The sequence below is a fragment of the Lissotriton helveticus genome, chromosome 1_1, assembly GCF_964261635.1.
Source record: "Lissotriton helveticus chromosome 1_1, aLisHel1.1, whole genome shotgun sequence".
NCBI lineage: Eukaryota > Metazoa > Chordata > Amphibia > Caudata > Salamandridae > Lissotriton > Lissotriton helveticus.
The window spans coordinates 1337514080-1337586168 of record NC_136057.1 but is presented as its reverse complement, the minus strand read 5'-3'; the positions used below and the strand labels follow the sequence as shown (position 1 = coordinate 1337586168).

General features: G+C 47.2%; 1 long non-coding RNA gene across 1 annotated transcript; it reads left to right on the top strand.

The window, feature by feature from the left end:
- Positions 1-17114: 17114 nt before the first annotated feature.
- On the top strand, positions 17115-69327 carry LOC144772854 (uncharacterized). The gene is made up of 3 exons (XR_013599859.1): positions 17115-17187; positions 67062-67330; positions 68854-69327. It is a non-coding gene; the product is annotated as an uncharacterized LOC144772854 (long non-coding RNA).
- Positions 69328-72089: the final 2762 nt, after the last annotated feature.

The window sequence follows — 72089 nt, the reverse complement described above, 5'->3', positions numbered from 1 at the left end:
CAGTCCTCGTCAGGGATCCTGTGCCGCTGCTGGTAAACACCCACTCCACACCCCCTCGCCTGCCACGATAACATCTGAGCGTGGAGAAGGAGTGGTATATATCCGGTCTCCTCCGAATCTGTATGATTCCCTGTCAAGGCTCCAAATCAGGCTGGTACTGTGGCGGTGCTAGGCATGTGCAGGGTCACTGCTACGCTCCATTTTCCGCCTAGATGCCCGTGCACTCTTGAAGGCGGGTGCGCTAAACAGTGGCGGACCGTTGAAATATTGAGGCTCCTGTGTTCACAAAACACACCACACTCACGGGGGTAAGGAAAACCAGGCGTTTATTCTGCAGCAGCCTGCTATATAGCTTCAGGGTCCATGAGAAAGCCTCAGAGGATTCAGAGGCCGAGGGTTCGTCTAAAATGTTCCGACGCGTTTCGAAGGTTCTGTTCCTTCTTCCTCAGGGAAATGACGAACAACACATATGGTGTCAGGTACGAGTCCAGCTAAAATGCATGACACGCCCTTTATGGCGGGTTGAGCTGATGCTGCTGTGTCTTCTGGAACAGGTAGGCTGTATTTAATATTGCACGTATTGCAGTCCTCGTCAGGGATCCTGTGCCGCTGCTGGTAAACACCCACTCCACACCCCCTCGCCTGCCACGATAACATTTGAGCGTGGAGAAGGAGTGGTATATATCCGGTCTCCTCCGAATCTGTATGATTCCCTGTCAAGGCTCCAAATCAGGCTGGTACTGTGGCGGTGCTAGGCATGTGCAGGGTCACTGCTACGCTCCATTTTCCGCCTAGATGCCCGTGCACTCTTGAAGGCGGGTGCGCTAAACGGTGGCGGACCGTTGAAATATTGAGGCTCCTGTGTTCACAAAACACGCCACACTCACGGGGGTAAGGAAAACCAGGCGTTTATTCTGCAGCAGCCTGCTATATAGCTTCAGGGTCCATGAGAAAGCCTCAGAGGATTCAGAGGCCGAGGGTTCGTCTAAAATGTTCCGACGCGTTTCGAAGGTTCTGTTCCTTCTTCCTCAGGGAAATGACGAACAACACATATGGTGTCAGGTACGAGTCCAGCTAAAATGCATGACACGCCCTTTATGGCGGGCTGAGCTGATGCTGCGGTGTCTTCTGGAACAGGTAGGCTGTATTTAATATTGCACGTATTGCAGTCCTCGTCAGGGATCCTGTGCCGCTGCTGGTAAACACCCACTCCACACCCCCTCGCCTGCCAAGATAACATCTGAGCGTGGAGAAGGAGTGGTATATATCCGGTCCCCTCCGAATCTGTATGATTCCCTGTCAAGGCTCCAAATCAGGCTGGTACTGTGGCGGTGCTAGGCATGTGCAGGGTCACTGCTACGCTCCATTTTCCGCCTAGATGCCCGTGCACTCTTGAAGGCGGGTGCGCTAAACGGTGGCGGACCGTTGAAATATTGAGGCTCCTGTGTTCACAAAACACGCCACACTCACGGGGGTAAGGAAAACCAGGCGTTTATTCTGCAGCAGCCTGCTATATAGCTTCAGGGTCCATGAGAAAGCCTCAGAGGATTCAGAGGCCGAGGGTTCGTCTAAAATGTTCCGACGCGTTTCGAAGGTTCTGTTCCTTCTTCCTCAGGGAAATGACGAACAACACATATGGTGTCAGGTACGAGTCCAGCTAAAATGCATGACACGCCCTTTATGGCGGGCTGAGCTGATGCTGCGGTGTCTTCTGGAACAGGTAGGCTGTCTTTAATATTGCATGTATTGCAGTCCTCGTCAGGGATCCTGTGCCGCTGCTGGTAAACACCCACTCCACACCCCCTCGCCTGCCACGATAACATCTGAGCGTGGAGAAGGAGTGGTATATATCCGGTCTCCTCCGAATCTGTATGATTCCCTGTCAAGGCTCCAAATCAGGCTGGTACTGTGGCGGTGCTAGGCATGTGCAGGGTCACTGCTACGCTCCATTTTCCGCCTAGATGCCCGTGCACTCTTGAAGGCGGGTGCGCTAAACGGTGGCGGACCGTTGAAATATTGAGGCTCCTGTGTTCACAAAACACGCCACACTCACGGGGGTAAGGAAAACCAGGCGTTTATTCTGCAGCAGCCTGCTACATAGCTTCAGGGTCCATGAGAAAGCCTCAGAGGATTCAGAGGCCGAGGGTTCGTCTAAAATGTTCCGACTCGTTTCGAAGGTTCTGTTCCTTCTTCCTCAGGGAAATGACGAACAACACATATGGTGTCAGGTACGAGTCCAGCTAAAATGCATGACACGCCCTTTATGGCGGGCTGAGCTGATGCTGCGGTGTCTTCTGGAACAGGTAGGCTGTCTTTAATATTGCACGTATTGCAGTCCTCGTCAGGGATCCTGTGCCGCTGCTGGTAAACACCCACTCCACACCCCCTCGCCTGCCACGATAACATCTGAGCGTGGAGAAGGAGTGGTATATATCCGGTCTCCTCCGAATCTGTATGATTCCCTGTCAAGGCTCCAAATCAGGCTGGTACTGTGGCAGTGCTAGGCATGTGCAGGGTCACTGCCACGCTCCATTTTCCGCCTAGATGCCCGTGCACTCTTGAAGGCGGGTGCGCTAAACGGTGGCGGACCGTTGAAATATTGAGGCTCCTGTGTTCACAAAACACGCCACACTCACAAGGGTAAGGAAAACCAGGTGTTTATTCTGCAGCAGCCTGCTATATAGCTTCAGGGTCCATGAGAAAGCCTCAGAGGATTCAGAGGCCGAGGGTTCGTCTAAAATGTTCCGACGCGTTTCTAAGGTTCTGTTCCTTCTTCCTCAGGGAAATGACGAACAACACATATGGTGTCAGGTACGAGTCCAGCTAAAATGCATGACACGCCCTTTATGGCGGGCTGAGCTGATGCTGCGGTGTCTTCTGGAACAGGTAGGCTGTCTTTAATATTGCACGTATTGCAGTCCTCGTCAGGGATCCTGTGCCGCTCTGGTAAACACCCACTCCACACCCCCTCGCCTGCCACGATAACATCTGAGCGTGGAGAAGGAGTGGTATATATCCGGTCTCCTCCGAATCTGTATGATTCCCTGTCAAGGCTCCAAATCAGGCTGGTACTGTGGCGGTGCTAGGCATGTGCAGGGTCACTGCTACGCTCCATTTTCCGCCTAGATGCCCGTGCAGTCTTGAAGGCGGGTGCGCTAAACGGAGGCGGACCGTTGAAATATTGAGGCTCCTGTGTTCACAAAACACGCCACACTCACGGGGGTAAGGAAAACCAGGCGTTTATTCTGCAGCAGCCTGCTATATAGCTTCAGGGTCCATGAGAAAGCCTCAGAGGATTCAGAGGCCGAGGGTTCGTCTAAAATGTTCCGACGCGTTTCGAAGGTTCTGTTCCTTCTTCCTCAGGGAAATGACGAACAACACATATGGTGTCAGGTACGAGTCCAGCTAAAATGCATGACACGCCCTTTATGGCGGCTGAGCTGATGCTGCGGTGTCTTCTGGAACAGGTAGGCTGTCTTTAATATTGCACGTATTGCAGTCCTCGTCAGGGATCCTGTGCCGCTGCTGGTAAACACCCACTCCACACCCCCTCGCCTGCCACGATAACATCTGAGCGTGGAGAAGGAGTGGTATATATCCGGTCTCCTCCGAATCTGTATGATTCCCTGTCAAGGCTCCAAATCAGGCTGGTACTGTGGCGGTGCTAGGCATGTGCAGGGTCACTGCTACGCTCCATTTTCCGCCTAGATGCCCGGGCACTCTTGAAGGCGGGTGCGCTAAACGGTGGTGGACCGTTGAAATATTGAGGCTCCTGTGTTCACAAAACACGCCACACTCACGGGGGTAAGGAAAACCAGGCGTTTATTCTGCAGCAGCCTGCTATATAGCTTCAGGGTCCATGAGAAAGCCTCAGAGGATTCAGAGGCCGAGGGTTCGTCTAAAATGTTCCGACGCGTTTCGAAGGTTCTGTTCCTTCTTCCTCAGGGAAATGACGAACAACACATATGGTGTCAGGTACCAGTCCAGCTAAAATGCATGACACGCCCTTTATGGCGGGCTGAGCTGATGCTGCGGTGTCTTCTGGAACAGGTAGGCTGTCTTTAATATTGCACGTATTGCAGTCCTCGTCAGGGATCCTGTGCCGCTGCTGGTAAACACCCACTCCACACCCCCTCGCCTGCCACGATAACATCTGAGCGTGGAGAAGGAGTGGTATATATCCGGTCTCCTCCGAATCTGTATGATTCCCTGTCAAGGCTCCAAATCAGGCTGGTACTGTGGCGGTGCTAGGCATGTGCAGGGTCACTGCTACGCTCCATTCTCCGCCTAGATGCCCGTGCACTCTTGAAGGCGGGTGCGCTAAACGGTGGCGGACCGTTGAAATATTGAGGCTCCTGTGTTCACAAAACACGCCACACTCACGGGGGTAAGGAAAACCAGGCGTTTATTCTGCAGCAGCCTGCTATATAGCTTCAGGGTCCATGAGAAAGCCTCAGAGGATTCAGAGGCCGAGGGTTCGTCTAAAATGTTCCGACACGTTTCGAAGGTTCTGTTCCTTCTTCCTCAGGGAAATGACGAACAACACATATGGTGTCAGGTACGAGTCCAGCTAAAATGCATGACACGCCCTTTATGGCGGGCTGAGCTGATGCTGCGGTGTCTTCTGGAACAGGTAGGCTGTCTTTAATATTGCACGTATTGCAGTCCTCGTCAGGGATCCTGTGCCGCTGCTGGTAAACACCCACTCCACACCCCCTCGCCTGCCACGATAACATCTGAGCGTGGAGAAGGAGTGGTATATATCCGGTCTCCTCCGAATCTGTATGATTCCCTGTCAAGGCTCCAAATCAGGCTGGTACTGTGGCGGTGCTAGGCATGTGCAGGGTCACTGCTACGCTCCATTTTCCGCCTAGATGCCCGTGCACTCTTGAAGGCGGGTGCGCTAAACGGTGGCGGACCGTTGAAATATTGAGGCTCCTGTGTTCACAAAACACGCCACACTCACGGGGGTAAGGAAAACCAGGCGTTTATTCTGCAGCAGCCTGCTATATAGCTTCAGGGTCCATGAGAAAGCCTCAGAGGATTCAGAGGCCGAGGGTTCGTCTAAAATGTTCCGACGCGTTTCGAAGGTTCTGTTCCTTCTTCCTCAGGGAAATGACGAACAACACATATGGTGTCAGGTACGAGTCCAGCTAAAATGCATGACACGCCCTTTATGGCGGGCTGAGCTGATGCTGCGGTGTCTTCTGGAACAGGTAGGCTGTCTTTAATATTGCACGTATTGCAGTCCTCGTCAGGGATCCTGTGCCGCTGCTGGTAAACACCCACTCCACACCCCCTCGCCTGCCACGATAACATTTGAGCGTGGAGAAGGAGTGGTATATATCCGGTCTCCTCCGAATCTGTATGATTCCCTGTCAAGGCTCCAAATCAGGCTGGTACTGTGGCGGTGCTAGGCATGTGCAGGGTCACTGCTACTCTCCATTTTCCGCCTAGATGCCCGTGCACTCTTGAAGGCGGGTGCGCTAAATGGTGGCGGACCGTTGAAATATTGAGGCTCCTGTGTTCACAAAACACGCCACACTCACGGGGGTAAGGAAAACCAGGCGTTTATTCTGCAGCAGCCTGCTATATAGCTTCAGGGTCCATGAGAAAGCCTCAGAGGATTCAGAGGCCGAGGGTTCGTCTAAAATGTTCCAACGCGTTTCGAAGGTTCTGTTCCTTCTTCCTCAGGGAAATGACGAACAACACATATTGTGTCAGGTACGAGTCCAGCTAAAATGCATGACACGCCCTTTATGGCGGGCTGAGCTGATGCTGCGGTGTCTTCTGGAACAGGTAGGCTGTCTTTAATATTGCACGTATTGCAGTCCTCGTCAGGGATCCTGTGCCGCTGCTGGTAAACACCCACTCCACACCCCCTCGCCTGCCACGATAACATCTGAGCGTGGAGAAGGAGTGGTATATATCCGGTCTCCTCCGAATCTGTATGATTCCCTGTCAAGGCTCCAAATCAGGCTGGTACTGTGGCGGTGCTAGGCATGTGCAGGGTCACTGCTACGCTCCATTTTCCGCCTAGATGCCCGTGCACTCTTGAAGGCGGGTGCGCTAAACAGTGGCGGACCGTTGAAATATTGAGGCTCCTGTGTTCACAAAACACGCCACACTCACGGGGGTAAGGAAAACCAGGCGTTTATTCTGCAGCAGCCTGCTATATAGCTTCAGGGTCCATGAGAAAGCCTCAGAGGATTCAGAGGCCGAGGGTTCGTCTAAAATGTTCCGACGCGTTTCGAAGGTTCTGTTCCTTCTTCCTCAGGGAAATGACGAACAACACATATGGTGTCAGGTACGAGTCCAGCTAAAATGCATGACACGCCCTTTATGGCGGGCTGAGCTGATGCTGCGGTGTCTTCTGGAACAGGTAGGCTGTATTTAATATTGCACGTATTGCAGTCCTCGTCAGGGATCCTGTGCCGCTGCTCGTAAACACCCACTCCACACCCCCTCGCCTGCCACGATAACATCTGAGCGTGGAGAAGGAGTGGTATATATCCGGTCTCCTCCGAATCTGTATGATTCCCTGTCAAGGCTCCAAATCAGGCTGGTACTGTGGCGGTGCTAGGCATGTGCAGGGTCACTGCTACGCTCCATTTTCCGCCTAGATGCCCGTGCACTCTTGAAGGCGGGTGCGCTAAACGGTGGCGGACCGTTGAAATATTGAGGCTCCTGTGTTCACAAAACACGCCACACTCACGGGGGTAAGGAAAACCAGGCGTTTATTCTGCAGCAGCCTGCTATATAGCTTCAGGGTCCATGAGAAAGCCTCAGAGGATTCAGAGGCCGAGGGTTCGTCTAAAATGTTCCGACGCGTTTCGAAGGTTCTGTTCCTTCTTCCTCAGGGAAATGACGAACAACACATATGGTGTCAGGTACGCGTCCAGCTAAAATGCATGACACGCCCTTTATGGCGGGCTGAGCTGATGCTGCGGTGTCTTCTGGAACAGGTAGGCTGTATTTAATATTGCACGTATTGCAGTCCTCGTCAGGGATCCTGTGCCGCTGCTGGTAAACACCCACTCCACACCCCCTCGCCTGCCAAGATAACATCTGATCGTGGAGAAGGAGTGGTATATATCCGGTCCCCTCCGAATCTGTATGATTCCCTGTCAAGGCTCCAAATCAGGCTGGTACTGTGGCGGTGCTAGGCATGTGCAGGGTCACTGCTACGCTCCATTTTCCGCCTAGATGCCCGTGCACTCTTGAAGGCGGGTGCGCTAAACGGTGGCGGACCGTTGAAATATTGAGGCTCCTGTGTTCACAAAACACGCCACACTCACGGGGGTAAGGAAAACCAGGCGTTTATTCTGCAGCAGCCTGCTATATAGCTTCAGGGTCCATGAGAAAGCCTCAGAGGATTCAGAGGCCGAGGGTTCGTCTAAAATGTTCCGACGCGTTTCGAAGGTTCTGTTCCTTCTTCCTCAGGGAAATGACGAACAACACATATGGTGTCAGGTACGAGTCCAGCTAAAATGCATGACACGCCCTTTATGGCGGGCTGAACTGATGCTGCGGTGTCTTCTGGAACAGGTAGGCTGTCTTTAATATTGCATGTATTGCAGTCCTCGTCAGGGATCCTGTGCCGCTGCTGGTAAACACCCACTCCACACCCCCTCGCCTGCCACGATAACATCTGAGCGTGGAGAAGGAGTGGTATATATCCGGTCTCCTCCGAATCTGTATGATTCCCTGTCAAGGCTCCAAATCAGGCTGGTACTGTGGCGGTGCTAGGCATGTGCAGGGTCACTGCTACGCTCCATTTTCCGCCTAGATGCCCGTGCACTCTTGAAGGCGGGTGCGCTAAACGGTGGCGGACCGTTGAAATATTGAGGCTCCTGTGTTCACAAAACACGCCACACTCACGGGGGTAAGGAAAACCAGGCGTTTATTCTGCAGCAGCCTGCTATATAGCTTCAGGGTCCATGAGAAAGCCTCAGAGGATTCAGAGGCCGAGGGTTCGTCTAAAATGTTCCGACGTGTTTCGAAGGTTCTGTTCCTTCTTCCTCAGCGAAATGACGAACAACACATATGGTGTCAGGTACGAGTCCAGCTAAAATGCATGACACGCCCTTTATGGCGGGCTGAGCTGATGCTGCGGTGTCTTCTGGAACAGGTAGGCTGTCTTTAATATTGCACGTATTGCAGTCCTCGTCAGGGATCCTGTGCCGCTGCTGGTAAACACCCACACCACACCCCCTCGCCTGCCACGATAACATCTGAGCGTGGAGAAGGAGTGGTATATATCCGGTCTCCTCCGAATCTGTATGATTCCCTGTCAAGGCTCCAAATCAGGCTGGTACTGTGGCGGTGCTAGGCATGTGCAGGGTCACTGCTACGCTCCATTTTCCGCCTAGATGCCCGTGCACTCTTGAAGGCGGGTGCGCTAAACGGTGGCGGACCGTTGAAATATTGAGGCTCCTGTGTTCACAAAACACGCCACACTCACGGGGGTAAGGAAAACCAGGCGTTTATTCTGCAGCAGCCTGCTATATAGCTTCAGGGTCCATGAGAAAGCCTCAGAGGATTCAGAGGCCGAGGGTTCGTCTAAAATGTTCCGACGCGTTTCGAAGGTTCTGTTCCTTCTTCCTCAGGGAAATGACGAACAACACATATGGTGTCAGGTACGCGTCCAGCTAAAATGCATGACACGCCCTTTATGGCGGGCTGAGCTGATGCTGCGGTGTCTTCTGGAACAGGTAGGCTGTATTTAATATTGCACGTATTGCAGTCCTCGTCAGGGATCCTGTGCCGCTGCTGGTAAACACCCACTCCACACCCCCTCGCCTGCCAAGATAACATCTGAGCGTGGAGAAGGAGTGGTATATATCCGGTCCCCTCCGAATCTGTATGATTCCCTGTCAAGGCTCCAAATCAGGCTGGTACTGTGGCGGTGCTAGGCATGTGCAGGGTCACTGCTACGCTCCATTTTCCGCCTAGATGCCCGTGCACTCTTGAAGGCGGGTGCGCTAAACGGTGGCGGACCGTTGAAATATTGAGGCTCCTGTGTTCACAAAACACGCCACACTCACGGGGGTAAGGAAAACCAGGCGTTTATTCTGCAGCAGCCTGCTATATAGCTTCAGGGTCCATGAGAAAGCCTCAGAGGATTCAGAGGCCGAGGGTTCGTCTAAAATGTTCCGACGCGTTTCGAAGGTTCTGTTCCTTCTTCCTCAGGGAAATGACGAACAACACATATGGTGTCAGGTACGAGTCCAGCTAAAATGCATGACACGCCCTTTATGGCGGGCTGAGCTGATGCTGCGGTGTCTTCTGGAACAGGTAGGCTGTCTTTAATATTGCATGTATTGCAGTCCTCGTCAGGGATCCTGTGCCGCTGCTGGTAAACACCCACTCCACACCCCCTCGCCTGCCACGATAACATCTGAGCGTGGAGAAGGAGTGGTATATATCCGGTCTCCTCCGAATCTGTATGATTCCCTGTCAAGGCTCCAAATCAGGCTGGTACTGTGGCGGTGCTAGGCATGTGCAGGGTCACTGCTACGCTCCATTTTCCGCCTAGATGCCCGTGCACTCTTGAAGGCGGGTGCGCTAAACGGTGGCGGACCGTTGAAATATTGAGGCTCCTGTGTTCACAAAACACGCCACACTCACGGGGGTAAGGAAAACCAGGCGTTTATTCTGCAGCAGCCTGCTATATAGCTTCAGGGTCCATGAGAAAGCCTCAGAGGATTCAGAGGCCGAGGGTTCGTCTAAAATGTTCCGACGTGTTTCGAAGGTTCTGTTCCTTCTTCCTCAGCGAAATGACGAACAACACATATGGTGTCAGGTACGAGTCCAGCTAAAATGCATGACACGCCCTTTATGGCGGGCTGAGCTGATGCTGCGGTGTCTTCTGGAACAGGTAGGCTGTCTTTAATATTGCACGTATTGCAGTCCTCGTCAGGGATCCTGTGCCGCTGCTGGTAAACACCCACACCACACCCCCTCGCCTGCCACGATAACATCTGAGCGTGGAGAAGGAGTGGTATATATCCGGTCTCCTCCGAATCTGTATGATTCCCTGTCAAGGCTCCAAATCAGGCTGGTACTGTGGCGGTGCTAGGCATGTGCAGGGTCACTGCTACGCTCCATTTTCCGCCTAGATGCCCGTGCACTCTTGAAGGCGGGTGCGCTAAACGGTGGCGGACCGTTGAAATATTGAGGCTCCTGTGTTCACAAAACACGCCACACTCACGGGGGTAAGGAAAACCAGGCGTTTATTCTGCAGCAGCCTGCTATATAGCTTCAGGGTCCATGAGAAAGCCTCAGAGGATTCAGAGGCCGAGGGTTCGTCTAAAATGTTCCGACGCGTTTCGAAGGTTCTGTTCCTTCTTCCTCAGGGAAATATATATATATATATATTCAGCATAAGTACGTCCTGCAGCGGTCTGGCAGCAAAAAAAGACGAAGCAAACCCAGGTATAGTGCAGTGATTTATTTGCTCACCACCACTCCACCACACATATATATATATATATATATATATATATATATATATATATATATATATATATATATATATATATATATATATATATATATATATATATATATATATATATATATATATATATATATGTAAATATATTTGTAATAATGTTTTAAATATTTTATCATTAAGATTAATAATTATTTTATAATATTATTAAGTAAATATATGTGTTAAAAAAATCTTTTTACATTACATTTATTATTTTTACATTTTAAGCATTTTTACATTATTTTAACTATGTTTTATTTAATTGTGTTAATTATTTCATTACTTTTATATTATTTTTAATACAATTAAAAAATTCGATATTTTAGTTAACTATATTTTAACTATCGATGTTTTGTACTCGATATTTTAGTACTTAGCTGTTTGTAGATAGGGATTCTATATTCTATCCCTCGATATTTTGAAGTCGATATTTTGGGCAGTCTATATTCTGTCCCTCGATATTTAGTCACTGAACCCCTTTCCACGTGTAGTGGATGAAAAGTTTTCCACCAATGGGAAATGGGAGATTTCATTGACAATGACTAGAAGATGATGTCCATTCTCAAGAGACCCAAAGAAATGAATAGCAATTCTCTCTCAAGCATTATGTGTCTAGTCTGGCATGTTCAAAGGGTGCTAAATGACTTGAGATGAAAGACAGTTGCCTACGTGACAAGTCTTTAGTTGTTTTCCAACCCTTTCATCAAGGTACAGAAACCAGACTTGGTCGCGGAGAGCTCTCTTCGTGGCAACTATTCTTCGATGACCTTCATAGACGACCTCGATTACTTGTTGTTGTAGAAATAGAAATAACAATTCATGCACCTCGCAGAATTAGACCTTCTTGGGTCACTGAAAGTTCATTTCTTACATTTTTGAACTTCAAATACTCATTGTCATTAGTGAAAGGTCTGGAGTGCTGGTGCCACAATTGATGAGCATTAATGTTTTAACATGTCACTGTATTGGTTCGTGACAGTGACAATTTGTTCTAAAGATGGTGTGCTCAATTTCAGAATAAAATTGATGTAGGCCTCTGCTGTCTTAGATGGGCTACCAGGGCATTTCAATCTCACTCTTGAGAAATATGCAGCCGGTTTTCTGAACTTATCCGCTGACAGTGAATAATCGTATAGTTGTATTCTTGTAACCTCAGACCCCAGGGTTCAAATCGAGAAGGCATTTTGGCTTTTGGATGGCCAAATATCATCAACAGTGCTTAATGATCAGTTACTACAGTGAAAAGCTTTCCAAACAAGAAAACATGGAAACATTCACAAACCCAGATCATTGCCAAACTTTCTTTCTCAGGTTGCGAATAAGCACATTCTGTTTGTGATAGGCCCTTACTGGCGAATGCCATGATATGTCTTCAGGCATTTGGCTCTCCACTGTGCTGTGCCTTAATTGTGCACAACCTGACAGGGCTAGCATCAACTGCAATGTCGGTATTGAGTTTTGGATCAAGTAAGGCCATTTCAGTGGCACTCTCAATGGCTTGCCTGGTGTGTTAGAAGCTCTTCTCACACTCTCATGGCCAATGAAAAAATCTGTTCTTTTTCGTTAGTTCTTGTAACAGTGCACTGTCCGTAGCAAAACCTTGCATTTATCTCGAACAGTAACTGGCCAGTCCAAGAAAGGATTGTAACATAGAAATGTCTTGTAGGGGATTTGCAGTAGACAGTGCTTGCACTTTTGCTGGATCAGGTTTCATACCCCCATCAGAAAAGACATGACCAAAGAATTTCAAGATTTTCTTGAAGAATTCACATTTGTCAGCATTCAGAGTTAAGCCTGGACTGGTCAACAAACAACATACTTACATGTAAGCCTTGTCTGTTCTTTCTGTGTCACTCCGAAAGCTAATACATCATTACTATAGTTAAATGCATTTACTATAGGCTGTATGATACGTTGAATGATTTCTTGGAAATGTTCTGCAGCAATGGACACCAAAACTCAATCTCTTATAGTGAAACAAACAAATATCCGTAGGAAAGGTTGTAATGTACCTGGAGTTTTCTTCAAGCGCCAATTGGTGATATCCTTTATTTCAGTTGAGTCGAGAAAGGAACTTTGCACAATTCAGTTGATTTATCATATCAGTAATGTATGGACTGGGATGTCTCTCGTCCCAATGGCCTTATTGGTCTGACGAATGTCAATGCATAGGTGTACAGCTCCTTCATTGGCTTTGGACACTACTGCAATAGGAGAAACCCATGATGTCAGACCAATGGAGCTTTCAATGAAGCTGTGTCTGAGTAACAAATTAAGTTCCTTTTCAACAGCTTCTTGCAAATGAAACACAATTTGTCTGTGTCTTTAAGCAACAGGCCATCATTATTTATGTGTAACTTTACTTTCATTATTTTGAGTTTTCCTAGCCCATGAAATAATGAAGGAAATTAACTTACAAATTCATGATGAGCATTCATATTGTAGAAAAACAGAGGGGGAGGTAGAGCAAAGGGGAATGGATTCTTGCTCCACAAGAATACTAAATAAACAAGGAGAATCCAACCCGCAGGTGGAGTGAAGTGTTCAACGAGTGTTGGAGCACTTAGTGTTGTGTTAAATACCCCTCACACACCAACAGGCCCCTTGGTGTCATGCTTCATCATCGGGGTCTTCGCACCCCTCTATCGGGATGCGGCGTGCTGCGACCTACGACTACGCGGGAGCACTTATAGTTAATGACTATGTGTGGTGCATGTGTGTGGGGTGTATTTATAAGTGAGTGGTGGGACGTGGTGAAGGATTAAAAAGTACCTGGCACATGAGTATAATTGAATTTTTTTATTCTAACTCTGGCTGGTACTATTAAAAAGGGTGCAGTGTGAGGTCAAATCTGTAATATTAATGAACAGGACCTCTGGTGTGCGTCGACATGTTTCGGAGTCAAGCTCCTTCTTCAGGACGGGGGCACAACTTCCCACCTTACTCACGTATTTCTAGATAAGCTCATGAATTATTTATAAAAAAGTGAAATATAAAGCTAAATGTGCCTACAGCGGTCTCCTACAAGCTCAATGACCTGTAGAGAGACAAAAAGGTAATGACAATTAATGGTTACCCATGTACCGGGTAGTTCAAGCAGGTGCAGTCACCTGGAACCTCACCATTTGCTTATAATAAGCCCTGTAAAAGAAAAAGGTACTAACAACACATACAACATAGAAAAACACTAGGAGTTACTGGCATCAGTGGTCATACTTATAAAGCTTGCTTGCTTGCTTCATGAGCAATTAGGAACGTCTGGGGTGTTTGTTGCTTAATTTGCAATCTGTAGTGAGAAGTAATACAGGTGTAAAAATACATTCTCACTTACTAAGGAAGTCTTCTCATATGGTCGTTTTTTGGTTCTATACTCACTGGCTCGGGACATAGTAATCACCGTCTTTCCCCATACGCTGCTCCGCTGGAATGAGGTGATCACAAGACTTACTCTATTTATACCTTGTATTTAATTGGGCGGAACTGGTTACATGGCCAAACATGGGTGTTCCGATGTCAAAAGTTAATTGGATGCCCATGTTTGGAAGGTCCGATCGTAAGCCATACATATGATCGCCTGATGTGTCAGCAGGGGCTTGCGATAGGTGAGCGTCGCTACACATGAGCGTGTGTTATGTGCGCATGTGCTAGGATCTAGTGATAATCCTTCGCGCATGCGTGTTGGATTGGCATTCATTGTCGGGGCTTGCGATAGGTGAGCGTCGCAACACACGAGCGTGTGTTTTGTGCGCATGTGCTAGGATCTAGTGGTAATCTTTCGCGCATGCGCGTTGGATTGGCATTCATTGTCGGGCGGCAATGCTTGTTAGCGCATGCGTCCTGATGCCGGGCTCATGTACCAGGGCGATGTATTACATTCTGTATTAAAAAATAGATCAAATACGTAAGAGATATCATAACAAGGATGTTATGGGCCTCAGTTAGGGCGGTACTGGAGGGTTCTTAAGTATCATAACGAGGATGTTATGGGCCTCAGTTAGGGCGGTACTAGAGGGTTATTAAGGGATCATTAATGATAAAAATAATGTGTCGCACTTACTTTCCTCTGCGCCCTTCAAGTTGTCACAAAATGGTTCAGTTTACCACAGCCAAGGCACGTTAGTCCAATGGCAGGTGTAGGAAACTGACTCTCTATGTACTATACCAAAATGAGGTATATCCTGCAGAAAGTTCAGTGGATCCCCAGGGGCTTTAAAGAGGCTAACGTAGATAATACTAATGCTCTCTTTTTGTGGTAGTGTGGGTGAGCAGTTAGGCTTATCAGAAGGTAGTAAACAACAGAGGTAAACGATGGACCCTTCTTAATGACAGCACCTGACTACCTATCTCCCCAAAATATTGGATGACCCTTAAATTACTAAAGGGAAATGTGTGCACACTGACTGGCACCCATCGTTACCGTGCCTATTCCATAGGGAATCTAAATACAAGACAAACAACCGCAAAGGTGCACCCCTTGTAGAAGCTGGTATATACCTTTTTTCATCCAGTTTGAAACAGTCAGGGTTGAACTGTAAAAATAATTTTTAAATTAATGAGGACAAGGTTTTGCAGGGTTCCTAAATATTAGAAAAGGGTTGATCTCACAACCTTAATGTGTGTATAACTCATTTTCCTGTTCTGTGGTATTACACGGAATTCCAAAGGACAAGAGGTCCTGTGAGTCCCTGGGCTGAGGATGTGGGCACTGTATTCCAGTAGGCCGTTCGTATTAAAACAGCCGGCGCCCATCCACAAAGCCTTCGTCCCGCCGAAACACCCGCAAGGTTGCTGTGTTTCAAACTGGATGAAAAAAGGTATATACCAGCTTCTACAAGGGGATATTGAGTCTGGGAAGACGCTCTCCGGACCCCCTGCTTTCTGTATATTCGCTTTAAAAAGTGACTGACTACGTTTATAAAAGCCCTGAAGAAGTCCCAGCTAGGGACGAAACGCGTCGGCTGTACGTTGCACTGAAAATTGAAAATAAAGATTACTAGAAAATTACCAACATCTTTGTGGAAAAAAATTCCTTGTTTTTTCATCAATACCATTTGAACTCATTTCTTGTTTTTTGTGATGCACCTTTGCGGTTGTTTGACTTATCAGAAGGTAGTGTTCGGCATTTGTTGTACACATAGTTGCAATAAATAAGACATACACTCAATAAATCGAATTTATAAAAATAGTTCTTGATTATATTTATTTTTCAGAACCACAGAACTTCCTCTTAGATACATACTTTTTGCAATAGAAATAATTTTCAATGTAAAAAGGGCACACAGCGCAATTTTCAGACTTTGCAATGTTAACCTACGGGAGGAAGAAAACATTCAGCATACATATAGGTAACATAGGCTACAAGGCCAGTCTTTCGGGTGTTAAGGTCAGTATTGGGCAAGGTTGTGTTATGTTATGTTATGTTAATAACAATTTCTAGAGTGCGCGTACACCCGTAGGTTTCATGGCGCTATTTGTAAGAGACACGAAGCACAAATTCTAAGCGTAGGCCTGTTTGAATAGCCTAGCCACATTTTCAGGGACTTTCTAAATGCTAGAAGATCATTGCTTTTGTCTAATGGGTGGCGGAAGGGAGTTCCAGAAAGTGGCCGCCAGATAGTAAACCACCTTGACGTTTCTTCTTAAATGGGAGAATGGTTGCTAGGCCAAGGTGAGCGGAGCGTAGGTTGCGCGATGGTTTGTAGTTGGTGACCAGATTCCTGATGAATTTGGGGCCATTGTCATGCAGTGCCTTGAAAGTAATGCATCCCGCTTTAAAGGGGATCCTTTGGGCCACTGTCAACCAGTGGAGTTTTTCCAACCCAGCCCTAGCCGATTGCCACTTGGGTTGTTTCCAGATAAGTCTGGCTGCCTGGTTCAGGACAATCTGGAGACGTTTTAACAGACCTACTGGAAGGCCCAAATAGAGGGCATTTGAAAAGTCTAGGCGGGAGAGTACAAGGGCTATAACTACTTGGATGAGTGCTGATTGTGTTAATAGGTGAGCTATTTTTCAGATTTTTCTGAGTTGGAAGAAGCTGGAAGATACGACAGCTCCTACCTGTCCTTTAAGTGATAGGTCTGTACTAAGAGTGATCCCTAAGCTTTTAACCGAATGGATCTTAGTGGGAGGAGATCCCATATCAGGTGGCCAAAAATGCCGACCCCAGCTCAGTTCACTTTTCCCGGGCAAGATCAGTTCTGTCTTGCCCGGGCAGGGCCGGTCCTAGGCATGGGCAGTATGGGCAGCTGCCCAGGGCCTCGCGCTCAGGGGGCCCCGCCGCCGGCCCCGCCGAGTAGACCGCACTGAGCAGGGCCCGACATGAAAATGCAAAGCGCTGCGCGCACTCGCGCAGGCGGCAGTTAAAGTGCACCGTCACCGTGCACGCACGCACCCCACCTAGCGTAGTGGTGGTGGTGCCGTGCGCGTGCGGCGTTACTGCGTTACTGCGTATGGGTTTGATGTGGGTCGGTCCCAGGGCCGTCAATCTGGTAGCGCGCGAAAGCGCTACCAATGACAGCCCTGGACATTCATTTTGGCCAGCCCCCGCGCGCTGTGCGATGTGCTGCTAAAATGCAGTGACGCAGCACACACGCCGCACGCGCTCCCTGGCCTGTAGGGAGTCGGTAATCTGTTCGGCCGGGTCCGGGCCGCGTGGGCGGACGTATTCAGACTGTGACAGAGACAGAAGGTAAGTCACAGCGGTATTACCCAGCGGCATTGCCGGACCACCACGGAGGGACTGGATACTGCAGCACTGCCCCTCGCGCCAACCTAAATATTATCATTCTCCCGACTGCATTACTGAAAGCCTGCTTAAAGTTACAGGAATACGGGCTAAAGCTAGCGACCTGCTGCACTGACTGTCTCCATCATGGCCGCGGAGCATCAAACCAGCAATACCCAGTGCACGGCTCTATGCTACCACCAATCACTCTGCCAAAACTGTTGCTTCAGTACACAACCAATCACGCTGGCGAGGCATCGGGCGCTGCGAGGAGTTTGCTGTATGTAGTGCTGTGCAGCCGCCGACGATCACGTGCGGCTGTGTCCACCTCGGCGGCCCCGGCGCTCAGACAGACAGTAGTGCCTGCCAGTGCCACAGTCACTGCACTGTCCGAGACTAATACAGAAGTTGTTCACAACCGTAAGTACTACTACGACTTACACTGGTCACGAGGCAGCCTGCCACTGTGACTGTTGTGTGTCGGATGTTACTTACCTTGTTGTCTTGTCTTAAGTAACGGTGGTGGTGCGTGTAGTTTTTGCCAGGGCTCTCAGTGCTCTCTCTCATTCTGCGGGGGTTGGAGGCCCGGGGTCTGTCGTCATGACTCGCGCGTCATTCTCAGAGGCCCCTGAGTCCTCTCACCATCCTGCAGATTTTTCAGGCAGAACGGGTGGGGCCCTGCTACTGGCTAGCAATAAAGTTGTGTAAAGGTCATCAGCCGCCAACGGGATTTAGCCTGCAAGCAGTATTAGAATGTGCCTTTTCTAATTTGTTTGACCTCACTCAAAAAGACTTTACTAGTCAGTTTGATGTTTTTCTGCCGGCAACACACTGACTGGCACAGATGTTTTGACTAACTTGAGGCGGGCTCCTCTGCTCTCACAGGAGGGAGCACAAGGGTTAGTGCCCTTTCCTTTCTGGTGCTCTTCAGCAGTTTTAAGAACTTCTTGGCATTTCTTGTTGCTCAAATGGGTGTAATTTTCTGCAATTTAGAAGTTTCCCTTGTCTTCATTGCATGATTTTTAATCGCGAGAAAGTGTCACTCATAGTCGTTGAAATGTCACTCATAATTTCACAGAAATTATGAAAATGTCACACATGGTAATTTGAAACCTTGGCAGCTATGCACGGCCCATGCCACTTTCACTTTGTTAAGGAAACGGAAGGGCTGAGACCAGTCCAGTTCGTTGCTCCTGATTTTTATTTTGTCAGTTTCTCTGTCTTCCCGTCAACCTGCTCTTCTTATGGCGTTATACTTCTATCCTCCTACCGACGGGTGACCCATTGTCCAGCACTGATGTGCCCCCACCCGGGGGTGCTTGGAAAAGCGCTCTGCCCAAATTCCTTTGCTACTGAACCCCATCTATGGTTAACGCCTTTGTGAGTGAGGCGAGTCGCAAAGAACTGCAGAGCAAGCCCCAGCTTCCAGGCTGAGCAGTGGCGCCCATTTTAGATATTTTATTAATAGGACTTTCATTTTAATATGTGCTTTCTGTCCATTTCCAAGCACTCTCTTTCCTCCCCCAAATCTTGCCAGAAAATCGAAGCGGAGGCAAAATAGGGTAAAGTGACTATCGGCCATTTTCATATAGGGGAGAGGCCACGATTCAAAAATGTCTGTCTTAGTTCGAGATCCACCTTCTGCTCCGTACGAATAGCGCCCGATCCTCCAATGGCACACTGATGGGAAAAGTAGATATTCACAGATACCTCTACACAAGACCTCCAGTAGGGCAAAAATAATCTACTCTGTCATTGTTTGGTAATCTGCCTCAACTTCCTCCTCAACTGAGACTTCGGAAGGTTGGATGTTTAGGAAGCTAACCTGCCCTAATTCTTCAGTTTATTGTCATGCGTACAGATTTGTGAGCAATCGATCCACATTTCGGGGATGAGTAGTCTCTCCGGATAGTTCAAGATCTTTGTTATTGACACTCCCATTGTAATTATGCGGCAGGGGAAGATCAATTTATGCAGCAGGGTTTGCTAAAGTATGCACCAAAAAAATGCATATAATGTGGCGCAATGTAGCACATTTCGAAGCAGTATTGCTGTACAATGTTGCACTTTTTCCACATGTTAACAGTGTATGCGTGAATGTTTCACCTAATTATTGTCAGTTTAAAACCAAAATACAGAAATCGGCCATTGAAAAATGGCCCTCCTGTGAGACAAACAGCCTGTCGCTGTGCGGTAACACGTGGTAAAGTATTTAGTAACTTTTGATTGGTTTTTACATAGGAACAATTTACTAGGTGGCAGAGGGAGTAAAATCTTCAGAATGTGCAGCAGATGATGGAATGTGTGATAAATCCATAATGATGTGGAGAGCGCAGCCGCCTCAGAATCGCATAATTCTAGTTGTCCTGGTTAGATTTACATCTGAGGATGAATCAAAACTTGGTCAAGCCCAACTGGTTTAGACTTTACATCCACTAAAACACCGTGCAAGTTGTACTCCTCGTTACACAGGTATCCCCGTTTTTTGTGAAGTTTAACCATGGCCACTGGTTTGTGACTGTGTGCCCTCGGTGTGTTTCGCATAGTAGTTGACTTTCTGCATAATCCATAATCTGCAGATAAAAAAACAATCTTGTTCTAAAGGCACGTTTTTACTGATATCCACATTAGTTTGCTTCAGTGATGCCAAATAACTAAGATCTAAAGTCCTGCGAAGTCACTTTCCGTGATGTCACTTCTTGCACCGCAATATGCAATTAGAGGGGCCTCACATCTTCCCTTTCGCCCGGGGCCTCAGAAGGCCTAGGACCGGCCCTGTGCCCGGGTTAAGTTTGAGATGGTTAAGGGTCATCCATCTCTGTATATGTGACATGGTAGCCAGACATTCGGCGACCGAGTCCGTAGTGTTTAGGGGAATGATTAGCTGGAGGTCATCAGCATAGTTGAAAATAGTGATTTTGTGTTTTTTTAAGGAATGTAACAGCGGACGAAGGTATAGATTAAATAATAAAGTTTGAGAGTGACGAACCTTGAGGCACCCCACAGGTAGATGGAGTCCTGGGGGCTGTAAATGTCCCTAAACTTACTGACTGTGTGCGATTCATGATAAAGGAGGCTATCCAATTCAGGGTGGGGCCCCTGAGGCCGGCCTGCTCGACACGGTACATCAGTATATTATAATCAACCGTGTCGAACGCGGCCGACAAATCAAGAAGCACCAGGGCCTGGTGGATGCCCTTGTCTGCGTTAGATCTTAGAGGATCCTGAACTGCCGGAATTTCGGTTTCTGTTGAGTGAGATGGCTGAAAACCTGCCTGATTCGGCTCTAAGTATTCAGAATTTTCAATGAAGTTGGACAAACATCTAGATACGTGAGCCTCAAGAAGTTTGGACAGGAAAGGGAAAAGGGAGATGGGCCTATAATTGGCCGGGTCCAGGGGGTCTGCTCCAGGTTATTTCACTAGTGGGATCACCGTGGCATTCTTGAAGCTGCCGGGGACCTTGCCTTGTGAGAGTGATTCATTTAAAAATGGAAGGATGCCTAGTGGGATGGCTGAGCACACCTCCTTCAGAATGTGAGGTGGGCAACTATCGTTGGGTGAACCAGATTTGACACGGGAAAGAAGTTCTGAGAATGTTTTTGCATCAATAGGCGGAAGTGCATCTAATGTAAGTGGATTATGATAGATATCTTCTATGGGATCCTGACAAAGCGGGTTTTGGATACTCTTTTTTATAGTAACAATTTTGTCTATGAAAAAGTTATTTAATGAGTTGCAGAGCTCCTGCGTGGGGGCCAAGAGAGGGGCTGTTCTTTCACTATTACATAAATCATTTACTATAATAATAATGTCCTTGGATTTGTTTTGGGAATTTAAAATTTTTGCTGAAAAATAATCTGTTTTACTTTTTAAAATAATCTTTTGATAATTTCTGCGAGCAGAGATAAATTCCTCCTTGTCTTGTAGCTTATATTTTGCTCTCCACTTTCTTTCTTTCTGGCACACCTCGAGTTTTAGGTTCTTGAGATCTGAGGTGAACCAATTATGGGCGTCCATGCTACGTGTGCGAGAGAATTTCACTAAGGGCACGTGTGTATCAGTGGCCTTTAAAAGCCATTGTGAAATCCTCTCCTCCATAAGATCTACATCCTTGCAGGTTGCCGGCAACGTAGATGCCAATGTATCTAGGAAGGCTGGTGTGTTAATAGCTTTCCATTTTCTAGTTTCTCCACCCACCTGGGGTGGTGGTTTGGTGTGTCCACTAATAGTAATTGTGAACTGTATTAGAAAATGGTCGGACCAAATGCAGGGCATAATAGAGGGGGTGAGAGTGAGAGGTTATGAGACCATATTTGGTCCAAGCTATGACCTTTTGCATGAGTGGGGGAGTGTATGTGATGGGTCAGATTGATGTTTAAAAGAAGTTCTAGGAGTTCCGTTGCCTGGACGTCGCCTGCTGTGTTGTCAAACCAGTAATTTAAGTCACCGACCAGGAGTATTTTCGGAAAGTTCGTCACAAGAGAGGCTATCTGTTCTGCCAGGGATATCGGGAAAGTAGTCATAGTTTGAGGGGGACGGTAAAGCAGGGCAAGTACTAGAGCGCCGCTAACCGTGTTGGTTTTAATGACTATATTCTCAGTGTCAGTTAGGGTCAATGACGGAAGCATCACAAATTTATGATCTTAATGAATGATGGCTGCTACCCCCCGCCCATTTTGCCAGTAGGACGGTTTGCTGCTATGATATAGTACTTAGATGGAAGTGCTGCTAGAATATCCGGTAGTGAGTCTTGGGTAAGCCAAGTTTCTGTAACCAAGAGGATGTCAGGTTTTTCGGTAGTAAGCAGTAAAAATATGTCAGTTTGGTGCTTAACCATGGATCTAGTGTTGAGGTATATACAATGGAATTTTAATTGGGGGTTGGTCGGAAGTGGGGTATTACTATGTTTGGTAGTTGAATGGGATAATGTAACCTGAGAGATACCATAGGTTGCGGTACGTCTCAGTATGTGAGGGGCCAGTGGAGGGCAAAGGTGGGTGGGGGGTCTTAGAGAGAGTAGCTTGCTAGCCGAGTATATCTGTTTTTGGCCATAGTCCGTGGCCCCTGGTCCCGGTCGGGCGCGGACGGGCGCAGACGGGCTTGCCTTTGGCGCGCCTTCGGTGCGCCATCGGTGCGCCCGCTGCGCGTAGGTGTCATATTGTCTTTGCAAGTATATGGCTGGTCAACCACTAGAGCCCCAACCTAGCGCGAGTAGTTGTGCTTTGTCCTCGAGCGCATCGGCCCGACTGAATCTTAAGTACCCTGTGGCTGGTCAACCACTAGAGCGCCACCCTGCCACAATGGCCGCTCTGCGCGGCTCAACCAGGAAGTGAGTGCCTCCCTCCACACAATCAGCACGAGATTGCTGCGGTGGACCGGGGAGAACAGTCAGATAAGCGCAAGCAAGGTAATCACAGAGGGATTAAAAAATTTAACATTTAGCAGTTTTAAAAATAACACGTAGGCAATTTCAAATTCGTAGAGCTGGCGCGAGGAGTTGTGCTTTGTCCTCGAGCGCATCGGCCCGACTGAATCTTAAGTACCCTGTGGCTGGTCAACCACTAGAGCGCCACCCTGCCACAATGGCCACTCTGCGTGGCTCAACCAGGAAGTGAGTGCCTCCCTCCACACAATCAGCACGAGATTGCTGTGGTGGACCGGGGAGAACAGTCAGATAAGTGCAAGCCAGGTAATTACAGAGGGATTTAAAAATTAAACATTTAGCAGTTTTAAAAATAACACGTAGGCAATTTCAAATTCGTGGAGCTAGCGCGAGGAGTTGTGCATGGTTTGCAGGTTCCATTCAGCACCAACAGTGCACCTTCAGCGGCACAGGGGCGGCCGGGTGCAGGGTGCAAGTTAGATGTCAGGCCCCCAATACAAATCAATGGGGACAGGGGCAATCGGACAGGGGTTGCTTACTGGTAAGAAGCAGTGGATTAGGGGGTCAGTCTATGGGGGTTGAGGCAAGAACTGGACAGGGCCCAAAGAAGCACCATCATTATACCACCAGAGGCACAGGGGCCGCCGGGTGCAGGATGCCAACACAGTGTTGGGCACCCAATGCAAAGCAATGGAGAAAGGCCGAGTTGGACAAGTGCTGCGGGCCCAGAGGAGACCGGTTGAAGGAAGCCAACAGTTGGACAGGTAAGTTGCAATGCTCTGGACGTAGGGACACCTTTCGTCCTCTTCACCAAGGCCCAGGGCAGACGGGTGCATGGCTTATAGGTGCAGGTTGCGTTTGGGGATATCTTCTTGCAGACGCTGCAAGCGACGTTGAGGAATCCGGGAGAGGTCAGGTGGACTCGGGCTCTGGAGCACTGGGTAACCTTGCTGGAACCAGTGGGTGTAAAGGTGGAACCGGGGCAAGCTTTGCTGATCTTCAGGTTACAACGTCTTTACTTTGAAGATGGTTGATTTGTGAACAGGTCTGCTGTTCTTGGGAGATCTTGGTCTTTATCAAAGGCAGGCAGTCCTCCCAAGGCTTTAGAGGTAGCTGGTCTGCAAGATGGGTCGTCTTTTGGTGTAGGATCATGGAGGGCTGCAGACAGGCTGGTAGGGCTGGGCCAAGTCAGTTGTTCTATGCAGTCTTCTCTGCTGGTGCGGATTTGTGGTGTCATGCTCTTCTTATGTCATCAGGAACTGAGGTTCAGGGGATGCTACCTACATACTAGATTTAGGGGTATTACAAAGTAGTGACAGGTAGTGGCCAATAGGCCACTTACCTGGGGTGTCTACAACTTGTATTATACCCATCTCCTGTTGGAGGGGGACATAGACCTAGCCCTGGTTGAATAAGTCCCACCATCTTGAAGATGGTGGGCACTGAAAGATGTACTTCCCCTTGCCTCCAGCACACCTCCTTTTCTTTCTAAGTTTTCCCACTTGTCCTCCCACCAAAAATGGGTGAGGACAGAAAGAGGGCCTGTTCCCTTTAACAGAAGAGACTGGGGCCGCATTACAAGGGGGAGGCGTGAACATCTCAACCCAGGAAATGCATTAATCTTGACCTCAGAGTGTGTAGGCACTCTCCCCATGAGGTCAGAACATTGTCTGGCAGTAGCAGGCTGGCTCAGCCTAGTCAGTGACCACACTAAGGATTCATAGGTTTCAAGGGTCCCCTATAAGGGGTCCTCTGTGTGCAATTTTTAATAGGTTTGACACTGGAATCAGTGGAGGTTTATTATGCTCAAATGTTTGGTACCAAATATCCCATACTTCAGTGAGGTCATCATGGAGCTGGGTAACTTTTAATGACGAGAGCCCAGCCCATGTCCTTACTATGGCTTGTCTGATCACTTACAATATCCAGCAATCTACAAGGCTATTGCAGGGGCATATCTACTCTTGCGGATATGTCCTCACAGGAGATACAGTGTAACCTGCCTTAGGGCTAATGTCTGTTAGAGGGATGTCTTACCTATATATCATGCAGTGCCTGAGGGCATGGCACACAGGGATGTGTGCCATGTTGACTCTTCAGTTTTGTCTGCACCAAGACAGTCAGGCTTCAGTGGAAGTGTGCATAATGGTCTGGTGGAGAGATTCAACCAGACCTTGAAGGGCATGAGTAAGGGTCTAACAGAACCCATGAGGCATAAGTGGGACATCCTCTTGCCGTGCCTTCTCTTTGCATACAGGGAGGTACTACAGAAGTCTCTTGGGTTCAGTCCCATTGAGGTTCTGTATGGTCACCCTGTGAGATGACCTCTGAGTTTGGTGAAGGAAGGCTGGAAGGCAGCTCCCAGGAAAGCTCCCCAGGATGTGTTTAGTTACATGCTGGCCTTTAGAAACCAAACTTCCCACTTCAGGAAACTCGTGCAGGTGAACCTAGAAGCAAGCCAGGCAGAAAAGAGGATGTTGTATGACCAGAATGCCACTCTGGTCGAATTTGAACCTGGGCAAAAAGTGTGGGTTATGGCCCCAGTAGAACCTTGTGCCTTGCAGGGCAAGTGGACTGGGCCATTTGAGGTGGTGGAGCGCAAAAGTGATGCACCTACCTGGTGCATTTGTTGGCTCCTAGGAACCCTTTGAGGGTCCTCAACATGAACCGCCTGAAGCCCCACTTCGAGAGGTCCGAAGTAAGCATGCTCTTGGCGACAGATGATGGGGTGGAAGAGTAGAGTGAACCTTTCCCTGACCTCCTGTCTACCAAGGAGCACGATGGGTCAGTGGAAGGTGTGATCCTCTCCCCTACACTGACTCCAGAGCAGCAGAGTGACTGTCACCAGTTGTTGGGACAGTTTGCCCCACTGTACTCACTGGTGTACCCATGACGTGGACACCGGGGACAGCCCTCCTGTGAAGCACAAGATTTACAGGTTGACTGACCGGGTCAAGGCCAGCATTAAAGAGGAGGTCTCTAAGATGTTGGCGTTAGGGGTGATCGAGCCTTCCAACAGTCCTTGGGCCAGCCCTGTGGTATTGGTCCCAAAGGCTGCAGCACCCTGTGCTACTCCAGAACTGCGGTTTTGTGTGGACTACCGTGGGCTCAATGCCATCACCAGTGCTGACGCACACCTAATCCCCAGAGCTGATGATTTCATTGTTCGGTTAGGAGCTGCCAAGTTCCTCATAACGTTTGATTTAACGTCTGGGTACTGGCAGATTGCCTTAACTGATGGGGCCAAGGAGAGGTCAGCATTTTCAACCCCAGAAGGACATTACCAGTTCTGGGTAATGCCCTTTGTGTTGAAGAATGCCCCTGCCATCTTTCAGAGGTTGGTCAACCAGATGTTGGCTGGGCTGGAGGATTTCAGTGCTGCCTACCTGGATGACATTGCAGTGTTCAGTTCCATGCTGGGAAGAACACTTACAGCATATCGGTGAAGTGTTGGAGGCGCTGCAGAGGGCGGGCCTCACGATCAAGGCCAGTAAGTGCCAGACCGGGCAGGGTTCGGCGGTGTACTTGGGATACCAGGTAGGAAGCGGCCAGGTGGTGCCCCTACAATCCAATATTGACACCATTCTTGGCTTGGGAGCCCCCCAAGACCCAGACAGAGGTGAGGGCCTTATTAGGACACACCGGTTACTACAGGAGGTTTGTTAAGGGGTATGGCACCATTGATGCCCCATTCAGAGAGCTGACTTCCAGGAAGCAGCCCAAGAAGGTGATCTGGACTGAGTCCTGCCAGAAGGCTGTTGATGCCCTGAAGGCCGCCATGTGCATGGCACCCATGCTCAAGATCCCCGACTTGTCCAAGGAATTCATCGTGCAGACCGACGCTTCAGAGCATGGAGTGGGAGCCGTGCTCTCACAACTGAACGAAGAGGGCCTAGACCAGCCTGTAGTCTTCCTTAGCCGGAGACTACTCCCCAGGGAACAGAGGTGGAGTGCCATAGAAAGGGAAGCTTCCGCTGTGATCTGGGCACTGAAGAAGCTGAGACCATACCTGTGTGGGACTCATTTCCGGGTTCAGACAGACAACAGGCCCCTCAGATGGTTAATGCAAATGAGGGGTGAGAATCCAAAACTGCTGAAGTGATCCATCTCCCTACAGGGAATAGACTTTATGGTGGAACACCATCATGGCACAGAACATGCCAATGCAGAAGGTCTGTCCAGGTTCTTCCGCCCTAGTGAAGAGAACTCCCAGAAGGGTGTGTAGTTCTCCCTACTTTCAGCCGGTGGGGACATGTGTTAGACTTGGCATCTTTTGGCATGTTTCCCCTGAGTTTTTACTTTTTGACCTCCCGGTTCTGACTCTGTTTTTCTGGTGTAGTATTTCTGCACAGTATTCAAACTGCTGATCAGTTTTAAGTGCAAGTGCTCCTGTGGTAAATTGTGTTATGGATTGGTGTTTCCAAGATTGGATACTAGCGGGCCTGCAGCACTGATTGTGCCACCCACGTGAGTAGCCCTGAAAAGGTAACTCAGACCCGCCATTGCGGAGTCTGCGCGCAGTTTGTAACTGCCATGTCGACTTGGCCAGTGCACACACTTGCCAGTCCCTCACTTTCCCTTTTCTTACATGTCAGCCACCGCTAAGGTAGCCCCAGATTACCCCTGTGGGCCAGGAGCAGTGTATGTGAAAGGTAGGACTTGCCCTGGTGTGTGTGTGGCATGTCCTGATAGTGAATTACGGCCAATTAAGTTTTTCGCCATTGCACAGCTACCTGTTCCCCATAGGACAGAATAGGGAGCTTGTTTATAACATCTTATAAACATAAGTGGCCCGGGGAATTAGGTAGGTAGGCAAATAAAGTTTAGTATGCCTGAACTCAGAATCTAAAGATGCATCTTTTAGTCAAGGTGATTTTTACATTCTGTGTTCGAAAAATACCACTTTTAGATAGTAGGTATTTTCTTGCTCAGTCATCCCATGTGCCTCTGCTGGAATGTGGATTGCCTGTCTGGGGTTTGGATGACAGAAGGCTGAGGAGCAGGAGTGGCTCCAGATAGTCTAGGTGGATCTGACCATGCCGTCTCCACCTCTTGCTAGGAAGTCACACCAGAGAAGGCAGAACTGGTTCTGGCTTGGCACAGACCTCTCTGCCTAAGAGATCAAAGTATTTTGGGATATAAATACTGGGGCCCAGACCCCTGAAATTTAGAACTCTTTTGGATCAAGAAGACTGCAAAGAAGAAGAGCTGGAGAAGCTGTAAGGGGGAGCTACCACTCTGCTGTGTGCTTTGCTGTGTTGGCCTGCAGTGGCTGCTTCTGTCTTGGGCAGTGAAAGAAATGGACTGAACTATCTGCTATCTACTTTTGTGAGTTTCTCCAAGGGCTTGAGGGAGAGCTCTCCCCCTGTTCAAGATGTCTCAGGAACAGCAAAGATGTCAAGCTCTTCAGCCCTCAGCACTGGGGACTGTGTGTTTTGTGCTGCAACAAGGAAAAAGCAACCCCACGCCGTCTACGATGCCACTGCCGACTCTGTGTCTTGAAGGCACCAAAGAGGGCACCGCCGCAATGCCACACCGCAAACCTGGTCCCACCACCGCCGCCTGCTGATGCCGCAACTGAGCCGCTGCTCGCAGTGCGACCTGTGGGTGCCGCACTCTGCACCACTTTGCTTCACGACAACGCCTTGGCTTCCCTGACAACGACACTCCACGCTGAAATCGACGCTGCTGCTTGCACCGCTCATAAAGTTACACAACGCACCACCCTCACCCCGCACCGCAGCATTGGCCCACCGATGCCAGCACCATAGACTCCAGACGCCAGCGCTCCAGCAACGATAACATCGCTGCTTGCACCGCGACCTGCCATCACCTCGTCGAACACCGCATTCACTTCGCACCGCCACGCTGGTCTCACCAATGATGCCATCTGATACCGCCAACGTGCCGCTGCTCGCACCGCAACCTGAGGGCACCGCACGCTGCCCCGCTGCACTTCAGCCCGCAGCACCCAAAGCCGGCCGACCCTAGCGCTCCTGACTTCAGAAGAGAGGAGTTTGATCTGCAACGCGTGTCTCTTTGAGGGCTACGACAACTCCTGCACCGCCCTTCGGAACTGACACCTGCGGATGCCATGCTTTCGGAAGCTCAACAAGAGGTCGCCAACGCCCTGCATTTCTAAAAGGTACTTTTTGCGGGTCTTCCCAACACCGTAGCTGGCCCCCAACGCCGCTGTCATCCAGAACTGTTTGGTTTTGTTTGTTCATGATAACTTCGGACTGAGCTATCGACTTCAAGGAACTGTTTTTCAAGTATATTTTGATAACCAAAGATTTTTAAGAACTGTATTGTGGATTTTATCGTTTTTGGTCTTGTCTTAAGTATATTAAAATATTGGTTATTTTTCTAAACTGGTGTGGTGTCCTTTTGTAATGCTTACACTGTATTACTGTTTGTTAGGTGCAAATGCATTACACACTGCCTCTAAGATAAGCCTAACTGCTCGTGCCAAGCTACCAAGAGAGTGAGCAGGGGTTATTTTAGGAGTTCCTTATCCTGACTAGATTGGTGGTTTCTGCCTGGCTTTGGCCTATGCCCTAGCCTACCAAAAATCCAATTTCTAACAATTTGCAACAAGAAATGTATCACTTCGAGCTCATAACGATCAAGTGTTATTTAACAATTGTCACACAGGATGCCAAAGAGTGTCAGAAATTTGAAAAGATTAACTGATTCCTTTTCGGTTGCTGATTTCTGTATTCAAGTATTAAACTGGTACTACTATAGGGATGTGTGTTAAAAAGAAAAACAGAAAACAACAGACTGTACCAAATTATGCTGCAAAATTGACTTTGTCAATGTCAATGTTCAACATTGCTTGGCCAGATGGTAAGTGTTTCCCAGGCTGAAGCAGCGCACAAGCACTCGCAGCTGATGCACCATTACTCCTTTCTGTAACCATGGGCATACATGAACAAGGCATCCCAAATTAAATTTGCCATTTGACAGAGAGCAAAGCACAAAAGGAAATGTGTCAATTCCCTTTAATGAGTGCTGCCAAAATTACCTAGTAAAATCATGATACTTATTTTGTTCACCTCTCAAGAACAGAAGGTACTGTCTGCCTTAGTGCTATTCATACTTGTGACTTTCATATCACACACACATGCCTGCTGCAGCCATTGAACCCATTTAGCTAACTGACTGGCTAGACATTTCACGGGCAACAATCATCAAAATGCAGAGATCATTGCATGCGTAGATTCAAATTCAGGAACACATTATTCATTCTATTCCCTCTCCCTACTACATGGTGTTTTATGGGTTACTGTTGTGTGGATCTGGTTTGATATAAACGTGGTATAGTCTGACCATACCTCCCTTCCAGTCAGTGAATTTGATTTACAACCACCACCTAGATGTCAAGGCCATTGCAAGAAAGAGGTAAGCCAGCTCTTTAGACCACTGTACCGTTATCCCTGGGTCACGTGGCCAGGTCCTGGAAGTGCTAGCTTGGCCTGTGGATGTTTTGAGGTTTATAAAATAAATTCTGTTAATTTGTTTAACAGTAACAAATGGTTGCAGTACTTAGATATGTCAGTCTTTTATTTGTTTGGCAAACCAATAGCAAATAATATACAAATACATTACAAAAACACAAACACAAGCAAGAACAGAAATAAGAGAGGTAAGAGCATAACATTTTGTCAACATAGAATTTCAGAAAAATACAACAAATGCACAAAACAGAAAAAAAACAAAAAGCAGCGAGAGAGCAAAAGCAAACGTATAAGTGGACCCATGAGTAATAAACAAATATTAGGAGATATATATGAATGTATGACGTTACAACACAAACATTTACAACGCATGCCTTTACAACACAGTTTTTACATCACAACATCCATTATACGGCATGATTTTACATTGCATGCATCCCAACGCATTTTTAGAAACTACATTTACAATGCTTTCCATTACATCACATTTTACAATTACAACACATACCATTACATTGCATTTAAGGTAAGAGGTGGATAGTGTAGGGGTAAAAATAACTATTCTCACTCCAGTGAGTGCAACAGTAGGGTAGGTGTTGGATAGTGTAGGGGTAAAAATTACTATTCCCACTCCAGTGAGTGCAACAGTAGGGTAAGTGTTGGATAGTGTAAGGGTAAAAACTATGCATTGTAATGGTATGTGTTGTAGTGACATGCGTTGTAATGACATGCATTGTAGTGACATGCGATGTAATGGCTACGTTGTAATGGCATGCAATGTAAAGGATGTTGCGTTGTAATGACTGTGTTGTAAAGGTAGTGCGATGTAATGAGTGCGTTGTAAAGGTTGTTTCCCGATATATATCTACAAACATATAGTGCTTCTCTACAATCATAAACCCTCATTGATCGAATAGTTCATTGTTTCTATTTATAACATATATGTTTAAATCTTTATATAACCCTTCTTAGACACCAAGGAATAAAAAAACAAACACAGGGAAGCCAAGGCATGGCAAAAACCAAAGCAACAAATTTAGATCGTAGTCCACTGAGGATGGTCAGCTAACGCCCCCCAGATCTTAATACCCAATCTACGTTTCTGTCGCCCTTTAAGGGCATAAAGACTATATTCCAGATTACATATGGCATATAGCCTGCCCCTCCACATTTCAAAGGATGGGGGTTCTTTTTACCTCCAAAGTGATGCTATGCACAGTCTTGCCACGGCTATAAATATTAAGTATCTAAATGCATACATCCCCTGTGCCGCCAATGCGTCCTCCAAAACTCCCGAAGCATATCCATGGGTGTAATCACAAGCTGTACTCCTGTTACCTCAGTCAAGAAAGCCTCCATCCTATTTAACAGTTGTCTCAGCTTTGGACAACCAAAGAACATATGTAGACTATCAGCCTGATCCATCCCACAACGTGTGCATTTGCCCTCATTTAGCCCACCCCAACGTGAAATTTTAATAGGTGTATAATATAAATAAAACGTCGTTTTATAGTGTTCCGTTTTAAGACTGGAGGAGATCAGGAGCTTATCTGCCAGAACAAATGAATCTTGTAGAATATTCCCTCCCTGAGATAGTTTAGTATTCCATTTAAGGATCTGTATTTCCAGATCATCACTTTGATTTAAAGTGCTGATCCTTCCACGCCTCCTGATCACCTCTAGCAAATTACTTTTTTTGGCCAAGCTTGCTACATATGCTTTTTTTAATAGAAAACCCAGAATCTGTAAATATTATTTTAAAAATCAGTTTTGGGGAGATCATATTCGGATACCAAAACGGAGTAAGCCTTAATGCCATTGTTATCAACTAGATCACCCAAGGTCAAAATTCCCTTTCGTCTACATCTAGCCATAATGGTGTCAGAAAAAATAGAAGGAGGTAGTGCTGAGGAAGAAGTGGGCGTATAAAAATGGAGTTTACTGATCTGTAAATACTTTCGTATCTGCAGCCATGCCTTGTAAGCAGCTAGGATAACTTTGAATCGGGTTTTGTTTATAATAGCTAGGCTCCAGAATTCGAAAAAAGCTCCTCTCTGCTTTTGAGCCCAACTTGTATCTAAAAAATGTTCGGGAACTCTTCCACCTTAATCTCTCCTTCCCCAACCAGTAGAATTCCCATTTGTTGAAGCACACCCAATAATAAAATAGGAAATTAGGAACTGCCCAGCCCCCTCGAGATCGTGGTATGGTCATATACTTCATAGCTCGATGATGTTTACCTTGCGCCCATACGAAGCTACTACAGAAAGACTGAAGTTTGTGGAGTTACTTCCCCGTTAGTTCCAGGGGGACAGATCAAAAATAATACAGAACCTTATGCAAAATATCTTTTTTTAAGACGCTGCATCTTCCCACCATTGACAAACGTAAGCCTTCTATTCTATCTAAATCCCTTTTTATTTTCCGCACCAAGGGATCCCAATTGGATAATAGCATCTTATCCAAGCATGCATTAATACATACCCCCAAATATGTAGTCTCCTCTGTAACCCTAGAATCACTAATGAGTACTTGCTCTGTACATACTACTTGTGTTTTAACTATATTTAGTTTAAAGCCAGAGCTTTTCCCAAATACAATTGCTATTTGTTCAATCTCTGTCAAGGTCTTGGCTGCGTCTGGAGAGTCAACCATAATATCATCTGCGTATGCTAATATATTAACCAGTTCCAGCCCAGGTCTCGCCAGCAGCGCATTTAATCGATTTTCCAATAGGTTAAAAAATGGATTGATGTAGAGGGCAAATAATAGAGAGGAACAAGGGCATCCTTGTCGGATACCCCTCAATATTAAAACGATGTCAGACTCAAACCCCAACTCACATATTGTTGCCTTAGGAGATCTGTACATGGTTTTGACAGCTTGAATAAAACCAGGTCCAAAGCCTTGCCACCGCATAGTTGCCCATAAAAATTCCCAAGAGACACGGTCAAACGTCTTCTCTGCGTCAAGTACCACTACTCTGCATGAGCTTTTTGCACATTAGCGGGGTCTAACAGAGTGACTACCCTGTTTATGTGATTGACCGTGCCTCTTCCTGGGATAAAACCATGCTGACGGATAGATACTATGGGAGCTATCACTTGGAGAAGTCGTGTTGCCAAAATCTTTGAATATATTTTCCCATCACAATTTAAAAGTGAAAATGGGTCTATATGACCCCGGAAGCATGGGTGATTTATCTTTTTTTTTTAAATGATAATACTTGCTGCGTCCCATTATGCTGGGGCATCACCTTTCTGTGCCTCCTGAAACATTGTGAGCACATCTGCTTGCATCTCAGAAGGAAAAGACTTATAAAGTTCAAGCGGGAGCTTGTCGGGCCCAGCACCTTTCCCTGTTGCTAAAGAACCAACCGCCTCCACAAGCTCATCCAGTGTTATAGGTTCCTCCAGGTGTCTACAGCCATCTATGCTTAACATATTTCTGCGTGGATCTTTTTAGAATGCTTCAGTCCTATCCTGGCTCTCATAATCCTCTGTATATAGCTCCTCGTAAAAGGCTCTGAACACCTCCAAGATCTCTGCCAGCATTTCTACTGTTTTTCCAGCTGCATCTTCAATTGCATTAATTGCGTCTTTTACCTCTTTACTTCTAATTTTCTTGGCCAAGCATCTACCAGTTGATTCCCCATACTCGTAACAGTCTCTTCTAAAAAGTTTATATTTATTAGCATTAGCCTTAGCCCACTCCCCATTTATCCTAGCCTTGCTGCGAGTTAACTCAGTTTGTACCTGAGAGCTATCTAAATTCCCCCGCAGAGCATGTGTTAAAGCATATTCAGCTTGCTGAAGGTTGTCATACAACCCCTGTATAAGCTGCCTCTGTTGCTTTTGAAAAGGGGGTGGTGATGAACAGAGTGTCTGAATTAAGCAGACCACTCTTACCCAGTCCAAAGATCAGGGCTTGATCCATCACCGTTATTTATCTCACTGCCCCATCCCAGCTCAGAACCTGGCTATATGCAAATTAGTCTGTCCCTGGCCCAGTGCATAATGGGAACAGGGCAGACCAAACTACCAAGCCAATTCTTCACCAGAAAGGAGACAAGCTACCGGGGACCGGTTTCTGGCAAAAAACGGTGTTGGATCTAGCCCTGATCTCTTGACTGGGTGAGAGTATTCTGCTTAATTCAGAGACTCTGTCCATCACCACCCCTTGTTGTAAATATTTTTGTCCACCCTAAGCGTGGAAGGGTATACTCAGATGTGAGTCCCTTGCTCATTGCACCATCAGGATTCAAGCAAGCCGGGCCGAAGACGGCTGAAATGCCAGAAACCGGTCCCCGGAAGCTTGTTTCCTTCCCAGTGTAAGAATTGGCTTTTGTAGTCTGGTCTGCCCTGTTCCCATGATGCACTGGGCCAGGGACAGACTAATTTGCATACAGCCAGGTTCTGAAACTGGGATGGTGCAATGAGCTAAAAAACGGTGTTGGATCTAGCCCTGATCTCTTGACTGGGTGAGAGTATTCTGCTTAATTCAGAGACTCTGTCCATCACCACCCCTTGTTGTAAATATTTTTGTCCACCCTAAGCGTGGAAGGGTATACTCAGATGTGAGTCCCTTGCTCATTGCACCATCAGGATTCAAGCAAGCCGGGCCGAAGACGGCTGAAATGCCAGAAACCGGTCCCCGGAAGCTTGTTTCCTTCCCAGTGTAAGAATTGGCTTTTGTAGTCTGGTCTGCCCTGTTCCCATGATGCACTGGGCCATGGACAGACTAATTTGCATACAGCCAGGTTCTGAAACTGGGATGGTGCAATGAGCTAAAAAACGGTGTTGGATCTAGCCCTGATCTCTTGACTGGGTGAGAGTATTCTGCTTAATTCAGAGACTCTGTTCATCACCACCCCTTGTTGTAAATATTTCTGTTGCTTTTGAGCATACATTCCAAAACTCAAGATTTTCTGCCTGAGTCCTGCTTTTAAAACATCCCACACAATGCCACATTTAGTGGAATTATGATTTATGGCAAGAAATTGATTTGGCCACTGTCATATGTGACTGATACATTGTTCATTAAGCAGTAGCTTCCGATCAAAAGAAAACATTATCCGAGCTCGTGCCATTCCTTGCATTTTAATTTTTAATAGCAGTGGGTTGTGATAGGAGGTGATTCTCGGGTAGATCTTTATCTGCGCTTCCGCTAAAAGTGTTTTCGTAAGGATAGTGCGTATCTCCTGGTTCAGCTTGTTTTAACCTGGCCTAACATAGGCCAGACCATGCTCATAAATAAGCTGCTGCAAAGCGTTATAGACCTTGGGTTTTTGACCATGATATTTGTCTCCACCAGTACCCTGGGTGGTTTCTTCAAGTTGTATCTCGAAATCCCCACACAATATCAGAGGAGATGCCCAAGGAGCTAACTCTGTATTCAGATGCTCTAATATCTGAGCTTCATCGTGGTTAGATCTATACTCGAAGCATATTGTACGTTTTCTGTTGGCAATGACACATTCAGCAATTGCGTAGCGACCACATTAATCTGCAAGGCTTTTCCCTACTGTTATTGTTTTTGGATAAGATAGCCACCCCTCTTGTAGTAATCCCTTGCGATGAACAAACCAGCAGCCTATACCCTACCTCTGTTAGCACTTTATGCTTAGTCCAGGAGATATGTGTCTCTTGGAGACAGATCACATCAGGGGACATGATTCTGATTAATTGTGCAACCCTTTGCCTCATGGCTATGTCATTGAGACCCCGTACATTAAATGAGCATATAGACAGTATATTCATCATTAAACCACTTCAAAACTACCGAGACGGCTCCCTCTCTCCCAAAACACCACATTATTTCTTTTTGTTTGCTTTGACTCATTTATTGGCTTTTTCCCCCAATTCTTACCCCATGTGCCCCTGTAGCAGCCTCCCCCCCCCCCAGCCACCCCCACGTGGCCACCCTGATGTCTCTTCTGCCAGCGGAGACCCCCCTGCCCACCCACCATAGAGGCTGCGAGAGCCGTAGGTCTTGGGTGATGGAGAGCCTTGCAATACCACAGATCGCCCCCCCCCTCCACCCAATTCATCCAACCAATATACTATTATTCAAAATGATTCAGGACTAACCCGGTCAATACTTTAAATACAAAAACAAGATTAAAGCCTAGCATAATATAGGGCTAGTATACTGGAGATATAGGTATGTAACCACCTTACGGTTTAGATAAAGTCTATATCATTTAATCCACTACTGCTCAATTCCCTAAGATTTAGGATTTAATGTTGTGCAGATATCCTTTGGACTTGATCTCAGATGTAAAAAAAACGCAAGTGTCTTTATATATAATCTTAAGTTTAGCTGAGTTCAAGAGGAATGCCTGATCTCCTTTACCCTGAAATAGAGTTATTAACTGCCGAAGTTGCCACCTTTTTTTCTACTGTTTCATGACAGTAATCTGGGTGAACAAAAAACTCAAACCCATTCCCCTTTCTCTTCCTATCTAGCCTGGCCAAGTCATACAGAGCCTGTCTAGATAAGAAATTAGACAGACAGATAAGTCTTGCTCTAGATCGTGAAGCAGACTAGCTGGACCCCACATTGTTACTTTGCCGGAAGGGGAACCGGTGGGCCCGTTGCACCTCAATACCCCAGGCCCAATGTGTCAGTTCCGGTAAAGCTTGTGTAAATAGTCCCACAATGAACTTCCGCGGGTCAGAGCCTTCAATGCCTTCAGGTACACCAAGAATTCCTAAATTGTTGCGACAAAGACGATTTTCTATGTCCTCGAGTTTCCATGCCATGTCACTCCTCTGCGCTGCTGAAGCATCTGTGGTCAATTTCTGAGCATTCATTCGTCCTCAAGAGACGAGATCCTGGTCTCGGCTTCCGAATTTCTCACAGCGAATTCTGAGCAGGACTTAGCCACTCGACAAAGTGACTTTTGTAGCTTTCAACATGCACCTTGCGTTTTTTGGCTCTCTGCCCGGGTTTCATCTCTTTGTGACATAATTGTCTCAGAGATAACAGATATCTTCTGAGTGTTCTATCAAATGATGCTGAACTTGTCTCAATTCCCCCTCTGAGGTAACACATGAGCCCAGCTTGAAAATGAGGGGCTGCTCCTGGATATATGCAGCTGCTACATCGGCCGGCTCTCTAGGTATCAATGTTGGTGTTTTCTTTTGTACTGTGTCTGGGCCAGATATCCTAATCCGATTCCCCGGGTTCTCTTCATCTTGGTGCTGCTGGTCTCACTTCACTTGCCGTTGGGTGAGCTGAAAGGGCCATCAGATATCTGTAATGACTCGTCTTCTGATGAGTTAGAGTGGTCAGACAGCGAAAAAAAAAATGATTGCCCACATCAGCCTCTGGCAGCTCTTGAGACTTGTTCACATCTATCACATCTATCATTGGCAGCTTGCCGCAATCTACTTTATCCATCTCAGGGTTACCAACTGCAGATACTGTCATGTTTACACTATGTACCATCCCCGGTGTTGTCTGCAGTTGAGGTGGTTGCAACCCGACCCGTCAGAGCCCCATGAGATATGCATTGAGGATCGCTATTCCCCTGCCCTCCATGGGCCATTGCTGCCTCCACAGAATATCCAGAAACCCCTGCATTCCCACGGCTCACCTCTTCCAGATGCATTGTTACAGCTGCCTCTTCAGTCAAGAGTCCATCCAGCTTGACACTCTTTCCCTTCCTGGCTTACCTCTTCCAGATGCGTTTTTGCAGCTGCCTCTTCAGTTGAGAGTCCATCCCGCTTGGCACTCTTTCCCTTCCTGGCCACAAGAAAGATAGTGGAGTAGTTTTCTTTCCTGGCCCCCTAGACCACCAGTTTCCATATCCTGAATTACTTCCTGTATCGGCAGCCGCTCCATGCCGTTGTTTCTCTTGGGTGTTTTCCGCCAGTTTCATCGGTGCCATAGTGTCTCCATCACCTTGCAACTTGGCTCCTTGAGTGTTCTTTGGGGGCATTCTTACCCCGACCACTTCATGCTAATTCCTGAACAAGGATCGATGAGCTCCTTGACGGGAGCTCCACACCAGCTGCACAGACGGGATCGCCCTCCGGGGACCAGACACCGCAGACAAGCGAAATGTGAGTAGAGTCCCCAGCACCTGACACTATACACCGCTATACACCATGCACAATATAGAATCTGACAACCCACACTAATCTTTGCTCTTGAACCTCATCGCGTCCTAAGAGTTGGGGAGTTGAGGAGGGCGATCAGCTGCAAGTGCTCACTCGGCCAACAGAACAGCCGCCATGACCCATGTGCTTGCTTATGTACTGTGTGCTGTAATCTAAACTACAAAACGCTTACAATAAAGATGCACTCCAGCACCTAGGAGTGCAATTGCTGGTATGTGGTGCTTTACAATGACCATCCAGTGAATTGAAACAAGCCCTTCCCGAAGGCTGTTTTAATAATAACCTGCCAGGCTGGTATGATGTGCTCCTGTTTTTGGTAATTATCTCAGGGGTGGGGGTGAGAATAAGTGAGGGAGGGCAGCTGAAATTAAGTGGTCGCTTGATCTTGCAAGACAATGGAGACCATGGAGGGGATTGCTGATGTACTGTGCTCTGTATTCTAAACCACAAAATGCCCACTATACAGATACACTCCAGTACCTAAGAGTGCAGTTGGTGGCATGTGGTGCTTTACAATGATCATCCAGTGAATTGAAACAAGCCCTTCCTGCAGCCTGTTTTATTAGTAACCAGAAAGCGTGTTATGACATGTTCCTGTTTTTTGCAACTATCTCAGGGGTGGGAAGGAGGGTTGAGACTGAATGAGTGATGGATAGGTGAAATTAAGTGTGACCTTTCAAGGTAATAGAGACTATGGAGGGGATTGCTCATTTTCTTGCTCTCTCCCCACGAATGCTCTCCTGGTAATTAAAAATCTTGCTATTGGTTGAAAAATAAGATAAGAACATGATTTACAAGCCTATTCCATTACGTTTTGAGAAGCACAGGGCAATCAGCTATGGAAGCGCAGGAGGGGGCAAAGGACAGCGGGTGGATGGTGATTGGGGCTGGGATAAGGAAAAATGCGGAGTGGGGTAGCAATTTCATGACGGTCAGAGAAGCAGAGGGTAAGCAGACACAGAGGAGCAGGATGGAGAAAGCGTCAACTGGAGGAGGGTGATTGGGGGATGGGACAAGAAACGAGATAAGAACGGAATTTACATGCCTGTTTATAGAAACGGCGCAGTGGTTGGAGCAAGTGAAAACGCAGCTACTCCTGAGGTAGGCTGTTAAACAGAGAAAAAAGAAGTTCCTAAAATGGTCATTAAATAGGAGAAGTAATTGGTCCCTGCTCTCAGGGAGGGCTAAACACAGGAAAAGGCATGACGCATGCACGCCATGGACAAATAGGGAGAAAGATTAGAAGAGCGACAGCAAATGGGAAGCCTATGGGTGGCTGAAGCCCACAAAATATATACATGTCTCTTTCGAGAAAGTGCATGCGCTGTCTAGAGCCGAGAATAAAAAGGATACTGTAAGCCACCTCAAACAGCTGTGACCTAGTTATAAAACTCAGATTTAGCTTTATATTCTGTTTGCTCACCGAACTCCTCTGTGACTCACAGTGTTCTCACAAAGTGCAGTATGAGAGACTATACCCCATCATAGGCAGAGACAGTAAAATCTGTTAAACTCCTTTATAATGATCAGCGACGAAAGAGTTGTGTTCAGTGTCTTCCTGTTCATCTCAATCAGTGTCACCAGCAACACTTTTGGCACCAGGGTCACTTAACATTCATGGCAGCCTTGAGGAAAGTGTGTGTGAAATGCCCGGACTTTCCGTCTCACACATCATAAAATTGTATGAAAACATGTAAAATTTCTTGTAATTTGTGGATTTTTTCATTTACATCACGAATGAAAAAAGCATGTCACCACAAGGAAAGCCACATTTCAAACAATAACAATTACATATAACAAATAACATCTGAGACGTGTGCCTCAGCAAAAAAAGTGAAATTCAATTTCGAGATAATTGAAACATCCTAAGATTTGTTTTGTCGTATTTTGCGGGGAAAAACTGCAGCTTGATTTCTTGCAGGGGAGTTCACCTCAAAAAAACTTTTAGCTGGGAGATTTCACCAGTGGCATTATTGATCAGAACATGCAGGTTTCTTAAAATTAAAAATGCCTAAGTACCAACTGCCACTGTAATTCAATTTTCACACACCTTTAACATAAACCCACCCAACAACTGGCCTAATTTACAAGAATCTGATGCATCGGCATCGATGCGTCAGTTTCCTTGTGCCTTCGCCATATGTCCTTGTGACAATGGATGCCCTGTATTTACAATGCAGGGTTCCATGTCACAATGATTTAACAGATGTGTCAGAAATTCTTACACATCTGTTGGCGCAAAAGTGACACATTGCTGGAGTTGGTCATAACACTGCCGCAATTCCAGCAATACGTCAGCAGGTGTAAGGATTTTGATGCAGTCAAGTCGTAGAGTGACACTGAAATGTTGTAAATTTCACTGCGTCACTTCCACACAGCTTTTTTGATAGGAATGCCTACCCTGCATATATTATACCTGGTGCAATGTGATGCAGGCCTCTACAAACTGACCCTTTGGCCCCAATGTGTTGGTTTATAGATATGGAGCAGTGTGGTGCACTGATTGCATCACCCCTGCGTCAAAACAAAGTGATGCTCTAGTGGCTTAAGATCCTCGTAAATGAGCCCCATAGTATTTAAATGATATACTTCTGCAAGTAAAAGATGCTGTTGGCCAATTTACACCCGCATTAAAACATGATGTTGAATTTGTCCAGAAACCTGACCTAAAATCGACTAGCCCGTGTATTCCTGTGACTAGTCCTGCTAACTAAAATTACCATGTCCTCACTCTCATATGGCATGAAAGTAAATTGAACAAGGGCATTTCCTATAGATTATGACTGTGTTGGTGCAGTTTTGCACCAAGATTTCCTTCAACATTTGAGACTGAACGAGCAAGGTGTAAATGTCAGCTGGTGAAAAATGTTGGTGTCAAATCTTCATGTTACTGATTACAGGGATAAATGCACTGCTGTGTTGTAAACTAAGGTTAATTCAATTGTTTACTAAGTTTGTTGGTGCACCAGAAGGCAACGTCGAGGGTCCAACGACGTTCATAGTACAACTCAAAAAAGTGGGTCTAGAGATACTCTAGAACCATCCCTTCATGGGCACTCATGTATTTGTCTCCTGTATTATAAGAAGACTTCCACTCTGAAGTTGAATTCCACTGTTAAATGTTTTATTTTCAGTCACATTCAATAAAGTTCATTGATTTTCTTCATTTATTTCCAACATTTCATGATAGTTATCAGCTTATAGGGTTTCAGACATTGTCATCATGATGTATCCAATGCATTTCGGGCATGTAGTAAAATGCCCTTCGTCAGGGAAAATGACACTGTCAAAGATAATGACATATAATCAATGTTCTGATCAGCTGTTATGCTTAAATAATGACAACAATAATGTGGCAAATAGGCAATTTATGAACGAAAAAAAGTGTTTGTGTGTCAAGTGCTCAGTACGTAGTTTGTGATGGTGAAATGCATGCATTGCGAAAAAAACGGTGAAAAAATATATATATGTAACTCACATGCCCGGAGTTTCCCGGATAGTAGTACAATCTGAAATAAATGAGTAAAAAGCGCAAGTCTTAGAACCTCCGTTTCTAGACAAATTACACTGGAGTAATCATCCGCTACCGTGTGCTCGTAAGCACATCTACTAACCTTAGTATGTCGAAATGCCGGTTCGGTATGTATCCTCTCGTCGGTGCGAGCTGGTACACAGTTCAAAAATATCTGCGTTTATTTCAAGGAAGAGTTCCGGTCATGTGACCGGAGCCACACAACAACGATGGAAGAAAGACTATGCCGCGTGTATATTCATGCGTGCAATAACAATGTGCACGGTTATCGTGTTCTGGCCAGAACAAAAAGAAGAAATAGTAATAATATTTACATAACACGCAATCAATTACAAATTGTAATGATTATGAAAAAAATTATCAAAAAAATACGGTGTGATCAGGATTCGAACCCGAAGGTTCAGAATCATAGCAAGGTGTATTAGTGTGTGTAGCCATGATGGAAGCTAATGAGTAACAAAAAGTAAGTATGAGTGTAAATGTCATATACAGAAACAACACTCAGGGCCAGATGTAGGTAGGCTTTTACCGGGTGGTAACGGCCGAATTCGGCCGTTACCACCCGGTAAAAGCAATTTGACATGTAGGTCCCTGTAATTTACAGACTCGGTAAATTTACCGGTAGGTAAATTTACCGAGTATGTAAAATACCGAGTCGGTATCATTACTGATTCCGGACAATTGGTATGTAGGTGGGACTCTTCTGAGTCCCACAAGCAGTACCACATCGGTATTTTACCATCAAATACTACTTGATGGTAAAATACCGTTTCTGGTGTGCATGCACATGTGTGCATGCACACCTATGCCATATGACAGGCAGACCTGCCCTTAGGGCAGGTATGCCTGCCACATGGCACCCGAGCCTCTTTTGGGGGTGCCAGAGGATGTCAAAGTGACACCCCCTGCACCCTTGTGACAGTCGGTATTTTCCGATGTGGTAAATACCGACCGGTATATGCCCAATCAATCCTATGGGCTTCAAAGCCCATAGGAATGCATGGGCATTAACTGGTCGGTATTAACCACATCGGAAATTACCGACTGTTTCCGATTCGGTAATTGCACATCTGCAATTACCTACATCTCGGTATTTTTATTTTCCGACCTCTTAAATACCGAGTCGGTGTGACTCGGTATTTAAGAGGTCGGTAAATAAAAATTACCTACATCTGGCCCTCAGTATTAACAGGAAAAAACAACAAGAGCAATTTACAAAGGTTCATAAATAACATGCTAGTTCTATTCTTTCATTGAGCCCCATTGGCTTCTGGGTCGACAATTTCTGTATCCAATAGTTCTCTCTCATCAGTAGGAAATTTGTATTGTTTCTCCCTTCAATTTTTTGAACAGTTTCCAAAATTATGAATTTGATTTGAGATATATGATGCTTTTCTTCTGTAAAGTGCAATGCTAATGCAGATTTCGTGTTTTTTAGTCGAATGTTCGATCTGTGTTCAGTTAACCGCACTTTTATGCGTCTTTCAGTTTTTCCCACATACATTTTGCCACATGGGCACCTAATACCATATATCAAGTTGCTCGATTCGCAGGTGGCATTAACTCTCAGTTTAATTGGGTACCCTTTGGAGGGATGACAGATTGTATTGCCTCGGATCACATTGTTACAGTTACCACAATTAAGACATGGTTTAGTGCCTGTGAATTTGGTATTAGCCTGTGGTTTCTGATGCAGAATTTCTCCCAATTTTTTTGATCTAGTAAATGAAAAGATCGGAAGTTCTCTGAAAGATTGTTGAAAATCCGGCTCCATGTTACGGATTGACCAGTGTTTCATTATCGCTTGTCTGTATTTGTTGCTTGAGGTAGAGTATTTAGATACTACTACAATTCTTGTCTGTTCTGGTTTGGTTCTGGTAGTAAGTAACTGTGTTCTTTCAATTTGTTCAATCCTCTTTCTTGAATCATCTACTAGTGATTGTGGGTACCCTCTGGATGTGAACTTGTTGGTCATTTCACTCAATCTGATGTTCAGGGTGTTCTCGTCTGAAGTAATCCTTTTAACTCTGGCCATCTGTGAGAATGGTAAATTTTTTATGAGATTAGGTTGATGGAAACTTGAATATAACAGCATGTTGTTTCGATCTGTTGGTTTAACATATAAGTCGGTCACAAATCCCTCTGTGGTTATAGTTACTTTTACATCCAAAAAATTCACTGTCGTGTCCGACATGGTCCATGTTAATTGGATTCTCTGATCGATACCATTAAATTTGGTTAGTGTCTTCTGTAATTCATCTTGTGTGTTTGTCCATACTATAAAGTAGTCATCAATATATCTAATCAGTAGTTTCAAATTTTGTGACCATTCATTATTGGAGAAAATGTGAAGATTTTCGTACCATTCCATGAATATATTCGCATATATTGGTGCTGCTGAGTTGCCCATAGCCATGCCTGTTAGTTGTTGATACCAGGTTTCGTCAACCTTAAAATAACTATGGTACAAAATAAAGTACATCAATTTCATCAAGAAAGTTTGAAAATCCAGGTCTAAGTCTGAATTCAAAAGAGCAGATTCAATTGCTTCGATGCCCATGTCATGGGGGATGCTGGTATACAAACTACAAACTTCATGTTACAAATTCAGTCTATGCATTCTACAGGTTTCTGGACAAAATTAGACTGGTTACCATCAATTCATATTATATAGCCCCTGGAGGTGGCCATGGGAGTACCTTAAGGAACTCTAGCATAGCAGTTTTAATTAAATAGATTGTAAAACAGATTATTGAATGCATTAACCACACCTGACCAACCTCCCAGTTCCATATGAATAGACCATATTATTTTTTTTTGTGAACATTTTATTGATGAACAAACAGATTTGCTGACATCAGGAATAGACCATATTCAAGAAGAAACCATGGATATCCATGGTTTATGAATGGACCACTTTGGATGACCCGGGGATTAACTTTTTGACCACTCACTGGGAGTAGCTCTAGCATCCAACTAAACTTACTGCCCACCCTACTAATTCCTCCAGAGGCTATGGATATCCTGATGCAGCTGATTTAGGGAGGACATTTGGTTAGGATGAAGTCAGACTTTCTGTGGAGGGATTGTGAGAAAAGCAGTTCATAACCTTGAACCACTGTTGTCGCATAGGGTCAGTCCTCCAAGCAGCAGAGCATGTCTCCTGTACCTTTTGGACAATATGTAGTTCTCTCCACAGCTTATAAGACTAGCCAGTGGAGAACACAGTAGTTGGCTAGCTCCCCTGCCTTTAAAAATTGTCGAACACATGTGGACTACAACTATTGCAATGATGTATATTTGTGACTGTATACTAACTGAAAATGTTTCTTTTGAGAAGACACTGTTTAAATTCATGCTGCTTAATTTGGACCGCTATGATGTAATTTTTTCCAAAATGCAAATAAACATACTTTCAAAAAAAAAAAAAGGTACAAAAAAGTGAGTTCCAAGTATTTTTGATTAAAAAAAAATTGTTGAACACGTATGTCCTACTTTGAAACACATTCCTGGTGACAAGTCGCCAGGGCACAAACCTAACTGTGTGTTATTAACTGTCCATCTTTGAACGCCATTATGAGAGTATCAATTTATGGAGGCTTCACAGGCGTGGAGTCCATGATCTTCACAGCAGAACACTGTGACTTGGATTTCCAAAATTACATTTAGTGCTTCCAGCAGAGCTCCTCTCCCCAGGTCTGTGGATGTGTCAAGCCTCCTTTGCACTGTTAATACATGTTTTTCAGATCCCTACCATCAAACTATGGTAGAACTACTTCAGCTGAGTGTGGGAACCGTTTTCAAGGTCTATACAGAGACACATTTTTGTAGGAGAATAAAGTGGAGGGAATGAGGTGCAATGAGAGGAAGAAACAGGTATTTTATTATATTGTACTGCGGCATTTACATAGCGCTTACTACCTCTCTGTGGGACACTGAAGCGCTTGCCTATATAAGTAGTATGCTACACATGTGCAGTGTGGGGTTGGAAGTATGTTATTTTAGTTTTGATCCTATGTGAGAAGTGTTTCCATGTTGTGCGTGATGACCAACAAGGTGCTGTTATCGTGTTATGGGACACAGTGCATAGCAGAGTGTTGTAGGGTGATGAAGTATAAGAGACAGACTCACAGTTTTATGGTTTTCAGCATGCTGGCAGCTTTGGACAGTTTTGTGACTCTAGTTAATGTACTTCAACTGGAGTCATTTAACATGAGCATGTATTTCCTAAAAATACACATCACCAGAAAGGCATGAGTGTATGGTTGGTGTATGGTTGCTTTTTCCTTAGCATGTGTGGCATTTTCAGAAACCTGGTGGTGCAGAACCAATAGACCAGCATGCTAATTCCAGATTCACCAGCTAACTGTGTGATCCTGGGCAGATTAGTTTATTTATGTGAGCACTGCTTTCTTTCTCTTCTAAATGTGGGAATACTTAGACGCTGTTTTTGGGAATGTCTTTCCAAATTATAACAAAGTCTTAAGCAGGACAAAAGCCTCAGTAAATAAGGCCTTAAACAGTTCCAACACTGTCCGATAGATAAATGTCAGTGATCGATTGATATACCCGGTCTCACCAACAAAGAACATGAGCAGTTGTGACTCTAGGGTGTTTGGACAAACTATTGGAAAAAAATAATGTGATACAATATATTGTGTCAAGAATATCGGGATGCCGGGGGGGGGGGGCGGAGCTTGCCAGCGCTGATGTAAGACGCGTTGTAGCGGAGCTCCGCGCCAATGCCATAAAAATCCTGTTCAATATCCTCGATCAACGGAGATTAAATACTCCTAAAGTAAGGGCACGCTCTCCGGAGGCAGCGAGGAAGCTGGGGGACGCCGCCTGCTGTGAATCGAAGTGCGGTGGAGGAGTTGGACCGTGTGCGCGCTCGCTGGCGGACTGGGCCCGTAGCCGCGACCTCGCCTAGATAGCTGGCCGGCGTACGTGACGCTGCGTGCGGCTGGGGAGGGAGCCGTCGCTCCGAGACCACCGGAACGTCCCCGGAGCCCGTACTTGCCGAGGAGAAAGGGGCGCACAGTGATCGGAGGTGAGGCAGCCCAGGGTAATGCTGGAAGGAGACGAGAGTAATGTCTACCGGCCCGGAGTGCGGAGGAGGGGGCGGCGGGACTCTGAGCTGCGAGTCGATATCCTGGAGCTGACCGGCATCTGACTCACACCTCGGAGTGGAAACCCGATCTTTACCCCCAAACGCTGATTGAACACCACCAAAGCTGGCCTGTACATCCACAGGGGGTCGCCGATGAGACTTCTGATACACTCTTGGAGGCCGATTTGCTGGGACTTTACCCTCCCCCCCCTGCACAGTCTGCGTTGCGAGGCTAAACGAGCCTTGACGCACAGCTCCTGAGAGGAACAAAGCCGATAAGAGATTGTGGGCAAGGGGGCTGACTGTAGGAGATTGCAGCCGTCGAACGGCCTGCGATATTTCAACCACGACCATAGCACCGGCGAAGGAACAGGGGGCCCTCCCTCCCGGCACCGAGTGACTGGGGGACGGAAGGCGCGATCCGAAAAACCGCGGCAAAAGCCAAACCACCAGCGCCATCTCGGCGGCCTTTACCTGCCCCCCTAGAGCAACACAGGAGAGTTTATAGGCGGGGAGGGCTTCCCGTGTCTGGAGCGTTGGCCAGGTGGTCTGCATTGAGAGACGCTCCGAAGTGCTAAACAGGCCAGGTTGCCCACTAAGACTTCATCTGCCCTATTACCTGACCCCACCAGAAGAGCGTGAGGAGACTTTGCTGTGGGTTCTCGGTGGTCACTGCCACCGGTGACGACTATAGGGAGTACCTGGCTGCTGGCGGAATGGGAATGCTGCTCTGAAGCTGCAGCAGCAGGCCTAAACCGGCGTAGGCAATTGGCTGTACATTAACTCCTGGAGGAGCTGCACCGGATCCCTGTTAGGGCGACCTTGACAGCGCTCGAGCGGCGGCGGACCGAGAGGGGAGCAGTGTTGCGGCCTATACACACTCGAGGTACAGCAAAGTGCTCTTCAGTCCTCACCGGCCCACACTGTGAACTGGGGTGGTGGGTGTTGTACCCACTAGCGATTGGTCCCAGAAGGCGCTGTGGAAGTGGAAACCACACTGTGACGCAGAGCCTGTCTGCACGGCATCGGTCACTGGAGTATCCCTTTGGTGATCATCGCTGTCCACGTGTTGGGGGGCGAGTCGTCTCGGAACTGGACTGACCATCATGGGCAAAGGTGACAGAACACAGTCCAAGCTAACATTCGACCAACGGAAAAATAAGGCTCCGGAGTCACCAGCACCTGAAGTACCACTGAGGGACAGAGGCCCCGAGGGCTCAATGTATGCGTATATAAAGGACATGCTGGTGTCGATGGAGAAAGGGCTGCAAGACAGCATGACGTCTATTGGTTTGAAGATTGACGCCCTCACGTACCGCATGGATCGCATGGCAGAGCGGGTGGACAAACATGCGGAGCGGCTCGACATGTCCGAGATACGACTCACCGAAGAGGAGGAAGTGCAGACTGAATGGGACAAAGACCGCAAACAGTTCACCAGACTACTCTAAGTTATACAGGATAAGTCAGAGGACTTGGAGGCCCGCTCGAGGCGCTCGAACATACGCATCACGGGAATTGCGGAGACGACGCAAACTGGGAAGATGGAACTCTTTGTAGAAAAACTCTTGGTCACTCTCCTCGGAGATGACGTCTTCTCGCCGATGTTTATTGTGAGAGAGCTCATCGTACACTGGGGCCTCGACCGCGCACAGGGGCGCCCCCGAGACCGATAATAGCGAAATTGCTGAACTACAGGGACCGAGATACGGCGTTGCGCCGCAGGAGAGAAGGGGAAGCTACAGTTTGAAGGTATGGATATCTCCTTGTACCCGCATTTCACTGCGAAAGTTCAGGAGGAGCGCCGATATTTCGCCCCGTATAAGAAGCAACTCAGGGAACTTGGATTAGACTATGCCATGTTGTACCCGGCGAAACTACGGATAAATAGACAAGGTCACTCACACTTTTTCACGGACCCTAGAGAACTGCAAAAATCCTTGAAAGTGTGGTCCAAAGAACGGAGGAATAGTCCGAGGAGTCCCCGTGAGGAGCAGGATGAGAACAGTCACCTGGATGACCAGGAATAATTGGGCTGGTGACACCCAGGTTAATTCACTACTGACCTTGAGGGAAGCTGGGGAGAGTTGTAACAATGGGACCTCGCTGCGCAAGGCTCCGGTGAGCGGTGCTGCGCTGCACCGGGACACTAAGGAATCTGCGACTGGACTACGGTGCCATGGTTGGATGAGATCTTTACACTGTATATGCGCCAGGATGCGATCTGGTGACATTGGTAGATTATTTGCAGACGTGGTTTTTGCCTTACCTCATAACGTATATGGTTATTGAACATTGATATTGCTGGGGGTGCTGTGGAAGGGGGGGCAACGGGAAATGCCCTTAGGACATTTGCTGACACATACTTAGCCTCACGTTGGTAGACACTTAGGGGGCATTGGCGATGAAACGAATGCAAAATACACTGTACTGTCATACTGTTGTGTGTTTTTTTCTGGCATCCTCAGCCCTGGCACTTTTGGCTCTACTGGTCCCTAGGGTGGCCAGATTTGGGGTTGCACAGAATGGTTCCGGTGGGGGAGGAGGGGAGAGAGAGTGGGAGCTGCCAGGCCAGGTTGGGGGTGGTCTGCTGTGGGAGGGAAGGAGGGGGGAGGTGGGGGTGTTTTGTTCCGGGGAAGGGGAAGTTGTTTGTTTTGCCAGACGATGTGCCTCTTAGTTCCAATTGTCGAAGAATAGTCCTGCTAGCTGATGCCCGTAGGAGTGCGGCCCTAAGGCGCCAGAGAATCCCTAAAGATGACAATTGTACCTCACTTTGGAGATGACTGATTGTAGTGGTATGACTGAAGAGGGTGCCACTGAGTCTCTGAGAGCGTTGACGTGGAATGTGAGAGGTCTCAACAACTACCGTAAGCACAGGAAGGTACTAGCGTACTTACACAGACACCACGTAGACGTTGCACTTATTCAAGAAACACACCTCCCAACTACAAGCAAGATGTTATCGACTAAGGGGCTGGTGGGTAACAGTGTGGCTGCAGGGTTTACCACACATTCCAGGGGAGTACTTGTCTGGGTGAATCCTAGATCCAAATTGCAGTTGACCGTGATTAAGGCTGACTCAGAAGGCCGGTACTTGATAGTCAGGTGTGTAGGTAAGGGACACGACCTTATAATGGTTAATGTTTACGGACCCAACTACGACTCCCCAGAGTTTTATGATGATCTGGCCACGCATTGCCGGCCTTATGTCAGCTCCAGTATGATTTGGGGGGGTGATTTTAATTTAGTGTTTGACCCGGAGTTGGACAGGTCCACGGGGCCACCCAGATGACCGGCGGCTGCGGCCTTGCATATGAAAGCGGAACTTATTAAGCTAGACATGGTTGATGTCTGGAGGCATAGAAGCTCGACGAAGGGCGGATATACGCACTATTCAGCCTACCATGATACACACACACGAATAGACTACTGGCTGACATCCCGGTCTAGTGTCAAGCACATTAAGGGGTGTAAGATACTACCACGTACCTTGTCGGACCACTCCCCTCTGCTCCTAGTCTTAGAAACACCAATAAAGAAAATCCCCCCATTTACATGGCGCTTTCCCCCATACTCATTACTAGATGAAGTATTTAGAGGTGAATTGGCGGAGAATATAGATAGTTTTTTTTAAATTAATACGGGGTCAGTCGATAGTTTTCAGACAGTGTGGGATATATTTAAAGTGTATATCCGCGGTATAGCAATGTCCAAACACTCTAGTGTTTTCAAGGCGATAAGGCAGAGACTGAAACACCTGGAAGCACAACTATCGACCCTGGAAAAGCAACAGCAGGGTAATCCTGCGGCTGACACTGCAGAGCAGATTAAGACGCTACTCACTGAATATAATGAGGAGGCAGACAGGGAAGTGCAACACATGGGCAAGTACGCCACTGCGCGCACATATGGCGAGGGGGAACGACCCGGCTCTCTGCTAGCTAGAATAATGCGGAACGAAAGGCGGCCTCGGGTGATAGATGAGTTGAAATCGTCCACGGGGGAGACACTCACAGGGGAACCGGAAATACTTGAGGAATTTCGAGACTACTATACGGGACTCTACAGGTCCAGATCCTCTCGAGTGGAAGAGGAAATAGATGACTACCTTAGCTACATTAAAATGCCCCTGCTGACTGACTCCCAAAGAGAATTCTTAATGATGCCCATACAAAAAGATGAGATTATGGAGGCGCTGGAAGGGATGCAATCTGGTAGTGCGCCGGGAGCGGATGGCCTGACGGTGGGTTTTTATAAGGCCTTTAAAGAAAAACTAGTTCCACATCTAGCTACTCTGTTTGACGATATCTGTGTGGAAGGTAGAATGCCTAGATCTATGAGGGAGGCACTCCTTGTCGCAATACTGAAACCAGGGAAGCCTTCGAATGCCTGTAGCTCTTATAGGCCGCTTTCTCTGATAAATGTAGATGCTAAATTGTACGCGAAAGTATTGGCCACGCGCCTTGCGCTGCTCATCCCGGGAATGGTTGCACCGGAGCAAGCTGGATTTATACCTGCCAGAAACCTGACTTATAATATCCGTACAGTGCTTGGTACCATGCAACACGTAAGGCAGGAGAACAAAGCGTTGGCAATTTTCCTCGATATGGAGAAGGCTTTCGACTCTGTGGAGTGGCCCTTCATGTTGAGAGTCCTTCGAAAACTGGGACTGGGGGAACCCTTTCTGCAGTTGATAGGGACACTATACTACAAACCCACAGCGAGACTGTGAATGGGGGATCGTGTTACGGAAGTTTTTGAGATTAGTAGAGGAACTAGGCAGGGCTGTCCCCTTTCGCCCTTACTGTATGCGCTGGTGGCAGAACCGCTGGCGTGCGCAATTAGGGAATACCATTGGTTCGAGGAAATAAACTTTCCTACATACCAAATTGGTATCTCTACATACGCGGATGACACGTTGTTATATGTCCGGGACCCGGAATCGAACCTCTCCTCAGTGCTCAGAGAGGTGGTGAGATTTGGGGCCCTATCAGGACTGAAGGTGAACTGGCGCAAATGGGTAGCGTTTCCATTAATACCCGTGACATCACAATTTGATGTGGAATACCCGTTACAGTGGACAATGGACCCAGTCCGGTATTTAGGAATTCAGCTTCATACGGACCCCGACGTTTTGATACGGGAAAATTATGGGGTTGCATTTATGAAATTAGTCGAAGATGTGGATGCATGGTGTAAGCTACCCCTGTCCTTAATGGGAAGAATTGCCATCATGAAGATGGTGGTATTACCTAGATTTCTATTCCTGTTTAATACTATCCCGGTGGTCCTAATCAAGGCCTTTTTCAAAAGCCTGACGCAGGTTTTAGTTAAACTCGCCTGGGGCGGTAAAAAGCCCAGAGTCCAGTGGAAAGTTTTAATACTTCCCTACGAGATGGGAGGGCTGGGAGCACCGGACTTGGAGAAATACTATAGAGTTGCCCAGGCAGCGCACCTACATACGTGGATACACGGGAATCCTGATATACCCCATGTGATTCTAGAGCATTTGTTTGCAGATCCGGCTCCCTTGCCGGCCACTGTGTTTTATCCAGCTGATCGCAGTGTTGGTAAGCTAGACTCGATTAAGACCACGAACCACGCGTGGCATGCACTGCTACGGGACAGGAACTGTGAACTCCTATACTCCCCACATATGCCAATAGAGTGGGCGGTGTGGCTTGCCCCGCTGAAAGAAAAGGGAGTCATAGATGCACTACATAAACTAGGAATAGCAAAAATGGAGGACCTGTTTACAGACGGGGTGGTAAAAATATGGGAGCAGGTCCTTTCTCCGGGCATTGTAGCTACACTGCTATTACGCTTTCAGTTCCACAGGGTGTGCAGCGCGCTGTTGGAACTATTGGATGCAGATCTCACAGAACCACCGGACATCCCGGAATTCACATATGTGATTAGAACTGCGTCTCCTCGCAAACTAGTCATGAACTTACTTAAGATAGGATGGCAACAAAAGGAACAGCATGAGTTGAAGGCTAGAATAGAGTGGCAACGCGATTTACAAATACCGATAGATGACGCAATGTGGAACTATTGTTGCACAAACACGAGGAAGCTGTCTCTCAATGGAAGGCATAGGCTGATCCATTTCAAATATTTACAACGTGTCTATTACACGCCAGAGAGACTGCATAGATATGGGCTTCGCCGTTCGGCTGAATGCGAGCGTTGCCATGCGCAAGAAGCAGATTTCATGCATATGGCGTGGAGCTGTCCTGGTGTTAACAACTTTTGGAAAGAGGTGTTCTCGGAAATGAGCGGGATATTAGAGATTGAGATGCCGGCTAACCCTGCGCTGGCGTTGCTGGGTTACTCCAAGTCACTTCCGGTTGCACTGCGACGACTGGCAGAAATGGGCTTCTTAATAGCCAGGCGAGTGGTCGCTGTTTGTTGGATGAGGGGACCGTTGCCGTCTAAGAGGAGATGGACAAGAGATATGTTGTATTGCTGCACACAATCGGAAATTTACAGTGAGCTGCTACCACCTACGAGCCGCCCTAAGAATTTTTGGAGTCTGTATCAGACATATTTGCACACTGGGGATGGTGTGGAGCTACCTCGGGGTGAGGGAGCTGTTGGACAAGGAGTGCACACGGGGTCCGGGAGGGAACACCACAGAGCGAGGTAATAATGGACAGGGACTGATCGTTGAGGGGATTGAGGGGGCTCAAAAGGGGTGGTTATCTGAACTTAAGAGTGAGTTTGGGTTGAACGTGATAGGAAAGGACGGCAATCCATGGGGAGGGTGGTGGCGGGACCATAGGATATAACCTAGTGTATATTCTGAGACGTGGGGCTGAAGGGAGAGCAGCACTATGCTGACTCGTTCGTTTTTGACGGACAGTACATAGAGTGGACTCGGGCTGGCTCCTGAGGTGAGATAGGTAGGGCGGTAAGGTCCTGTACTTCAAGATGATGGGATAGGGAGGCTAATATCTGGCGAGTTAAGGGGGGGTGGGCTGTTGGGGTTAGAGTTTGTTATTTTGTGTATCGGACTTTAGCTTAGGCCTGCTTATTAGAGGGGTAGGCGCAGCACTTGTTGACTAGACACTAAACGCTTATACGCTTGGGCAGTAAGGCGGGCTCAGACCGACGGAGCGGTAGATAATCTGGAGATGCTTACCTAACATGTTAATTGACTGCCGCCGGACCTCCGCGATGTCGGCTTATTGGCTCTGTATGATGTGATCAGATGATGATGCCTTGCTGCCTATGATATGCTGCCGGCCTCCGGGTTGTAGGCTGTATGCCGTGTGATATACACATTGTGTGAATAAAGGTTTTAAACTTTAAAAAAAATAAATAAAAAAAAGAATATCGGAATGCCAAAAATATTGTTGACAGGATTATAGAATATACAGTTGTTTTCTGGTGTTATTTTTAATTTTGTAAAAAATATTGATGTGGTAAATATCGTTTTATGAAATATCATTTGTAAGAGTAATTAGTATGTAATTTTATGTGTTCGATTCTATATGTTTATTATTTTTTTTATTTGTGGTTTTAGCAAGATAATTTATTACTTACAAAACGGTTGACATTTTTATTTTTAATTACATTAATGTATGTAAATAACGTTTTTTTAGTAGCAGGATATTAGGTTTTTAAGGGATAAAGGTGGGGAAATTTTTAAAAAGTGTACATTTTAAAGCAAAGTTTATGTTAATTATTTTGATGATACTAATAGTTTGCAGTTTTTAAATGTATTTTGTTACATAAGTTATATTAATAGATTTTAGTTTAAAAATAATTAAAATATGTATTGATGGTATTCAATAAATAAAGTTGAAATTAAAAAAAATTAAATCATAAAATAATTTAAGAATTTCTAAACATTTATTTTAATAAAACAATATCATTTGAGTGTTTATAAAGAAAGTAGAAAATATAGAATTTGTGTAAAAAATAAGTTTCAATATTACAAATATTTTACATTTGTTAATTATATTTTTATATTAAAATATTTTTGTTACTTTTAAATAAAAATTTGTATATATGATTTGGGGTTGGTAATTTTGGATTATCATTTTATCTTTTATTTTATGGCTTATAGATTAGATTTTTTTTAACAATGATGTCAAATATTATTAGTAATGAAAATATTGTAGATGTTAAAGTTTAAATATATATATATATATATGTTTGTAGTTTTCGTTAGTGTGTTATTAGATTACATTTCAGTTTATTTTATAGTTGATAATTGTGTGTGAATATGGAGTATTGATTGTGTAAATAAATGATAAATTTGTTTTACCTTGTTTAACATGTTTTAGATTGCCGTGGAAAAAGTAAACCACACCTCTTTGCATCCAACACCTTCTTCAAATAGCCTTAGATTTGAGTGGGAATAGTAAATGTCAACCCTTTTGTGTCCAACGCCTTCTCCCAATATGGTTAAATTGGAGTGGGGATAGTAAGTGTAACCCTTTTAGTGTGTACACCTTCCCCAAAATGGTTAGATTGCAGTGGGAATATTAAATGTCATCCTTTTAGTGTCCAGCACCATCTTCAAATTGGTATAGATTGAAATAGGAATAGTACATTTTACCCTTTTAGAGTCTAACACCTTCCCTAAATTGGTATAGGTTGGAGTGTGAATAGTAAATGACATCCTTTTAGTGTCCAACGCCTTCCTAAAAATTGGTATAGATTGGAGTGGGAATAGTAAATCTCACTCCTCTAGTGTCCAACACCCTTCCCAAATTGGATTAGAGTGGAGTGGGAATTGTAACTGTCAACCCTTACGTAGCCAGCACCGTCCCCATATTGGTCTAGATTGGATTGAGAATAGTATTTTTCACCTCTTTAGTGTCCAAATAAAATTGATATGAATTTGAATGGAAATAGTAAATGCTATCCTTTTACTGTCTAGCACTTTCCCCAAATTGGTATAGGTTGGAGTGAGAATAGTGAATGACTCCCTTTTTGTGTATAACACTTTCTCCAGATTGGTTTGGATTGGTGTGGGGATATTGTATGTTAATCCTTTAGAGTTCAACACTGTTCCCAAATTGGTTTACATTAAAGTGGGAATAGCATTCTTCGCCCCTAAGGTGTCCCACACCTTTTTCAAATTGGTATAGGTTGTAGTGGGAATAGTAAATGACACCCTTTTAGTGTCCAACACTTCCTCCAAATTGGTTTAGATTGGAGTGGGAATAGTATATGTAACCCCTTTAGTGTCTAACAGTGTCCCCAAATTAGTTTAGATTGGATTGGGAATAGCATTTTATCATGTTAGTGTCCCACATCTTCGAACAAGTTTGTACAGATTGGAGTGTGAATAGTAAATGTTGCCTATTTAGTGACCAGCACCTTCGCCAAATTGGTCAAGTTTGGAGTGGGAATAGTAAATAACACCATTTTAGTAAAATTGGTTTACATTGCAGTGGGGATAGTATATGTCAACCCTTTAGGGGCCGATTCCGATTCTGTCCGGAAATCGTCCCGACCGACTCGTACCGGGAACAGAGTCCGACTGACACCTACAGGCACCATACGACCCGTGAAGTATGATGTAAAACCCGTGACTTACAACCGGGCCCTACTGAAAACAAGCCGTACCACCGAGCCTTAAAAAAATCAGCTATCTGGCCGGAAAATGGACACGAGCCGCACCGACCGACACAAACCCGGAATGAACCCGACCTATACGTACCTGCGACGTCTGAGATGCACAGTACAATGCAAAATGCATGAAACCCGACCGATTCCCACGGAGCCCAAGCCGCATGACCGACACTGCCCGAAAACGTACCTGAAGCGCGAGACCACCGCGATCGACTCGCATGCAACACAGAACACAATCAGCGTGACAGACATGGAGCAGCTAGCATAAGCCAACATGAGCGTCCAACATGCTCAGAAGAATGTCTCCTACATGCCCACAAAAAACAATGGGAAAAACACAAAAAAAAGACCAGTCAAGAAATGACAAAGTCAATAAACAAATACATTTAAAAAAACACAGACACACCCACAACTCCACCAATAAAATGGCAAAAAAACACTACCATGATCCTTTGCAAATACAACAGAGCAGCCAGCACAGAACAACTTGAGACACCAACCAGACACACATACACAACTCACCCCTCACACAAAATACACACCATCAACACCCCTTCAAAAGCTCTCACACATACACCTAACAAAACAGACACCCGCCCACACTTGCACCCACACAGACCCACCCACATCACTCCTCACCACCACCCATCACCATGCCCCCTAAGAAGAATCCACAGTTCACAGACACTGAGTTAGAAATATTGGTAGATGAGATCCTCAGAGTGGAGCCATATTTGTTTGGCACATTGGTACAAAGGAGCCCATATCACAGAAAACCAAGATGTGGGAGAAGATCGTGGACAAGGTGAACGCACAAGCACCAGCGTATCGCTCAAAGACTGACATCCAGAACAGGTGGTATGACGTGCGCAGGAGCGTCAAGAAGCTCCTCCAGAAGGAACACGCCTTGAGCCAGCGCACTGGCAGTGGCCCTCCTGCCAAACCAGTCTACTTCAGGTCCTGGGAGGAGAAGGTGCGGGACCTCCTACCAATAGAGGGCGTACATGGTCTACCAGACATACCAGAGCCTGGTGAGTACACATTCAATATACTCAATATTGTGTCACAATACACACACATCACCGTTAAGGGGGCAGTGAAACCATGCACTGATAGCAAAGGCATAGTAAACAAAAGTCAATCAGCCCAAGAAGTGTAGAATCAACCACAATGGATCGCACACCACTAGCCCCTCCTCCGGATCGCCCCTAAGGATTCTGGTACGTATAGTTCATAAGTGGTTCACCTCAGTAGGTGCAAGTAAGTACTTGTTGTTGTGAAGATCTCTAGACCCGAGACATGGCCCGGGTTTCGGGATATCTTCCCTCATCAGTAGAGAACGTAGTTGGGGTGGAAAAGAAGGCCGCCAAGCAACCGTCACAGGCCTTGATGCCTAACCGGCACGCAGGTGCGTCATCCAGAAGCTCGTCAGCTTAAAGGCTCAAGGGAGCCCATTTGTAGAATCAACTGCAATGGATCGCACACCGCTAGCCCCTCCTCCCGATTGCCCCTAAGGATTCTGGTACGTATAGTTCATAAGTGGTTCACCTCAGTAGGTGCAAGTAAGTACTTGTTGTTGTGAAGATCTCTAGACCCGAGAATGGCCCGGGTTTCGGGATATCTTTCCTCATCAGTAGAGAACGTAGTTGGGGTGGAAAAGAAGGCCGCTAAGCAACCGTCACAGGCCTTGATGCCTAACCGGCACGCAGGTGCGACATCCAGAAGCTCGTCAGCTTAAAGGCTCAAGGGAGCCCATTTGTAGAATCAACCGCAATGGATCGCACACCGCTAGCCCCTCCTCCGGATCGCCCCTAAGGATTCTGGTACGTATAGTTCATAAGTGGTTCACCTCAGTAGGTGCAAGTCAGTACTTGTTGTTGTGAAGATCTCTAGATCCAAGACATGGCCCGGGTTTCAGGATATCTTCCCTCATCAGTAGAGAACATAGTTGGGGTGGAAAAGAAGGCGGCCAAGCAACCGTCACAGGCCTTGATGCCTAACCGGCACGCAGGTGCATCATCCAGAAGCTCGTCAGCTTAAAGGCTCAAGGGAGCCCATTTGTAGAATCAACCACAATGGATCGCACACCGCTAGCCCCTCCTCCGGATCGCCCCTAAGGATTCTGGTACGTATAGTTCATAAGTGGTTCACCTCAGTAGGTGCAAGTAAGTACTTGTTGTTGTGAAGATCTCTAGACCCGAGACATGGCCCAGGTTTCGGAATATCTTCCCTCATCAGTAGAGAACGTTGTTGGGGTGGAAAAGAAGGCCGCCAAGCAACCGTCACAGGTCTTAGGGGCGATCCGTAGGAGGGGCTAGCGGTGTGCGATCCATTGCGGTTGATTCTACAAATGGGCTCCCTTGAGCCTTTAAGCTGACGAGCTTATGAATGAACTATACGTACCAGAATCCTTAGGGGCGATATGGAGGAGGGGCTAGCGGTGTGCGATCCATTGCGGTAGATAGCCCAAGAAGTGTAAGCTAGTCAGACAAACACAATAATGGCCACATCATAGTGATTTGTAAGTGTGTCATGCCATGTACAAACCTACCAACAAATTGGGCAAGGCAGTGGCACTAATATGAGTAAACACTGTCAGACATTCTTGCCACCACACCACAATCTCACAGTGAAGCTGACTGACAAGAAGGAAGAGTGGGTATGTTGGTGAAATGAGTATATACAAAAGCATGATGGTGTTGTTGCCAATTGGACCATCAACACCTCGCTGAAGAATGCTCACCTAAGAGGGGGTCGAAATGGGCTGGCAGGTACCCTGGGGAAACGTCGTTTACAACGCGGTCGTTGCATCGCGATGCCATTACATCGCGGTTTTTAGAACGCAAGTCGTTACAACGACTTGCGCTGGATGGCGTTCTAGGACAAGGAATAGTATAATTTACTATACAACACTTTTCCTACTGTATGTAGACTGGAGTTGGAATAGTAAATTATACTACTCCCAAGTCCAGCGCCCTCCAACGCAAGTTGTTGTAACGACTTGCGTTGTAAAAACCGCGATGTAATGGCTGGCGATGCATTAGCACGCGTTGTGATGTCATACAACCGGTACCCTGGGACAAGGCTCTGTTGTAGGGAGCACAAGGCCCTGCTGGGAATTGGCCACCATCAAACACCAGAACTCCACTGTCTGCCATCTTGACAGCACAGGCACACACCCTCACAGGGAAGCAGAGTCAGAAGGAGGGAAGTGAGGGCATGCTGGGAAGGAGGGTGTAGCCCAGAGCATGGTGGGACTTGCAGCCACTCACAAACCTCAGCCACCTACATGACCCAGCAAGCCCACACTGCACCATGCTCACCTCACAGGGGGTGGAAATGGGCTGGCAGGTACCCTAGGACTGGGCTCTGTTGTGGGGAGCACAAGCCCCTGCTGGGAATTGGCCACCATCAAACACCGGAACTCCACTGTCTGCCATCTTGACAGTACAGGCACACCACCTCACAGGGAAGCGGAGTCAGAAGGAGGGAAGTGAGGGCATGCTGGGAAGGGAGGTGTAGCCCAGAGCATGGTGGGACTTGCAGTCACTCACAAACCTCAGCCACCTACATGGCTCAGCAAGCCCACACTGCACCATGCTCACCTCATGGGGTAGAAATGGGCTGGCAGGTACCCTGGGACTGGGCTCTGTTGTAGGGAGCACAAGGCCCTGCTGGGAATTTGCCACTATCAATCACCAGAATTCCACTGTCTGCCATCTTGACAGCACAGGCACACACCCTCACAGGGAAGCAGAGTCAGAAGGAGGAAAGTGAGGGCATGCTGGGAAGGGGGGTGTAGCCCAGAGCATGGTGGGACTTGCAGCCACTCACAAACCTCAGCCACCTACATGACCCAGAAAGCCCACACTGCACCATGCTCACCTCACAGGGGGTGGAAATGGGCTGGCAGGTACCCTGGGACAGGGCTCTGTTGTGGGGAGCACAAGGCCCTGCTGGGAATTGGCCACCATCAAACACCAGAACTCCACTGTCTGCCATCTTGACAGCACAGGCACACCCCCTCACAGGGAAGCAGAGTCAGAAGGAGGGAAGTGAGGGCATGCTGGGAAAGGGGGTGTAGCCCAGAGCATGGTGGGACTTACAGTCACTCACAAACCTCATCCACCTACATGCCTCAGCAAGCCCACACTGCACCATGCTCACCTCACAGGGGGTGGAAATGGGCTGGCAGGTACCCTGGGACTGAGCTCTGTTGTAGGGAGCACAAGACCCTGCTGGGAATTGGCCACCATCAAACACCAGAACTCCACTATCTGCCATCTTGACAGCACTGGCACACACCCTCACAGGGAAGCAGAATCAAATGTTAACAGGGATTACACTCCTGTGTCAGACACCTGATGGCCCTTGAGTACCAATGACCATGTACATCGAAATCCATACATGAGCTGGGTGTGCGCACACATCTACATGCACATTGAATGGCTTCATGTTGGCGGGACAATGTGCTACCACAATATCATTCTCTGTCTGTGACGACTGAAGATAATGCAGTGTTCAGGCATGCATCCTGACGTCCCGTTGCACATGTCATGTATACCAAACATTGTTACAAAAATCAAGGAGGGGTGAATGGTTCACTCTTCCTGTGCAACCTGGTTCATTACTTATTATGTTGCCTCCAGTGACAGCCTCACATATGTACACATGCGTAGTGCGTGATATCATGCTTTTCCGCATCACTGTACTGTAGCATCATCATCATTGGCTCCCCATTGTTGCAAATATGCTGTACATCCCCCTGGAGGTAAAGTGGCTGGTTCCCCAGTATTGCCCAGAGATTAAAACTGACAGTGTGTGTCTGTGCTCAAGTGCTGTGAGTCAAAAGCACTCACAACACCCAAATACAAAGGAAAAATGGTGTACATTGTGATGTATGAAGTTACAAACAAAGGTGTTGCGTGTGTGGATTCAGCTACAGATCCACCGCACCAGGGTCGGTCACTGTTGGTCAACATGTTGCAGCCCCATGTGATCCTAGAGCTAATTTCTCCTCTGGGCACTACTGGGAAAGCAGCCAGTCTACTTCCAGGTGGAGGCACATCATATTTGCAACAATGGTAACCCAAAGTAAATGCTGCTACAGTACACTGAGGCAGCAATTCAAGAAGCACTGCCCCATTCCTGTATACGTATTTGAGGGAATTTACTAAGGAATGAAATCATGTAAATACAATGGCTGCACAGGATGAGTGATCCCTTGCCCCCTCCTTCATTGTTAGAACTACCCATTGCAAGATGAATGTATCAGTACCTCTTCCTCCCTCCCTGTTGCGATGTACATAGGTTAACCATTGATGTCTGTAGTAATACAACTGACAATGTCTGTCTCTTCCAAACACAGGTGCTGCTGAGGAAACAGCAGTAAGTGAAGAGGAGTCCCTGGCCCAGACTCTGGTGGAGGATGAGCTCTCTGGTGTGGATCTGCTCTGTCCTCTTCGGATGACGAAGATCAACCTGGCACCTCCAGTGTTAGTCATCATGCAGGCCCACCATCAGAAACACCTGCACCCCCTGCAGCTACGCCAACAACATCTGGCCACAGACCTAACACTCCTGCCAACACGGACAGACCTAGGACACCAAATTCAAACAGCACAGGGACACTGGCCACCCAGGAAGCTACGAACAATGACACCAGTAGCAACACCCAAGGGGGCCCTTGGTCAACTGTGCGTGCCAACACAAGTCCAGCCCGGGTGTCTCGGGGTTGTGGGAGTGGTGTTAGGCAGAGGTCACAGCCTGCAGAGGGGCCTGGACTGCCTGATGACCCCCAACTGGTACGCACCATAGATGCGTACCAGGATAGCACCGGAGGATTCAGCCAAGTAGTGGGAATCCGCAAGGACATGCAACAGGAGCAGGCTGGCCATCATGCACGCATGGAGGCCAAGTGGGACCAACTTACTGCAGTGCATAGTGACATATTGAACTGTCTCCGCCAGATCAGCAGAAATATGTCCACACCTCCCTGTGTGCCCCCAACATCTCTTGCAACAACATCTGCAAATGCCACAGGGAGGGAGGATGAATCTGGTGGAGAGTCCGATGCACCGTCGATGCCTGCACCTGAGGATCATCCCCAAGAAGAAGAGGGGTCGTCCGAAGAAGGACAAGTGAGCCACAGTTGTCCATGCACATCCCCCAGGAACCCAGAACCTGTTTTGGATATTGTTCTTTGAGTGCAAAGCATTCACCCTGTTGCACATGACACAACTCCCCAACATGACATGGAGGGTCCATGTTGTACTAATGTAGAAGATGAATGTGGACTTCACTCTGGACATTTCATCTACCAATACTTCAAAGTCATCTATGAACTTTGGATTCTAAACTTCATGTACATCACTATCTCCACACATGTATGTAAATAAATTCACTATTTCACTATACTTGCCTATGTTGTGATTAAAATTTGGTATGTGTCATGGAGATGATGAAATGCCGAAGTACACAGTGCATGCAGACTACTACAGCAATGTCATTACCGTTATGTGACTCATGTTGATGTGACACACATGAGGGAGTCACACCAATAGGGCACCACAAAACATACTCACCATGGACATGTGACACATTGCCTACAAAGATGTTTGCCAGATATATATAGACACCACACCTTTCCACAGTCAATGCTAACAAGCCCACAGGTGAGGTAACCAAATGTCAGTCAGATGTGTGAAGACAGACAATACACATAAGTAAGTGAAACATGGGTTCATTACAAATCAGAAACAAGTTTATTACACAACAGTAGCAAAGTGACTCCACATGACAGTGGGCAGACGGTCACAAATTGTCGTCAAATAGCGCTTCAGGGGTGTCTGGTACATCACATGATGGCATACTAGAAGTCCCACCCTGGCATTAGATTCTGGTTGTCGGTGTCAGACTTTACCAAGCAACTGGCAAAGTACCTTGGGAAGGACAGAAATGAGACACAGTCAGAAGCACGCCAGACAGGATGGAAGTGCAATAAACATGTCACAAGAAACCTACACAGTAACAAATTAGCATGTCAACACCATTGTGGACTACAGACCATCTGACAGGACACATCACTGCACGCATCCAGTCAAGTACCACACGGACAAACTCAAACAGCAACTGAGCTGCACAAACACATCACAGGCTAACTCAGGACATTGACATGACAACCCTGTGAACTCACATTTAGCTGAAGAAGTTGTTGATGAGCTCTGTGCAGACGTCACCCTTATCATCATCACTGGCCTCGTGGCCCAGGCCAGGATCCTCCACAGGTGGTGGATGTTGGTCGTCATCGTCCTGTATGAGAGGCAACTTCTTCCGCACTGCCATGTTGTGGAGCATGCCATCACCACCCCCTTTTGTACCACTTTGTTCGCCATAATTTGGCAGGGTATGCTCAGACGTGATACCTTGCTCACTTTGCCACTGGATTCAAGCAAGCCGGGCTGAAGACGGCTGAAATGCCAGAAACCGGTCCTCGGAAGCTTGTTTCCGGTCTAGGGAAGGCATGGCTTGGCAGTTCGGGCTGGACTGTTCCCATGAGGCACAGGGTCAGACTGATTTGCATATGGCCATGTCTGAACTGGGGTGGCAGAGTGGGCTAGAGAACGGTGATGGATTAAACCCAGATCTGTTGACTGGGTGTGAGTGTTTGATTGGTTCAGATGCTCCGTTCATCACCACCCCCTTTTGTACCATGTTGTGGAGCATGCAGCACACGATGATGATCTTGCACACCTTTGCAGGCTTGTATGGGAGGGCCCGCCGGTCTTGTCCAGGCAGCGGAAGCGGCTTTTCAGGAGACCAAAGGTATGCTCTATCACTCACCTGGTTCTGCCATGTGCTTCATTGTACCGCATCTCGGATGCTTTCACAGGGTTCCTGAGGGGTGTCAGCAACCACGGCATGTTGGGGTATCCAGAGTCATCTACATACAAAGAATTACACATTAGTTGAGTATTGTAAGAAGGTGGGAGACAACATTGCCAAACACACACAATGGTAAACAGTACACACCAACAAGCCAGACACGCTGGTTTGGCATCTGTGACATCATCAATGGTATGTGACTCCTCCTCAAGATGTACGCATCGTGCGCAGAACCAGGGAAACGTACACACACATGTGTGATCACAATGTCCGCCAGACATACCACCAGAGCATGGCTTGAGTGGAAATGTTTCCTGTTGCAGTCTGTTCATGTGCCCGTGGTGGCATCAGGGCCACATGTGTGCTATTGATTGATTCAATTACGTTTGGCATCCTCCCAAATCTATAAAAGGCATCCTTAATGTCAGTGAGTTTACCCGGGCTAGGAAACTTGATGTAGGAGTCTAGGTAATTCAACATCCCCTCCAAGACATCATGAAGCACACGGCTGAACATAGTTTGTGACATACCACCAGCACTAGCCATAGTGTGTTGGAAGGTACCGGTGGCAAAGAAGTGGAGGGGTTCCATCACCTTCACCTTTGGTGTCAGTGTTGTCGGGTATGTCCGGCCAGGTAGCAGATGTGGTGCCAACTGCTCCGCCAACACATCTATCAGTCTCCTGGTGAAGTGGTACCATTGGAGGCTGTCGCGTTCCACCATGGTCTCAAGGTCAGGGAACGGTCTATGTACTGCTGGTGCCCTGCAGTAGAGATGGGTAAAGAAAGATTATACATTCAGCTACCCATGTGGCACTCACCTTGAGAAATAATCACATGATACATCATGGCAATATACAATAACCTGAGGTGTGTGCTGATGGTTATGGACACATATTTCACCTTCATGCCCTTCATCTCACATATGAATGCGACATGTGTACATGAGTTCCTTGGGGTGCAATGGCAAATCATTGGGCTGTGGCACAGTACCTATGGACTGCTGTCACCTTCAAACCACACAACACAGTGACAAGTGAGGACTGATGTTTCACATGCATCACAACTCCATGTCATGGAGATAGCCATGGTCCCTGTATTGCCACATGTGCACTGAAATGACATGTTGTATCATGGACATCACACTACCAATCATGAGTCCCACAGTTAGTGACCCCTGTGGTCCCTGCTGGCCATACATGGACGTGCCTGAGACACACACACACAGCATAAATGTGGATGCACAAGGCACATCGTGGCACCTGTCTCACATTGGCCACATGGAACCACAAACATCAGAGACACAACATGCACACAGACTGTGGGGGTACATCATGATTGTGGCCATGGGTCTTTCTGTGACGTACATGACATGCAACCCTGTACTCATGGTGTATGTGACAGGTCATACACATCTCCAAACTGGTACTGTGTCCATGAATCATGCCCATAAGCCAACTGCTGTACATTACCTTTGTGAGGTGCACAACACAAAAACGAATCTGTCCCCATGAACCCGTGCCCAGCCTGGGAGTGGCTGCACCTAAGTGCCACACAAGAATAGAAATGTTGCCCCCCCTACCCACACAGGTGATGCAGCCTTACATGCCATGTGATGCAGTGTGAGACATGCTATGATGTTGTAGGTGTGGCCATGGCAATGAAATCTGTGTGTAAACCGTCTGCAAGTCACACCAATGTGATCCGACGTGGGTGACTTGTATGCAGACGCGCCGTACATGCATGGACCGAATGGTGCGCACACGTTGTCCATTGACTGCACGATGCGTATGCATTACAGTCACCTGCATCGGATCACATTGATGACAATGGGCAATGCGTGCACACGGCTCGGTTCATGCATAAACGACGCGTATGCAATGTGACCCGACGCGGGTGACTTCTACAGTGACGCATCGTGCTGTTCTGGTACGAGACATGCGCAAGCATACCCCATAGAATCGTATTGAGACAGATGCAAATTTAAAAAATCGTTCGAGTCGTGCACTGGAAATTCAGTTGGATGTGTACAACAATGTTGCAATCCTAGGGTATCCTGAAGGTGAGAGTTTTGAACAATGCGGAAGACGTGTAGGAGTCTTACATTTCCATGGATTGGACAGATTCATAGAATGCAACCGTGTCTGGCCTATCAGTAAGGGGCAATGTCACAGAATCTGCCTCTGCAGCACTGATTTCAGGCTGGCAGGCCCCAGGGAGCTCACTTGCCTGCACTACATGCTACAGAACCACATTTCAGATTCCACTGCTGCTGTCTATGCTTCCTCTGGATCCTGCAATGCACGTACTCTGGAGAGGGCCCCAGCATTCAAAGAGGAGGAGGACCAGGCCCTGCTGGATGGGGTCCTCCCACAGTACAGCAAGCTGTATGGGAAACCAGGGGAGCAGGTGAGTGTGCAGTCCACTGCCTATCATTTTCAGCAAGTTGTCTGACTAAAAGTAAAAGAACTGTGCACAGCAGTGGGAGTCATATGCACTGAGTACTTTCTGCAAGCAGTTTATTTGGGTACATGTGATGAACAGTTGTCCTGCTGCAGTACTTCAGTAGTGCTAGCCTTAAATTCCTAGCCAATGTTACCATGGCAGACCTGCAGCACAAATGCACATTTATATGGGTGCACTACCTGTGTACCTCTTTTAGGTTGTGATGACTCCATGTATTTTCTACAGTATGTAGCACAATTATGTGGCATGTGTGGTAATGTCCTCTTCACTTTGTCATCCTCACAGGTAAATGCCCACCAGCAGCAAGAAATCTGGCTGACCATCGCCCGGGCAGTGAGATCAGTGGGGGTCTACAAGCGCCGGATCAGCAACTGCCAGAAGAGGTGGCAGGACCTACGTGGCTGGACCCGGAGGATCGCAAGGTTCCAGCTGAAGCTGTGCCTCCTCGCCGTAGGGGCGGACACCGGATCCTGACCCCTCACATGCTCAGGATTCTGGTGGTGGTCTTCCCGGACATGGGTGGGCAACTGAAGGCCAGACAGCAACAAGGAGAGGTAAGTCCATGCCTGATCTGTGAACATGTATGACATGCTATTTGCAGTCTTTTGGCCTGGTCATACTCCCACATTATGTTGGTCTTGGAGTCCAGGACTCATGTCCCTCAATTTTGTATGTCACACTCCTCATCTGATCCACAGTTGTGGCCCCTACAGTCTGTGACTTTTTTCACTTGGGCACTGTGTCCCTTCAATCAGCTATGCTGAGGGTCCTGCACAGCATTTGTTACTGGGACGCTGATGTGTGCATCGTGGGTGGATCTATTTTTTGCACTATGCCTGGTCTCTGACATGTGTTCTGTGTGTGCCTTTCATATGTGTTCAAATTGCTGGTCTGGCTCACAACATGTGTGTGGGGTTCTTAAAACATACCCATGCAGCAGGTGAGTCCATGTAGTGTCCTCAGGAGTATGTATAGGACGTATGTCACACTAGCCCAGACACCTGCCTACTGTCCAGGCCAATACACTGTTTTAGGTTTACCTGGTCAGTCATGCCCACTCCACGTCATTGGGAGACTCTGTACTCACACTCACTTGTATGTACCTACTGATTGTGCTTCCTGAAATGTGCCATCAGGTATCTGACACAATATCATTGTGGTGTGGCTTCCTTTTTGTGACAACTGGTGTGTTGAGTATTTTAGTGTCAGCAGGACATCTGAGTTGTGACAATGGGGATGAAACCTGTGCAACATATATGGTGTGGTCAGTTGAATGTGCACAATGCTGTATGCAACAGTGACTTTCACGCAGATGTGTGTTATTAGCAGCAGACTGTGAGGTGCTCATGTTCAGGTACTTGTGTTTGCAGTCACTCATATGTCAGATTTTAGTGATGTCGGTTCATCATAGTCCAAGAACAGTGTGTGGCAGGGGAAAGACTGGTGCACTTGTCAGCTGCAGAGTTTGGTATGGGCATGAGCTATGAATGTGACGCAGTGCAGACTGATGTTGTGCGGATGCATTGCCCTATGACATGTGACAGTGAAGAGTGACTTACCATGCATGTCTGTGCCAGGGCATTGATTTTTGAGAAGAGGGATCCTGCATTGGAGTCAGATGTGCTCCATGCACCCCATTGTGTCATTAGCTTTCAGGACGTAAGGACATCATTGTGTCTTGTGCTGCTAGGCATCACAAGATTGTGAAATGTGAGTCTGGGCATACATTCATCCAGACACCTGTACTGAGTGATTGGCATGTGATGTGATGTATGTTAATAGTAATGTACTTCCGCATGGTCATTTGCATGTCCAACAACTGTGTATGTGGTGCATGTGTGCACTTGGGATTTTATCAGCCAGCATGCAACGGACATATGGGTACAGGTCCAGGAGGGATATGGGTGCCATGGTTGATATTCAGACTGGCTATCGCCCTATGTACACCTGTGTGTGCATTTTGAGCAAATATCAGCAAAGGATGCCAGTGCATGCCCTGTAATGTGCTGTATTGACAGTGTTGTGTGCAGTCAGTGCAGGCGACTAATGTGGTCCTTCTTTTCCTACTTATATGCAGATACATCCACGGGCACAGGAGACAGCGCCACGGAATTAGAGGAGCCGCAGAGCCAGCCTGGGACACTGACTGAGGAGTTGGAGGGACCCAGTGGCACGGAGGGTGAGGGGAGCCACACCGAGGAGTCCTCAGCACCATCCACCTCAGCTGAGGACCACAGCAGCTCAGAGGATGACTTCCTTGTGGGGGCGGGTGTCAGCAGCCAGCAAAGCACCAATAGTGAGGCTGTTCCCACCACCACTACCACCACCACCCTACCCTCGGCTCCCATCCCAGAGGTCCGTGGCAGCTCCCTCCACCACCCTACCCTTGGCTCTCATCCCAGAGGTCTGTGGCAGCTCCCGTGTTCGGGAGCATGTCTCCTTCCTGCCAGGCACCGCACTCCCTGCCTCTGTGTCCCCTGCTGCCCTAAGTGTGGAGTCTGTGGACCTGCTTAAACAGATCCATGTAGGGCAGACATCAATGCTGAGTGTCCTCCATGTACACACCAGTCTGTTGACACAACTGGTGTCGTTCATGGAGGGCATCTCATCGGGCATGTCTGCCCAACAGAGGACCAATCAGTCCATGGCCTCCTCCCTGACGGCAGCAGTATCCCTCCTCTAACAGCCACTGCCCAATCAACAACTCCTAGCACCCAACCTGTCCCAAGCACACACACACACCAGCACAGTCACCCAAACACACAGACACAGACAGCACACAATCACCCAAATAGAAGTCCAAACGTGCACGCAAGCAAAGCCAGGGGACTTATACCACACACACAGGGGATGGGTCGCAAACACACACACAGGCATCCACAACCACTCCGCAGTCCTCCGATTCCTCTCCCTCCAAGAGCCCTTCCCTTGCCTCACCTGCAACCCCATCTCCTAAGAAGCTCTTCCTGTGTGACCTAGGTCTCTTCCCATCCGATCCAGCAGATCCAGACTACAGGGGGAAGAGGAAGTCCCCACAAACAGAGAAGAGTGCCCCTCACACCCCCAGCTCCACTGCACAGTCTCCTTCCTCCATCCCCCAGGTCAGCACACCACAGGTTCCCCTGCCACTCCCTGTCCCAGGTTCCCCCACCCACAGAGACATCATACCCAAAATGCTCAGGCCCTTCCCCAACTCCTACTTGCTCTTCCACTGACACCATTACCAGTCTGTCTGTTACTGCAACTACTGGGGTGACCGTGGACCCCCCAGCTGTCCTGCCAACCTCACCTGCAACCCTTTCCACTCCCATGGGGTTAGGCACTGCAGTCGAGTCCCCGACCACCCAGTCTGACACGGGGTCTGCAGTGGGGACCATGTCCACTACACCTGACCTGAAGTGGTTTCAGCACCCACCCCATCAGAGTTATGCCCCACACTTGTGACGGCACAAACCATGTCAGACACCTCCACTGCAGTTGCCACTGACTCTCCTGCACCCACCACCACTTCACAGCCTCCTTCTGATGAGCCCTGCAGTGCCTGGCCTGTCCCATGTATGCCCCTCAGAGTGGATGTCCCCTGTCCTTAGCAGTGCAGGCAAGCAACGGGTCACAGGTGTGCCTTACACCTTCATAGAACTTTGTTTTTTGAGAGGACATTGGACTACATTTAATTTTGGATTTTCCCTTTCAGCTTGCAAATTGCTGAATAAAGGCTTTTTTGTTACCCTTGTGCATTTGATTTAGCTGTACATATTGTTGATGCTGTTTACCATGACCTTGCTGTGATGATGCAGGATTTACAAATGTCTGTTACTGAGGTGTTGATGTGGTGTACTCCATGTGGACCATGAGATATGTTTCCTGTTCAGGTTGGTATCCATGTCATCCTTTGCAGCTGACTGGGTGTGTCAGGATTAACTAAATTAGCACAGGGAAGTTAACATTTCATTGGCATGGCCACATCTGTGGCTTGCACCCATGCACATATGATGTGCTTCACATTGTACAATTTGACACTATCCCTGACTGTTGTCCCATCTCCATTGTACATGCAGGTGTGGGCATCATTGATGTAAAGTCAACTGTGTCCTCTGTGCAACTTGCTAGACATATGTATTGTCTATGTGCAGGTGACTTAAGGGGCTGTACCATACCCAGGCGTATGTCACCAGTGCCTACATTGGGTGGTAAATGATGGTTGACTGGACAAGTGTTGTGCTGACATGTCCAGGAATCACACATACTATTTGGCGTGTGCTGCTATTTCCATGATGACACTTACCTTGAGGTCACTGTGATGATTGGGGATTTTCACCCTTAGCCACAATGCTCAACTTTAGCTGCAGTATGTGTCCACACATTTTACTTTGGATGTACACACTGATGGGGGATATGAAAACATTGGGCCAGTGCTATTTCAAAGCTTGACTTGTGTAGCCCACACCCAGGTGTTGTTTACACATGTGATGATAGTTGCATTGTGTGTCATAAATCAAATTCACTGTTGTGGGTATTTGTCGGGCACTACACACTGTTGGCATGATCTTGTGGGGAAATGTATTTGGCTGACATACCTGTGGTTGATGTTTGATGGTTGTGTGGCGCATCATCCACCCTATGGGTGGGGGTGTACATTTTGTGAGATGCCCCTATGGGTGGGGTGGTATCAGTGATAAGCAATATGCCCCTATGGGTGGGATGGCATCAGTGATAGGAAACATGCCCCTATGGGTGGGGTGGCATCTGTGATAGGAAACATGACACATACGGGTGGGGTGGCATCAGTGATAGGCAACATGACACATATGTGTGGGGTGGCATCGATGATAGGCAACATGCCCCTATGGGTGGGGTGGCATCAGTGATAGGAAACATGACACATATGGGTGCGGTGCCATCAGTGATAGGCAACATGCCCCTATGGGTGGGGTGGCATCAGTGATAGGCAACATGCCCCGATGGGTGGGGTGGCATCAGTGATAGGAAACATGACACATATGGGTGGGGTGGCATCAGTGATAGGCAACATGCCTGTATGGGTGGGGTGGCATCAGTGATAGGAAACATGACACATATGGGTGGAGTGGCATCAGTGATAGGCAACATGCCCCTATGGGTGGGGTGGCAGTATGGGTGAGCAACATGACCCTATGGGTGGGGTGACATCAGTGAAAGGCAACATGCCCCTATGGGTGTGTGATGTGATGTGAAAGGCATTAGTAAAGCGCAGCATACACTATACAGTTTCTTGGCGCTGGGGCAGAGAAGGACGGTGAGCGCCGCCTGGACAGGACAAGGGAGTGCACAGCA